Raw genomic sequence first — 72,089 nt, forward strand, 5'->3', positions numbered from 1 at the left:
CAGGGCCTGTTGTAAGTGCAGGGTCATGCTTGTTACAGAAGAGTTGCTTTCTTAATGCATGGTACCCAGCTGCATAAGGGAAGGTGGGGCTTGGTGGCTTAATTGTGTGTGTGTGTGTGTGTGAGTGTGTCTATATGACTACATATGACTATACATGTGTACTAGATATGTATTACATACGAAAGAATAAGTGTATATGTGTATATGTGTGTGAAGGTGTATGCATGAATGTATTTGTATGTGGTTATGTGAGTGTGTATATCAGCATGGATATTGTGCATGTGTTTCTTTAGGGCATCTAGGTCATCTGTTGCTTAACCCTGGAAAGCCCTTTAGCAGTGGAAATCAGAAAACTCTGCACATCCTTCCCCTAAAACAGATCCAGGCATGAGGGTCAAGACATTCTTCAGCCATTTTTCTCCCTTTCATAAGTCTCTTCCATTTCATATAGTAGCGCAGTGTTGCTGTGACAGACCTCTGGCTGCTAAGTCTTCTGGTTCCCATGGAAACCATAAGGCCCCCTAGAAGCAGGAGAGAGAAGAGGTCAGGAGAGAGAGCTAGAGGCAGCCGCCTTCCTGGGAGGAGGTGGTGGGAGTCTTCAATTCCTACAAAGAGGCAGAACAAAGCCTTGGGGGAGGGGCGGGAGAGGTGTCACCAAGGAAGAAATTTATTAGCCTTTTCCCTGGCTCACTGAATTGATTACTGAATAATAGAATCTCAGGGAATGGAGGGGAAGGCTGAAGGACCAGGGCAAAAGTGAAAGAAAGACTATTCTTTCCTAGAGTCATTGCCTGTACAGTCACCTGAGTCACCCATGACTGCCACTCAACATACCCAAACAGACTCTGTTCCTGGATTTTCTCCTTGACAGCCCTGCAGGAGACTGCCAGTCTTGTTTCTCTAAGTTGCTCCAGGGCAGCTACCTTATTTAGTTAGCATCTCCAATGGTTGAGTTGGACAAGTGTGTATCCTGACTCCAGTACATACAGCTCAACCCCTACTGCACACTCAGTCCCACAGCTGCTTACTTGACTTTCCATACAGGTTGTATCCTTTTCCAGTTATCGACTGAAGATACTATGATGTTTACCCAGGTCACACTCATTACTAAGCTCTTCAAAGGATGAATATAGTTCCCTGGATTGCAAGTGCTTAATATCTGGTTTCTCTGAACATCTGTGTCTGTAGTTAATCATGGCCTCTTTGTAAAATGTAGGCTTTTTCCATCCTCCTGGAAAGGGCACACGGCTTTGGTAAACAATAAGACTCATCAGTAATTCAGATCCTATTATGAGTGTTTGCATGCAAGGTATCATTAGAAGAAAAATATAATCTGGTTCTGTGGCTTGGCTCTGTCTATTGCTTGTGAACTTGATCAAGACATTTCACCTCTCTGAATTCTAGTATCATCACATGAAAATAAGAATCATAAACATTATAATAGTCTCCTTATCTGCTTGATTCATAGATCATAAGCACTATTAGTATGAACAATGCTTTGAAATCTGGGTCAGAGTAATGTGAGTTATTGTCACTGTTTTTTGACTGCAGACACTTATTTATGTCACATAGATCTACTCAATTCATGAAGCCCGAAACCTCACATTACCTGAGTCCAGAAAGAGGTGTAAAGCCCACTATGATCTTTAGTGTATTTGGAAGGATTTTCTTAGGCAACAAATCCAGAGGTCAGTTGTCACAGACTAAGATGTTTCAGTTATTAAGAGAAATTTAGGAAAAGTATGTAGGAAAGTTTCAGAAATTTTAGAGAGAGGAGGCTAGGGAGATGGTAAAAGTGCTTGACACACAAGCACGAGGGCTTGAATTTGGATCTCCAACACCAATGTAAAATCCAAGTGCCCGTGCTGTGAAGGATCCAGTCTCAAAGAGATGACAGCAAGGAAGATACCAGATGTCAATCTCTGGCCTTCTTCGTGCAAACATTTGTATGCATATATTCATGTTTACACACACACACACACACACACACACACACACACACACACTCACATGTACACATAAATAACTTTAGAGAGTGAACACAGGGAAGCTTGAGCTTGAGCATCTGTTGCCTGTTCGAGGCCTTTGCTTAGCAATCTCTCTCTGGCTTCGTTTTCACACCCACCATATCAGATGGGTGCCACATTTTAAGGGTGAAGCCACCCTTAAAGATTTGCCTTGCCAAGACTCAGGACCATCTCTCATCTCAGTGACTCTGTTTTTTCTTTCTGTTCTTAGAACAGCTTCTGAGGTCCCATTGCCCTGAAGGAGCTTGAGTTAGATGACCTTTGACAGTCCTGCTGAGTGGTCCTGGGGGAGAGAAAAACAATAGCAGTGGTGACTATAGGGAAACATTTGGTTGGACATCACAGCTTGTCATCCAAAAGTGAACTCACATCAGGGAGATGAAACCCAGTAGATAGAGCTTCCTGTGTTATTGTCAGGGTGGGCTGTTCCAGGCAAGACTGCTTGTCTGTTTAACTAACAAACATCCTACCCCAGGATGGGCAATGTGGAGAGGGAGGGGAAACCCCCTAGCTACTGGGACAGCTGGCCTCCCTGGCCCCTCTCCTCCCCTCCCAGGGCTTCCAGGTTTTCAGGGGTCAGGGGTGAGTTTGATTAAGAACCTTCTGTCAGGACATGTCTACCAGGTGCCTAGTGACCTCTGAGGCAGTTTAATGTCCAGTAACACAATGTCTGTCATAACCTCTGCCCTGTCTGTGCAGTTGGAGGATAGAGCTTATTTTGAAGAGGAAGTCATCTTTTAAATAGAAACTGGCCACCTTGGCCTACCCCTCTGGCTTTTCCTGCCACTTCAAGGTTCTTGTTGGAAGTCTGGAGACAGGCGTTTTCCTTCTTCAGCTGAGCCAAGAAAGAGGCCAGGTGGGAACTTTACCAAATGGAGCATACCACTGGGAACAGTTGTCTTAGATCCCGCGAAAACATTTTGATGTCCTAGGATATGGTTCAGAGATTATTCCCTTTTATGAAGGAATATCTCTCATTTTCTTAATTTTTTTTTCTGTGATTGGTGTGTGTGTGTGTGTGTGTGTGTGTGTGTGTGTGTGTAGTGCCACTGAAAAAGTTTGGAGGACATCCTTGATGTTGGCTATCACCTTTGATATCATTTGAGACAAGGTTTTTGTTGTTCATGATAGATTAGCTGGCCCACGAACTCCTGCAGATTCTCATGTATTTGCCTCCCATCTTATGTTGGGATTACATATGTGTGCTTCCATGTCTGGGCTTTATGTAGGGTCTGGAGATCTGAAGTCAGATCCTCAGGCTTTTGCAGAAAGCACTTTACTCAATCAGCCATCTCCCTAGCACCTGACCCTTTTGTTTTTGTTCTTCTGTTTGTTATCCACACAAACTTGGAGGTAGTCTGTGCTGGTTATTTATCACATGTGGCCATACAAAGCAAGATGCATATTGTTTCAATGTAAATAATCATTTCAGTTCTTCAGCTCCATTGGCTGTATGTGGCTAGGGCCCACCACACTGGACAGTGTTGATATAGGGTATTCCTAAACCTAGTTTTCCTGAACCTGCTTGACCATTAGGATTCTAGAATATTCTTTTGGTACAGATTTGGCTTGAGGGAAGAGGTTGTACAAGTGTGTGATAAGTTTGCAAAGAAAACAGGCAAAAATAGAACTATTGTGTGGAAATCTACATTCTACCACGACTTTATCCTGAGATACTTCTGTCTGTCTCTCTGTCTTTTCTTTCTTCTGAGATCCAGATCTATAGCTTCTGCTCCTCAGGGAGTGTGGATCTAGATGCCAGCTGTGTGAGGGTCTGTGGACCAGAGGAACTCAGCAGCCACCTTGCCTCAGGTCTAGTGTGTAAGAGCACTGCACACACAGCTTCATTCAAAGTAATAAAGGACAGCAGTAGAAATCAGCTGCCAATCTGAGAGTAAACTACAGGCACCATGCTAAGTGCTTCACATACCAATTTGCTTAATCATCCCAGCAAACCAATGAGTCAGATAATAGTCCTTTTCTTTCCTCCTCTTTCTCTACCAAGAAATTCAAACTAAGTTCAGAGTTGCTGAGTAGTGGTGCCATATACCTTTAATCTCCCTACAAGTGGGAAGATCTTTATGAGTTCAAGGCCAGCCTAGTATACGGAGTTCCAGAGAGAAATCTCGTTTCAACCACTCCAAAAGAAATCTCAGACTTGTTATAATGTATACCCACCTGTGGTCTTATAAGTAATAGTTATTACCAAAACTTGAGTTTGAACCCTGGATTCAGGTCCTAAGACCTATGCCACCCTAGGTTGTTACATAAACAAAGCAGGCAGGCAAACTCACCATGGGACAGAAACAAGTTTCCTTGTAGGCTTCACTGAATAAGGCAATTCCCCTTAGATGGAAACAATTAGATTTCAGGGCCTTGGAGGATATCAGGATGACCAAGCTGTAAGAGTTGAGTGAGATGTTGGAGAAGCTATGGTATGTTAAACATTTCTTTGATTTTATATGTATTTGTGGTTTCCCAGGATAGGTGTTTGTGCAATGGAACCCACTAAGGCCAGAAGAAAGCATTAGAACCCTTGGAACTGGAGTATGGATGGTTGTGAGCTACCATACAGGTTCTGGAAACTGAACTTAGGTCCTCTGCGAGAGCCCCCAGCATTCTTAAGTGCTAAGCCATCTCTCGAGCCCCAAGCCATGGTTGTTTGAGCCTCACCTTTCTTCTCTGCCTGGGACAACATCTCTAAGAACAACTTGTTATTTCTAGTTTTGATTATCCCTTCTCTTTACCTGCCTTGTCCCATGAGTGACAAGGTCTGGACTGCCTCTTTCTACATGAGTGGAAGTCCTGGGATTTGGTGAAAGCTTGAACTAACACGGGATGGGAGTTATTTCACCTCTCATCCAGTGCTAATTATTTCCCAGGGCTGAGGGAAGAGCCCGTGGCCTCTAGATTGCCTTTGGGGAGATTCTATCTCCTGGGAAGTCTTTTCCTTCTTAGTTCACTGCATTTCTCTACCAGCATGGAGGAGAACAAACTCATGGGTGAGGGAGGCAGCAAGGAGGATGCTGCTTGGAAGGAATGCTGGAGCCAGGCAGGCATGCATGTGAATCCCTTTTCTGTTTTTTTTGGGGGGGGGGAGATGTGTGACGTGAGGCACATTTAAGAAAATTTATTTTTATTATTTTGTTTTGAGACGGATCTTGCTGTGTCCTAGGCTGGCCTTAAACCCACAATCCTCTTTCCTCGGCTTCCTGAGTGCTGCGAGTGCATGTGTATGCTATGCAGCTCAGAGACTGGGGCCTGCATTTTCACCTCCCTAAACCCCAGCTTGCACTACTGTACATGATGGCTCTGATGGTTGAGTTTAGCCAATGGCTTCCAGTGCTCAAATACACAGAGGCATTCAAACTGGAGCCATCTATGACCACAATTGTCAGCCAGCCTGTAAAAGCCTAGGGTTGAAGGAAAAACTGTCTTTATCCACCTGGAGGTGTTCCAGGTCCCCTTTCTCTCAGCGTTATTAGGGACAGAGGAAAAGGGGGGGTTGATCCTGGAGAAAGGACAGAGTTCCTTTAATGAGCTCAGGAAAGCCCATCTCCTGACAATAAGCCCTAGAGTCTGCAATAGCATCCTGTCAGAGGCAGCAACAGGATATATGTTGAGGGTGGGAGCATGTGGCAGCTCTACTGCACAGCTTCCTGCCCATCTACCCCCTAGCCTATGAGCTTCGTGAAGTAGTTGCCAGGAATCAGAGGGAGATGAAGACTTCACCTCCACAGGGATTCCAAACTGATAGTGAGGCTGGAGTCTGGGCAGTCTTGCACCTTACAGCCTTTTGCATGAGCTGCTCCTACAACCACTGGCCCTGCTTTGGGTACAGATGTCTGCTGGGCCAATGTTCATCAGCCTCTGATATGGGGTCAGGAAGCAGAGGGGTGGTCCATACCTGCAAATCAGTGCCCAACGCACAACGTGGCTGTGGCTAAAGGGTCCCTGATACTGATGGCAGAGATTGCCTGTAGAAGCACAGAGACAGAGAAGAGAGGAAATTCTAGGGGTGTTCACAGTTGCATGGGCTGGCTGGAGGAATGGTGAGCTTAGTGGATATCTCGCCCACGATGTATTGAAGGTTGTATGGGAAAGGAAGATCAGCAGGGAGGATCATAGAGGAGGAAGATGGGTAATCACAGTGGAAGGGTGAGCAAGAGTTGATGAGCCAGGGAGGTAGGGAACATCTTTGCGGTGAGAGGTGGTAAGAGTGTGGTTAGAGTTGGAATGTGTTAAGAGTTGGGAGCTGTGGTTCAGTGCTCTGTCGTCTGTGTCTGCAGAGGAAGCCAGAGCCTGGGGCTTTGGAGAACACACCCAGAAGGTTGCACTTATCTCAAGGGTAGAGTGCAGACACTGAAGCCCATTAGTCAGAAAAACAACACAGCCCAATCTGTGGTTTAAATCTTGGCCTGCTTCCTTCTATAAACCTCCACAAGGACCTTCTCTGTCCCCAAGGCCAGAGAATTCCAAGGGCCACATGGTGATCTGGGAAGTCACTTCTGCCCTCTGGAAATCAGGTTTTCAGAAAAGATGGAAGCAGATAAATCCTAAAAACCCTTTCACTGCCTATAAAAGCTTATGTGGGGTTGACAGACTGAATGGCGGCATAGTTGACAGGATGCTTGACTCAGAAAGCACTTAGGTGGAATGAGGGATTGGGAGAAGGACCATAATGAATTTCTTATCAATTTTGCTGCTATATAAGATCAACTGATAGACAGAGGATATAGCATGCTATATCTTCTCTTCTCTGGTAGCATCCAGGAATCTTGATTTTTGGAGTTTCCTTAAAGAGGTGACTAACATTCCCATAGACCTTTGGAGGTCCTGGTCCTGAGAGTCATTATGAGGCCCATCCCTTGAAGGCAGAGGGAATGATGTTGACTGGGTTAAATTTCTGACTTCGCCAGTGAATGATGTGTCTGTGACCTTGGGGGATATGCAATTTCTCCTCTGTGGGATTTAGTCTTCTCACTTCTGAAATGAGTTTTCCCGAATGACTGTTGTTTTTGAGACATTGGGTACCCATGATAGAGGGCGAGGGTCTGGGGAAATGGCTCAATCAGTAAACCACTTCCTGTGCAAGCATGAGAACAAGAATCCTATCTGCAGCACACATATAAGAATTGATTCATCAATCAATTGATCAAACAAACAAACAGGGCCTGGTGGCTCACACCTATAGTTTACAGTGCTGAGAAAGATTGCTGGCCTGCAGGGATTAGCTGAGTGGGTGAGCTGCAGGTTCAGCGATAGAGACCTGTCTCAAAAAGAAAGGGAGAGAACAATGAGGAGGACACCCAAATATTGACCCCTGCCTCATTAGTGTACATGTATGACTGTGCGCATACACACACACACACACACACACACACACACACACACACACACACACACACACACTCTACCTGAGATGTAAGACTAGGTCCCTGGTTGAGCAGCCTACAGCCTGGTCGGGGAGACAGATTCAGAAACATAAGCACTTAGTGTTTTGTACTGAGCACAGTGCTACAGGGTACTTGGGGTGGAGATGTAGTGGCATAAAGACAGAGCCTTAAGTATGGCTAAGGAGGTGCGGGCACGCTTCCTGGAGGCTGCTAACCACTCTTCAGGCATCAGTGGACTCAGTGGTTGGGGTGGGCGAGCGGGCACTTATATCTTGCTCCTCATCTTGTCTTTCCATGAAAACCACAGTCTCATCTCAGTCTCCAGTCCGATGCTGTGGAGCCATTGCTCTGAGCAGCCCACTAGCTGGGAGGGCAGCCAGCTCCCAAAGGTGTCAGGTTGAATTTCTGTGTAGTCTCTGCTGGAATGAACCTCCAGGACAGCCCACTGTTGACTTTGCATCTCAAGCTTGCTCTGGGCAGAGTTCTCCAGCATGCGGCAGGATTTCTCTTGGGACTCCTCAGAGTCATAGATTAGAGTGTTCTGAGCCTTTGTGTCTGCCAGAATCCATTTTTAGGAGATGCTGTACTCACCTTAGGGCCTTCCTAAGGACAGAGCATCCATCTCCACCTGTTCGTCTTGGAAACATTGACAAAGGGTGGATGGCAAGGGGAGCAGGAGTGGCAGAAGAACATAGTACTCTCCCCACATCAGACAGGAGAGGAGCAGCAGCGCTCTGCAGGAGAGACAAACGTCTCACTGGAGAGTGTAGCCAGGGATCTCAGCTAGCTGGGCACATTCCAGAGAGAGTTGTGAGCAGGGACTCGGGAGGCAAGATCCAGGGAAGGGAAGAAATGTGCTCTGTTAGGAATGGGATGGTGTACACACACACACACACACACACACACACACACACACACACACACACGGGGTGGGGGGAGACAGAGAGAGAGAGAGAGAGAGAGAGAGAGAGAGAGAGAGAGAGAGAGGGAGAGAGAGAGAAGATCAGTGTACAAGACATATGAAACAGCATGAAAAGTGTGCAGACATGGAGGGTGGTGAGACACAGGGTTCTTTACCCTAAACAAAATGAGAACCTATACCAGCAGCAGGCTAATAATCAGAACTTGTGAATACATATAAGTCTTTCTGTCTCTCTCTCTGTATTTATTTTGTGTAGCAGGTACACATATATGTATGGAGGCTACTCATGCATGCACTTGTGTAAGCACTGTATGGAGGCCAGGGGACATCCCGAGGTGTCATTCTTCAGCTGCTGTCAATCTTGTTTATTGAGACAGCCTCTCTGTTTTTCAGGATCTGTCTTTTTTTTTTTTTTTTTTGAGACAGACAGGGATGCTCACTGGCTGGGAACTCATTTATTGGGTTAGATTGGTTGTCCAGTGAGCTCCAGTGATCTTTCTGTGTCTCCACATGCCTAGTGGTGAGGTTGAAAGTACACACACACACACACACACACACACACACACACACACACACACCTAGCTTTTAGTTTTAAATTATGTATTCTCTCTCTCTGCATGTGTGTATGCATACATGTATGTGTAAAACATATCACAGTGTGAGTGTAGAAGCCAGAGAACAACTTCAGGGAGTCAGTTCTCTTTCCACCATGAGTCCCAGGGATGGCACTCTGGTCATCAGGTTGGGCAGTACGTACCTTTGCTCCAGAACTGTTACAGAACTATGTTGCTGGCTCCTGACTGTTTTTTTTTAAATGTGGGTTCTGGGGAGTTGAACCTAGGTTCTCATGCTTATAGAGTAAACCCTTTACTGACTGAACTATCTCCCAGCACCAGAATATGTTTTGAAACAAAACAGCCAATACCCTGGGTGCCTCTGGGATAATGGATGGGGCAGGAGATAATGCATATTGATGGACATATTAGGAGGCAACTGTTATCACTCAGGAAGGAAATCAACATGGATTTAACTAACAGGTGGTGCTGTAGATGCTTAGATGGGGCCATGTTTTCAAGGAGAGGATTTGGTCATAGAGTCCATACAGGAGATAAGAGAAAGAGAGTGCCAAGGATATTTCCTGATTTCTGTGGAGGTCTCAGAGATCATCTATTCCCCCCTCCCACACATCTAACTCTACAAGGAGTCTGAGACCCAGAAATAAAGAGGGACTTTCCCATGCTGGCAGAGCAAGGGCAGTATTAAAGCCAAGTCCTCTTGTGTCCATCCTGTTTCTACAGTAGGATCCTAAGAGGAGGAGAAGGAAGTAACCTTAGAAACCACCCATCTTAATTCCTACATTATTTTATAGATAAGGAAACTGAAGGGAAAAGCTTTAGCAGTCTTGCCAAAGGCCACCCAGAGAGTTAATTAATTAATGAGAGAAATAGTTTAAGTCTATATAAACACGGCTGTGTTGACCCTTAGATAGTGAGACATGTTGTTTGCTCAGGAGGGAGATAACTTGGCAGAGGTCCCTCCAAATGGTTTCCCAAGCATCAATACACTGGCTGGATAACTTCTTTCTGGGCCTGTTGCCTGGGGTTAGGGAATCCAGATGTCTGGGGCCTCAAAAGCCAGATGGATTTTCCCATGCCATGAATTCCAGGGCTTGGGCTCTGTAGACCAACAGTGATGTTGTAAGGGGTATGGGTGGCTAGAAGGGAATGTCAGTTTGCTCTTTCAGTGAATTCATTGGTTACTTGAGTTTACTATTGAGAAGGTTTCTTTCTTTTAGAATTCTTCTTGCTTGGACAGAGCCCTGCAGCTAAAGCTGGTACTTACCAGTTGTTATCTTGTGTTAAACACAGGGATAGCATTCTTTAGAGTTAAATGTTGTGACAGGGTATGGCAGATGTTATCAAATATTGTATTGTTTGCAGATGTGAACGATCCCTTGGGAAGGTGAGCGTTTACAGACCAACATGCTAGAATTGTTGGTCTCTTTTCCTTCCTTTGGAGAGAAAGAAAAACCAAGTAGAATTCTTGGAATTAAGATTGTGTTAGAAAAAATTTAAATATATATTTTTGGTGGCCTGGCTTTGTCCTCTTGAAGATTTAAATCTCTGAAGAGCTGGCTTTTGGACCTCTCAGGAATATTCAGGAAGGGGGAAGAAGGTACTAGCTTTTGAGGTGGCTCAGCGGGTTTGAAAGAAGGGTCTGGAGTCTTTGAAATCATGTGGTCTCAGAGATGGTGCCGGGCACAGCTGTGTCCTGACTTTACCACTTCGTGGTCTGTGTGACATTGGTGAGCTCTCTGAAAAATCAGTCTTTTGTTTTATTTTGTTTTGTTTTGTTTTTGTTGTTGCTGAGAGGAAATGAGGATTTCAGTTCATGGTGCCATTGTGAATATGAAGTGAGACAATTGAGATAAAGCACCTAACATCTTGTCTAGCCTAGGAACAAAAAGTGTTCTGCAAATTTAAATTGGTATTATCTCTTACTCCAGGACTCTCAAATCAACCAAGACTGAATCAGATTGATTGAGATCAATGGAACTTTCCTCTTTAGCTCTGGCTACTTCTAGGTGCCTCTTGGGGTTCACTGTCATGGCAACGGGTTGGTGGAGCTGTTGGAAGTTGATAGGGGAAACTAAATAGCAAGAACACTGCCTGGCCCTGCTGGCGCCACTAGCAGAGCGGTGTCTGATTAATGCCTGCCTGATCCCATTGGCTTCATTTCAGGTCACCCTGGAGAAGATTCTTGCTCAGGGACAGCTGGAGCCTCACTCATTGGGATGAGCCAGGACCCTGGTCAGTGGGCACAGTTACAGGTGCCGAGGAGTCTTAGAACTGTCCAAGCAGAACAGAGCTAAACGGGACCCTGGAGTTGGGTTATTCTGGTACCTTCTCTTTATGGCTGAATAAAGATCAAAATGGGTAATGAATGTCTACAGTGTGCCCAACAAACTATGAAAATCTTTTCTCAAAGGCTAATTCCTACAACAGCCATGGAATATGTGTAATTATCCTCACCAAGGAGGTAAAGCCGGGGGCGGGGAGGGGGGTAGCAGAGGACATGAATTTGATTACAGAATGCAACTAGTGTTTGCATCCCAGACTTCCCCTTTCTTATTTCTACTCTCTTACTGTTCATTCACATGCTGTGGTTTAGGTTTAAATGTCTCTCAAGGACTCCACAGGAAGAACAACAGAGACAACTAATTGGGACCCTTGGGGGCTTCCAGCGACTGAACTACCAACCAAAAATGAGTGTGGCATGGACCTACCTCCCACCCCTGCTCATATGTAGCAGATGTGCAGCTTGGTCTTTGACAACTGGAGTGGGGGCTGCCCTGACTCTGTTGCCTGACTGTGGATCCCATTCCCCTAACTGGGCTGCTCTGTGGGAGAGGATGCACTAGGTCCTAGACCTAGGGCCTGGGGTGGGGTAGGGTGGTGTTGGTGGTGAGTGTTCTCCCTTCTCAGAGGAGAAGATAGGGGTGTCTTGTGTAAGATGAGGACTGGGAGGAAAGGGGGGCTGATATTGAGGTGTAAAGTGAATAAATACACCGATAAAAAAATAATAGGGCACAAGTTAAAAAAAAAAAGCGTCCCTCAAAGCTTATGGGTTAGTAATAATTGCCAGTGCAGAAATGTCAAGGATTAAGACCTCTAAGAATTCTAGAGTGGGGTTCTATTGGAAGGAGGGGCTATCCTAAGATGAATGTATGTAGTGATATGAACACAGAGGGAGAGCATCACAGGTGGAAAAGTTCAAGCAGGGATGGGTACTAGAGGATAGGTGGACAGAGCGGGAAGAGAGAGAAAGTTAACCAAAAGGAAGGCCGTATGAAAAAGCCATATGGAAATCCACTACTTTGTAATAAAATTAAATATGCATATAAACGTAAGTCTAGCTAGATAGGAGATATCCTGCATGGCCAGACAACGCTACTCTGTAAAGCCATTGGTTAACAAACAAGCAATCCCAGTGCAGGTATGGGGTACCCTGGTGACTCAGGGTCTCCAAATTAACATAGACTATTGCCATTCCTCTTGTTGTCCACCAGTAATAGATGATAAAGTCTTATTGCTGAAGACACCACATATCCTGGTTGCAAGACAGAGAGAAACGAAGTTGGTGCTGAGCGAAAGGTTTCCTTCCTGCTGGGTAATTCTCTCACTGCTGGAAAATGCTCTGTAGACTGCTTAAAGGGAGAGGGCATCAGTGCCCTTACCCAGACGTGAGCACTATTAACTACAAAGCTAACCCGCCAGGCAAGATGTGCCCACTGATGAAATAGTGGCATAACTATTTTTAAGAGTTATTTATTTATTTATATCCTAAATGCTGCCACACTTCTCGGGCATCTGTCACAGACACACTCTACCACCCCTCTTCCCCTTCTCTTCTGAGAAGATGGGAGATGGGGTCCCCCCAGTTATCCCTCCACCCTGGCGCATCCTCTCCCACTGAAACCAGACAAGGCAGTCTTCTGATACACATGGTTCTTTTACTTCCTTGCTTTTAAATGTATGGAAACCACTTTTCTGCTCATTTTAAATTACCTAGTCTCAGCTCTTCTATATCAGCAGCACAGAACGAACCAAGACATTGGTTCTTTGGAGCTTTTCGGTGTCACCCCTGCTCTATTCCTCCTGCCCCGTGTTGCAATCTAACAGTGCCTCATTGCAAACATGCTGAAGAGATGAATTGCTGTATATAATCATGGTACTATTTGTGAAGGTATGATTTGTTTTTTTGTTTTGTTTTGTTTTTCAAGATGGGGTTTCTTTATGTATCCCTGGCTGTCCTGGAACTAGCTCTGTAGACCAGAGCTTGAATATACAGAAAGAAGTCTGTCTACCTTTGCTTCCCAAGGGCTTGGATTGAAGTTGTGCACCACCACACCCAGTTGAAACTTAAAGATGATTTAAAGATGGGGCAGAGAAGTGTGTGTGTGTGTGTGTATGTATGTATGTATGTAGGACATATCTATCAGAGCCTAAAGAATGGGAAAGAACTAAGCCTCTGTAGAGACATCCCTCACCTTATATTTTAGATCCTCTACAGCAAGTTCTTCTCTCCGAATGTTACGTTCTAGTTATCTGGATTCCATTCCGAACAGACACTATTCCATCCCATGTATGCCGTCTCTTGGATTTTCCACCTATTTGGAATTGGCCCATTTTCATTCTCCTTAAAAAGCCCACACCTGTCTTCAGATATTTCCATCTCCACCAAGTTTTCCTTGATGCTTTTAAAAAATTAAATACCTGTGGATGGCAGGTAAACATTCCGGATGTAAAGTGAATAAGTAGATGGATTAATGGTAAAACCATAATGGTTTGTAAAATTTTAAGACACATGGATCTGCTTCTTATGCCCTTTATTGCTTTTCATTACAATCTGTCTTCTGTGACCATGTTTCTTTCCTTTGGTAGTAGACCATGAACAATTAGATGGTCCTGACCCTACCTTATCTTGCCATCATCTGGAGCATGTAGCAAATCAGCACCTCACAATAATAATGCACATTATTGGAATGGAATGGTATGAACTTGGTGTGGGGAATAAAAATCTGGTATTGAGTGGAAGTGTTTAAGAAGTCAGTATAGAAGAAGTCGGGGTGAAGGACTGGCTCTTCATTTGCCTTCTTTATTTCAGTGTAGGCTGACAGCATCCTTCTCCAGTGATGTTTTACGACCTCAACTGACCTTCACTAGGTCTGTTTTCTCATTCTCTTGGATCAGGCTGAGAAAAACAGGAAGAATCATTAAGAGACAGAGACTTCAGAGCCAGCAAAGTTATTACTGATTCCTTTTTCAGACACCAAAAGCTTTGTTTATACAGTATGACAAAGGAGTAGGCTTTTCCTGCTGGCTCCAGGGAGAAGCCTCTATCAACCTCCTGGATTCATACCAGGGGCCACACCCATTCCCTTCTGAGATTTTCTCCGTTTTGCTGTCTCTACCATCACATATAATGTAAAACGCAAGAGTTGGAGGATCCATTGTTTGCATCCAGCCTTTCTTCTTGAGAGATAGCTAATTTCTTCTTAGATTATGTTCCATGTATCAGTGATGCTGGACGTTTGTCAAGAGTGCAACCTCCAGGTGTTTCCTGGTCTTCTGCTTTACCACACACACTGTAGCAAGATCCGCAAGGAGATACTGTACTTGTAGAAGTTTCAGAGATTCTGCTGTGATCCACTCGAATTATTTTCTTAAATAAGTGGGTACATATAAAGCCTCTAGAGAGGTAAACTAACTTGTGAATTAGTGGCAAGGAACATGTTGTTTATTAGACACTTGTAGAACGCTACATGCTCGGCAGTTCTAAGTCAGAACCTCAGGTCTCTTAGGTCTTCAGTAATTAAAGTGACTAAACATAGGCTTGCTTCTCACCAGTCTCACAGCAAACATTTGTTGAATGAATAAATCTTTTGAATTATGACCCAGGGCTTCTTCTATAACACTGTAGTTGGCTCCTGTAACTGCCAGCATCCTTTAGTATCACAAAGTACTTTCACAAAGAGTAGGCTGTGTCCTCATTTTGTGCCAATCCTTGGCAGCAGAATCCCAAGACTCAATGAAGTAGGGCTGATAGAATTGTAATTTGTCTGTCATACATGGTACAAGAGGAACTTTTCTGGCTGCCATACATGGTACAAGAGGAACTTTTCTGGCCTCAGATTCTTTATGTATCGTGTCTTTGAACTTCTGATTCTCCAGTCTCTACTTTCTGAGTGCTAAGGATTATAGTCATGTGCTGCCCTGTCTAGTTTCATGCAGTGCTGGAAATGAACCTAGGGCTTCAGGATTTGTCAACTGAGCTACATCTTCAGTGCATGCATGGACTGCACATCTTTGATGCAACAGTACAGGCCATACAACAGGTAAGGAAATGCACACACACACACACACACACACACACACACACACACAAAGCAGTGCCCACTTCTATCTCACCAAAGGTCTAGTGAGAATTGTAATGTTGTTGGCTAGTGATTCCATTCTGCCCAGACTGCTTTCCTTGTTGCTCTTCGTGCTCTAAGATCTGGTTTTGCCCATGTCTTTTCCTCCTTTGAAGGTCTTTATTATTGATTGATCATCTGCTTAAAGGAAACTTTAGCTAGTCCTTTTGTTCTAAGGAAGGCTTTCCTTCTTTTCTGTCCACCAAGGCTGTGGCTGGGTAGTTCCTCCGAAGTCTTCTGTATGGAACGTACTGGCTCAGTACTGTCCTTATGCCTCCATGGCCTTGCTGCCTTATGTCCAGGAGTTTATAATCTCTCCCACTGTTGTGAGGGTGAGAGAGGGCTTTAAACTTCATATCGTGGAAGAAGTCACATATTACTCTGGGCCCAAATTGAAAATGGCTTTTCTCCTGGAAAACTGCCCGCGTGATAACATTTCTGTTATAATGCTATTTTGCACAGTTGCTGGAGATGCCGGGACTCTTCAAGACCAGTGTGAGAAGTGCTGTCATTCTCTCATCTTTGTTAATTTTGTTGTCCTTGCTGAGCAAGGTCTTTTAACAATTGTTGTAAGGTTGTGCACAGGAATGTCTTAAGGCAAAGGAGAATTAGATAGATTCCCAGCAGCAGCCCTTGAAGGCAGAAGCAGGACATAGGATCACACCATTTCCCCCGCACAGGCCAACTTAACTAATTTATAATTCTGAATCACAATAAAGATGGAAGCTAGTCTTGCGTTGAATTTTTACTAAGTGTCAGGTGCTATTCTAAGCCCATTAACATAGATTGTTTCTTGAATCATTGCCATAAAGCTCTAGGTAGGTCATGCCTTCCTGGCATTGTGATACTATAGTCCAGAGTGAGGGCAGTCACCTTTTACAGAGCTTGTGTCTAGAATGGGGTAGTCATTCTGGATTTTAATCTTATGTGGCTGCATACTTTTTGTTGCCGTGAAGTCTTTTACCTACGAATTAGAATTTAAATTTTATATTTCGACTGAACAAATTGCCAAAACCACAGAGGTTTAATTAAACAATGAAGAAACAGTTGTCACTGTAGCATTGGTGGCCAGTTCTATGGCTGATCATCATTAGATTTTTCTATTAGATGAGGTCAGAGGGTGGATGGATCTAGAATGTTCCAACTGTATCTATGGATATATCTGGTGCCTTCAGGTGGTGGGGAGCAAGTTGATCTTAGCTGGCACATTTGAAGGGCTGAGACGTTCCCTCTCTCCATGGGGGTTACTGATGTGGACTTTCATGTGAATGAAACTTACTGTATCAGAGGTGGGCTGGGGAGATGACTCAGTCTGGAAAGGGCCTGTTGTGTAAGCATGTGGACCTGGGTTTGATCCCCAGAATACACTTAAAAATCAGAGTGTAATGGCACATTTAAAGCTACAGCACTGAGGTGACAGAAAGGCAGATCTCTGGGGCTCACTGGCTAGTTATCCTTGCCTGATTGTTGAGCTCGTAGACAGTAAGAGATCTTACCTCCAAAACAAAGGTGGGCCATTTCCAAAGAATGATACCTAGAGTTGGTCTCTAGCCTTTACATGCATATGCACAGGGGTTCACTTGTATGTGTGTGTGTGTGTGTGTGTGTGTACATGCAGACATATATACATACCCAGATCTCCCTGTAGGAGGGAAGGAGGGAGAGGAGAGACAGACAGGAGAGAGGGGAGGAAGGGAGGGATGGAGGGAAAGGAAGGGAGGGAGAGAGAAGGAGGGGAGAGAGAGAGAGAGAGAGAGAGAGAGAGAGAGAGAGAGAGAGAGAGAGAGAGAGAGAAAGAATTATATGATAGATTGGGGATTGGGGCTCTCAAAAGCACACAGCAGAAGCTGCCAGCCCTGCTTTGGACCAGGTCTAGAAGGGTCTCTGTCCTTTCTCTTCTTTAGTTTAAACTGATCTACAGAGCCAGCCCAATACAATTGACATGAGTACTTGAAGCATAACTGTTAAGTCCCAGGTTGGGGCCAGGTCACCTATCTGGAATAGGAAAGTATTTTAGGACACTGGATGTGAAAGGCAGATGAGGCTCAAGCCCTGACTTTCACACATGTCAGCGCTTTGGAGTGAGGTAAGTTATACATCCTCAGCTTCTAATTGGTTCCCAGGAAAAGAGGGATAAACCTAAGAGCCACTGTTGCTCATTGGATATCACTCTGTGCTAGGCATTGTTCTTTGTTTGTCCTTGTCATTCAGAGCCTCATGGACACTTCCCAGGGGACCTGTGAAGTTTTTACCATATCCTATTAAATATACAAGGGGTCAAACTCAGGCATATAAAGATGACATTTCCTGCTCAAAGTCACAAATCTGGCAAGTGGCAGTCCTGGAACTTGAACCCAGGTAGTATGGCCCAGTGCTCACCCTTTAATTAAACTCTGCATTTGTCAGCACTGCTTGTCCCCTACTATGGCTGTAAAATATCAATGAGAGATTGTAAGTAAAGTACTTAGTGTTCTGTGTGCTACAAAAACTACCATGGTTTTGTGTATTTGCAATGTTATCATCCCGAGAGGACCAGCTCACCAAAATCCCTGTCACTCCTTAATATTCATGAGGACAGGAAATTTGTTTCAATTTTTCTTTATGTGGTTCAATATGACATTTCTACTCCAAACAAAACTGGACCTATTTCAGTTATTGTCTTTTTCCTGGGTTTTCTTCCTTGTCCACAGCTGAGGGATGTTATACCTTCTTTCACAAGTCAGCTTTGGGTTGATATTCTGCCTCTGGCACACCACTGTTGCTTTTTGTTATAAATGTTTGTCCCTGGAGCTGCAGTGTCAGGCTAATGTCCGCTGGGACACCAGAATGAAATTGGACTCTATTTAAACCAAGGCTACATGTTCTCTGAGTGTGCAGGTTTGGGCTGTTTCCTGACATTATGCATTTGTTTGTATATCTGCTTCCTTTCCCCGACTTCCAACTTATTCACTGGGATTGTTGACTGTCTACTGGTCCCATTTTTAAAAATAGAATTAAGCTATCTTTTCAATGTTTGGTTCTTACTGAGTATGAGGGAGGTGTTTTTGATTACTCACCTGTGCTCACTCAATATCTGATGCCTCAAAATCCTGTTGTTTCCCCTTCAAAATGTATCCCCAATGTTCCCCATTCATATCAACCCCTGTACCTCTTCAGAAAACATCCCCCCCACCCTGGACTCACACTGAAGGTTCCCCCGGCATCCCAGCTTACATTTCTCTTCTCCTTTTGAATATTTTCTGTTAAGCATCCAGAATAGTCAATGAAAGAAAAAATAAAAACGTGATCATGCTGAAAAACTTCCAGTGCTTTCCGTTTATACTTACATAAAATATAATGCCAGCTTAGAGCTTACATTGTCCTACTCAAAGGAAACCTTCCCCTTCAAACTCACCCCAACTCTTTCACCTTTTCTGTAGTAACTGTCATATGAGATTGGAATTATTTTTGTGTATCTTCTGATCCATCCTCATTACCCAATCTCTTATCCTGATGTGGTACACAGAGCTGGCGAGGAAGGACAGTGATATTAATGAGGTGGGAGAGACTCCTGCTCATCTTATTTTTCTTGCAACCCCGTCACACCAGTATTCATAAAATAAAAATCGCTTTACTTCCTGATGTAGTAACACGCACCCATAATTCCAGCATTTCAGAGGCAGAGGCAGGAAGATCACTGAAAGTTTGATGCTAGTTTGGTCTACATAGCAAAATCTACTTTTGATCTTTGCCATCTAAGTCCAGTGAGTTGAAAGTAAGGGTTGGCAATACTTTCCCTATAAGCCACCTTCTAATCTCCACCCATCGAGTTACTCCAGTGCAGACCCATCCCTGTGGTCTCTGTGGTCTCTCTCTGTCTCTCTGTCTCTCTGTCTCTCTGTCTCTCTGTCTCTCTGTCTCTCTGTCTCTGTCTCTCTCTCTCTCTCCTATCTATCTTCTTTCTCTCTTCCCTGCCCCCTCTCTCACGTTAGTGTATGTATGTGAGTCAGTTCCCTTTCTTCCACCATGTGGGTTGTTCCCAAACTCAGGTTATCAGGCTTGGTGACAAACATCCTTACCCTTGAGCCTTCTGGTATACCTTCTGCAATCTCAATGGCACAGGCTCCTCCTGTCGCTTGATAGTCCTTCCTCATGACTGTGTTCAATAAGGTGTTTGTCATCTTCATAATGTTCCATATTGTGCAACTTCATGTGGATTCAGATCAAATGGATTCAAATTGGGTTTTAAAAAATGGTTTAATTACTTTTCAACCAGCTTAAAATATACAAATAAAATGTTCTAAATAAAATGGAGAGATAAGTGTGAGAAAGTAAAACAAAACAAAACAAAAAAGCTCCCAAAATAAACAAACAAGCAAGCAAACAAACAAAAACCCACAAAAAACCAAAGCATTGAAAATGCAGAAAAGTTAGCTGTTTCTAGAACTCTATGAGATCAAAACTAACAGATACTCAGTTAGAAAACGTTAGCCAGTTGGAAAGGACTGGGAATAGGGGAATAGGGGCGCTTTATTCTCAACTACTGCTTCAGATAATTGTAGTGTTGACAGTCAGAGGAGGGAGAAAATAGAGGACAACACGAACATCCAGGTGGGCCTGCAAACACCTTGTGGAAAGACCTTTATGCATGTGTTGAAACATAGAACATAAAAGGGAAAATAAGCAGAACAAAATTTACTAACATTTTAAGAGAAGTAAGTTGTTAAGGAAGCATAAACCTGGTTTCAAAAATATTTTAACTATGGAGGCCTAAAAATGAATCTCTGGCTGTAATGCTTTGCAGCAGCAGGAGGCTGGCTGTAAATGGAGTGACCTGAGGCCTTTAAGCTGCTTCCCCAGGAGGATCCCCCAATTGCGACAGACCTAAAGATGTTGTGTGACTCCTGTGTTCCAACTCTGGTTTTAATTTGCAGTTACTGTGTCCCTATGTTGCCACTGTTATGTTGGATATATGTAGAGTGGGAGGGCTTGGGCGGGGGAAATAACCTTCCTTTGTTGTCATAGGTCATTGGGTCACCAGGACCCTTGATGGAGAGAACAAGATCATTGTTACTGTATTAGGCTTTATAGATAATCTAGAGATGACTTAAGATATAAAGGAAGGATGTATATAAGGGATTCAGTAACCATGGGATTTGGTATGCAAGAGGGAGCATCTTGGAATTGATCCTTTAGGGGACTTTTGTGACTGAAAGCTTACTTCTGATTAAGACTGCAGCTCCTTAAAATTCTTCTGTTTTTCTTATCCTAGGAAGTCCGTAGTCACATGCAATATGTCATTCTCTAAACCGGATCTACTCATGATAGTTACATATGCTATGTGAATATTAATATGCTACATTTCAGTTTCCTTCTATATAATGTTGTTGAGATAATAGAACTTAGCTTTTTCTTTATTTTGTTTTGAGACAGAATCTTATTATGTAGCTTAGGCTTTCCTTGACCTCATGACCGTGAGTGTTAAGATTACAGGTGTGTACCACTGCACTTAGCTTTTATCTTGGGTTTTTGAGAATGAACAAATCCACATATAGTGCTTTGCACAGCAGCTGTCACATAGTAAATTTACCTGTATCTCCAAGTTACTATCTTTTTTATCCATGTTGTTGGCATGGGACAACTCCCTAGCACATGCTTTTCAGTGATGCTAATTAGGCAAGTACTCCCACTTGCCTTGGCATGTTTTATGGATGACCCAAACTGCAAACACCAACATGTCTAAAACATATGCTGCTTGCTTTGTTTAATTTCAGATACCAAAATATGCCTACACACAGGGGTAAGTGCATAAAGAAATACATGTACTTTTTTTTTTTGGCTTAGTAGAAATAGGCTTCTGCGATGTGTCTTTTCTGCCCACACATGCCCCTTCACAGCTGGCATATCTCCTAGTTATTCCCATCGACTACCTCCCCATAAACCTTTTGTGTGTATATTTTGGCACACATTATTTTGGTTCTGCCTAGCTCCCTTCTATCTCTCTTTTCTGCTCCCCCCATCCTCTTCACAACTCTATAGAAAAATTCATTAAACTATACACTTTTTTATTATTAATGTGCATTTATGAAAAATTCTTCACAGTTACAAAAGTGCATGGTTATAAAATAATTTCCATACAAAGGTTGGCATCTTCCCAATTCCTCCCTAACCCTCCCACCACCAGACATCAGGGCTTAGGAAATCAAGAGGTCTATGGACCCAACACTCAACCAGTGCCATGATTTACAAAAGGCCCTTGGGTCTTGCCTCTTTTACTTCCTTTTGCCTCCTTGTGGAGTATACAAAACAAGACAAGGTCCCCTAGCTTTGAGGAATGAACAAAGATATCTTTTTGTGCTCTTCTACAACTGGAAAGAATGGCATCAATTATTGTATGGAGAAAATGGAGCCGTTGACTTTTTTCAAAGGTTGGAATGAAATGCATGTCCTGATTTCTTCAAATACATTACAGCAAGCCCTTAACCGAGACTATGAAACTCCGTAGCATCTCTGGGCAACCTATTTCTTTAAGTTTTCATGGTGAAATGGAAAAGGAGGTGATATCTAGAGGACAACCAGAGGGGCATGGTCCAGAATGGTATGGTACATATGTGGGATCTTTTCTAGAGAAGAATTTTATTGGCTAGCCCTTGACCAGCATAATCTTGTTGATTAGTTATGACCTGATATCTTCAGACACAGCATAAAGAAAGCTTCTGTGAGGGGTACAAGACTCTAGGGGATAGAGGAGGTCAGAGGTAAGTAGGGAGGAGGCAGGCTCTCATTAGATTGTTTCCACTATAGCATTGGCTCTTTTTATATTTCCTGAACAGCTAGATGAATGGGTAGGGTGCATATTTGTCAACTTGATAGTTGAGTGGACTGTGTCAGAGGTTTGAATCCAAGTTCCAAAGGAATATTCTCCAAGTCAGCAGATAACCAACATAAGTGAACCATAGATACACACATGGACAAACAAATGATCCCACATTAGCCAGTGTGGAAAAAAAAACTGAACAAAACTTCATGGGAACATCATAAAGAGCTTGTCATCACCAGGATATGTAAACATTTGCCACAAGGATTATTAGACTATTTCAAGACACTTAGTTCTGACAGCCTGAACAGAATGGTGGTGGTATTATAATTCCATATGAGTGTAGAGGCTGAATGTTCCTCTTCTCATGCCTTAGTTAACTGGGGACCTTTTAGAAGCTGGAGCAACATTTTCTTGATATATCTTGCTTAGAAGTCTTTGCCATTAATGGAGATCAAACTGTGCCACTCAGAAGAACATTTGATCTCAAGAGGCATTTGGTGTCTTGTCTGATTCTAACTCTATGTAAAACAGAGTAGTATATCTTAAAATATAGTAACTATAATTCAGTAAACAGCGGTGTCCAGGAGATTACTATAAGTGAGCATGGTGTTCTTCTATGGAAAGTTAAATGATTTTTTATCAGGAATACTATTTCTAAAAGTTCCTTTCCAAAACACTTTAGGCAATAAGCTTAGCTTGTGGAGAATAGCTGGGGTCTACCACTGTTGGCCACAGTTGAGTGGTCAGGGAGAGCAGGGCATAGTTCTATGTCATATTTCATAGGAGCAGAGTTCTGGCCTAGGCATTAAAAGCAAGAGTGAGGGGAAAAGCTCCCAGGGTCTCTTTTGGCTGATTAGGTCAATGCAGATGAATTGGAATATGACATGTTCCCCTTCTCCATGCATTTTAGGGCAGCTGGGCAGCAGGGTGGATGATGGATGCTTGCTAGGGTTGGAGCCAAGATAGAAAGCTCTTGTTTTCATTTCCTTACCCAAGCCAGCCTTGCTAACAGGACTGGGCCTGCCCAGAAAGGTTCTCCCCATCTCCTGTATAGGGGTTCTCACCTATCATTTTCTCAGATCCTTCAGTTTCTCATGCAACACAACACAGTAGAAGATACATTTCCTGTTTTCCAAAGATCTGATTAAAAAAAAAAAAAAAAAAAAAAAAAACGACAGTCATCACAGCCACCAGTTCTAATGATGTGCTTATACTCTGTTAAGGAGGCGTCTTCTGTTTAGATGTCACTTGTGGTGCCTCTGTTTTAGAGGCTGGAGTTGCCTCACCGTGAACATAGTCTGTATGCAGCTGGGCTTTACTGCCTTTTATTGGGTTTTGTGATTATTATTGTTATAATGAGTGCTGAATTCTACAGTGCTGCTATGCAGGCTTCTGGGACATTCTCTTCCCTCAGGTGCCTGAGGAAGCACTGGAAAGAGAACCATGACAGAACTGAGTCCAGCCTTAGGCTGAAGGCACACCCAACCTTTAGCCTCTGCTTTCCATTCTGTAAGACATCATTTTGACTTGTTTCCCACACAGGAGAAGAATACAAAAGAAGCATCCTAGACTGTCCAGTGCCCAAGGAGACAGGGAAGATCACGATGAAGCAGGTGACAGGGATGAGGAAGATGAAGATGATGACAAAGACGGTTGAGCATCGTGTTTCCCATAGAGTCCTTGGTTTCTGACTGATTAGATACATATTTCCTCAGTGGCGTCACCTGTCATACTCTTTGTTTATACAGATAATTTGGATAAGCATCCTAACTCTCCACAGTGAATTCAACTGGAAAGTGGGAATGACAAAAACTACCGGGCAGTGAGAATGGCAAGAGATGAATCAGCAAATAGAACCACACCGGAGGAGTGCCTGGTCCTTATCAGCCACTTCATGAGCATGACTTGAACTTGAATTTATATAGCTTTAGAAAGAATTGTGATGAAGAATACTGATTTTATTTTGATAGACACATAGCATGCTACCTTATCTTTTCTGAGCCCGGTGACCTCATCTGCCAAATGGGAACAATAAATCCCCCTGAAAGGGCTGTTGTATGTGTAAAAGGAAACTGTTGTGGAGGGAGCTTATCATACCGCCTGACATTAGCAAGAACCAGCAATTAATAGTTATTCTTTATGCTCAAATGAGTGAGTTATAAGGAGAGAAGATATACTATCCTGTAGTGGCTTTGTCCTCCTGCTGGGGAGGGGGGGCACTGCCATGCTAGGATCTGCACCCTACAGTGCACTTTCCTGGTGAGTTCCTTTGGTGTGAGCACCATGGAAAGAACAGTCACATAAATTGGGGTCCCAGGGTGCCAAGATTTTTGGTGCCTCATTGTGAGGCTTCCTGTCTTTTCTTTGAAGACAAGGCTTAAGTCAAAAGCAGAGACAGGGATAGGAGGAAGGTTGCTGGGGGTGATTACCACACAATTAGACTGGAATTGGGGCAGTATAAGAAAGTCACTGGAAGGTCCTTTCACCCCAAAGCTGCTAGTGGGAAAAGGTCAAGGTGTCTGGCATGGAGGCTATCTCACTCCTGGAGGGCAGTGGCAGGCAGCAGTGGGAACTGCAAAATTGGGTGTCAACATGTGCTTTGCTTTTGCACATAGCTCCTCTATGCATTTAGGCCACAGGGAATACTTTGCTGCTCTCAACACAATCTACACACTATGTCTATCATTTGCTATGTCCACCCTTCCCTCTCTACTTAACAGATGATTTCTACAATTCTTCTTGGACTTCGTGAGGCACAGATGATGGACCCTCTGCTTGGCTTCCCTTACTCTATGCTCAGAGTACTAGCATTTTGTCATAAAAGGATGTTTTGGAATTGCTTTCCTTTATTAGAAGTAAGTACCTCAAGGGCAGGGACTGGATTGAATTTGTCTTTCATTCCCAGTTGCTAGCACAGTGTCTGGCCCAAAGTAGATAGATGCTCATACAAAGTTAGCTTTCCAACCTTGTTTGAGCTATGATGGAGGTGGCCAGGGCACCGTGATACAAGGTGTCCAGTGGTCAGCAGCAGTGGCAGCAGCATGGAGGGATGAGAGGCACCTGTGTCAAATCTCCTCTTCTTCATTGGCCTTGCTCCAGCGGTGACAGCAGTTGGCCGTGATGCCCAGGAGGAAGTTGGTGGCTACAGAAGCGATGGAGACCACAAAGCCCACAAATGCGATGAAGAGGTAATCATCCAGGGTCAGAGTCAGGTGGCAGGCCTTGAAGCTCTCTTCCGTGAGTGAAAAGAGCGGGGCACCCTCAACTTCAGGGGGCCCCCGACACTCAGCCAGCTGAGAATCTGCAACACAGAACCGGGATAGGGTGAGACTTCTGTGGGAGAGAAGGGATGGAAAAGCCTCCCACTACCCCCCTTCCAGATGGTCGTTGAGTCTCTTCTATGCCTCAAATATATGTATCATCAACCATCCTCAAAACTTTTTTTGCCTAGTTTTATAGATGTAAAAATTTACTACTCATGGAGTTTAGCATTTGTGAAAAGTTTTACAGTTACTCCCAGTGGTGGATCTAGGACTTTTGTGAGACATGAAAGCTGGAATCTGGACATGTCACTCTCTGCCCCACACATTCCTTTGCACAGAGAGCAAGTCAACAACCCCTTTAGGGTGACAAGGACACTTTCCCAGTTTTTATTCTGCTACAGAGACACATGTCTCTATCATTCCCCCATGGCCCCACCCATGTCTCTTTTTAGGGAGCACCTCTGTCTTTGCCTCTGTGATAGAGTTTCTAATCTATCTCTCTTGCACTTCCTTTGTGATTTTATCCAGTGCAGCCTGCGTACTGACGCCTTCCCTTGGGGAACACCCATGCCTGCTTCTCTCACAGGCCCTATCACAACAACTCTGCTTTATTTTTCCCTATGGTGTCCTTGCTGACAGTTTTATTACTGTCTTTCTTCCCTTGAAGAGAGGCTTCTTCCACAGTCTCAGAACAGCACCAGAACAGCATTCCTTCATAGTAAGCACTCAATGGATCTTTTTTAAATGAATGAGAGCCTTCCCCTTACTCCTGTGGTTTTTCCAGATACACAGATTACAGTGTCAACAGTGTAGCCTCTGGAGCTACCATGTCACCAGAGTGTGAGTGGTAGACTCCTCTCCTACCTCTCATCAGTTGTGGGATTGTGGATATTTAGTCCATCTGTAACTTGCTTTTTTGTTTCTTGCTTTAATCTGTCAAGTGGCAATAATCATACTATCTGCCTTCTGGGGCTGTGACCAGGACTCAGAGAGTTAAAGCACACAGTCGTTTCTGATGCATAATAAGCAGTAGGTGACATGCTATAATGCTCATAGTTGGGTCTCTCAAGTGTCAACTGGAGGGTCATGTTCTGTACACAGACATCTGAGGGAAGAGGCTGCTCCTTTAGTGGCACGGCTTTCTCTCCCAGCACTGTGGAACTGTCCTTTAGGATTACGTCAGTAAATGCACGATGGTTATCAGTGGTCTAATCTTAGTCTGTCTTGGAAGTAAAGTATGGCATTTGGGGGCAGTTCCACCCAGAGATCTGGGCAGTAAGCTTTAGAGTAACGCCATATGCCCTTGGTAAGGATGTAAATATGAATCGAGCTCTAACCTTCAGCAAATCCTGTTTATTTTTTTCCTTTCTGTCTCTCATGTGTCACCTTTATAAGAAGGGAATAATCCAAACTAAATTTTCCAAGCGAGTCAGTGTGAGGCTTTAAAATTACAGTGTACAGAATATAGGCTGTGTCAATGCTATCTGTTCATTATGCAATTTTTAAGGGCAAAGAACAAAGTGATGGGCTTAAATTGATCCCTTTGATGGATGGATATGCATACATATTATCATCCTAACGTGTGTTTGTGTGAGTATGTGTGTGCATGTATGTACGTTTGTATAGGTGTGTGTGTGTGTGTGTGTGTGTGTGTGTGTGTGCCTGTGTGTGTATGTGTGTGTTCATTCATGTTGGGGATAAGGATGCAGTGTTTTCCAAGTCATGGGCTGAGTAAATCCCAGTAAGCTGTTTGCATGGGACCCCAGACTCTGACTAGGTTCTGGTCATGTTCAGAGTTGACTCACAAGAAGAAGAGTTTACAGCTCTCTTCTGTAAACTAGAAGATAATTAACTTCCAGAGTTGATTGTTTATGTTATAAAGTTTCAGTGGGAACAATGCAGACTAGCTAAAGGAGGCTGAGGGCACACAGCTGTCCCAAAAGATGGGAAGCTATGGGCTGAAAAAGTTCTCTGGTGAGTCAAGAGACCAATCTTGAAATCATATTGTATCCCAGTAGCTTTCTCGAGTCTATGTTTGAATCCTGCCTCCAAGCATAGATAATAGGAGACTCTTACACGGAGAAAAGAAAGGAAGTGATACAAAATTGTCTAGAGGGGGTGACATCATCCAGTTCTACCTACTGTAGCATGATTTGGCCTCTAAGATGAACCATAACTTCTCCTCTGTAGAGAGGGATGGGGCCCCGAGGACCACCTTGGTTCTCTGGAGCTCAAGTACCTCACATGCAGTGATATCTGAACCTTAACTGATGAGACCTCCGATTCTTCTGTCTCCTGGAGGTTTGAGTCCCTTGCCTGCACTGATGTATGAGCCTTCATATATGGGAACTAGAGCCTCTCTCTCTTCTGCTAAGAGCTCAGGTCCCTTGTCTGAATTGATGTATAAGTCTACAATGATAGGAAATGCCCCCATGTTCTCTCTGAGGCAGCCAGGCCTTCTTTGCGGGGCAGCAAGGGTGTCAGAGATCACAGCAGAAGAGGTATCTCTACAGTAGTGAGGGCTGAGTGTCCCAGAAGGCTCTTTCTGTCAATAGTGACAAGAAGGAGGGAGGCACAGCTTGCGGAGACATTGGGTTGGTAGGGAGATGGCTCTAGGCAGCCTCCCCATCCTAGCCCCCACCATCACCCCATCTCAGCCTCCAGCTATTTTGGTACTGGAGAACTTCCTCCCACAGCTCTGTGGAAACATTGGAATCGTGACCCACAGCCCCCCTAAGTTATTTTGGTCCTGGACTCCCCACTCAGTCCTCTCCCTCTCCCCTCATTCAGCATTGGATCCCCCTCCCCCCCCCTGCCCCTTAAGCATGGTGAACTTTAGGTTCTAGGGAATTCCTGGGATGGGACTCCAGCAACTCCTACTATTCTGACACCAGGGCCTTAGGCCAAAGCTTGGTGCTAAACCATAAGTGAATTAGTGGCTGGGGTCATGGCTGAACTTTATTGCCAAGGGGCCAGGCTTCATGGACTGGGTGAGAGCAGAGTCCATCAAACCTCCATGACACTGGCTCTTTCAGGACTCAGTCTACTGTTTGAGACTCTCCAATTTAACTATCTCATTCCAGCCCCTCTCCCCAGAAGCCAACCCCATGCATAAACCTTGAAGGTTCTGCTAAAGCTGCTTGGCCAGCTTAGAGTTTGGCTTTTGTAGTTCAGGATCTGATTCTTGACAGTGTGGCTCAAGAACAGCCAGACTGCTAGGATCTGAATCCTCACTCCAACACCCGGTAGCTGTATAATTTTGACCAAGCTACTAAATTTTCCTATACTTCTGTTTCCTCCTCATCAGGGTTCTTGTGAGGATAAGAGGAGCCAACACATGAAATATGCTTAGAATAAGGACTGGCACATAGTAAGTACTAAAATAAATAGGATTAGTCATGATTGTTTCTTTGAGTTGTCTCAGTACTGACAAGAGTTAGAGTAGAGTAGAAGTCAAATGGATGTGTTTTTATCTCTGGCTCTGCCAGTTTCTAAGGGAACAACTCTGGGGAAGCCTTCTTAGTGGTTCAATTTCTCAGACTTTTCACCTGTAAAATGGGGATAATAAAACTGGGGGCCCATTGAGATAATGTATGCCAAGGTACTCAGCTCACCGCAGAAGTTCAACAAATACCACCAATTGCTTCCACCACACTGCTTGCTGTGTGCCTTCTTCTCTATGACCATAGGCATCATACAGGCACGGGACCTCTGATTGTTTAGCAAATGAACTTCTTTAGCAGTTAACATGTGTCTCATATATTCAACAAATACTTGTTGAACAAGAGATGGCGCACAGTATTATCACCACCACCACCACCACCACCACCACCACCACCACCACCATCACCACCACCATCACCACCACCACCACCACCACCACCACCACCACCACCACCACCACCACCACCATCATCATTATTACTCCCGAAAACCCTCTGCCTGGTGACCTGTCAAGTCATCTCTCTTACCCGCTGTACAGCGCTGTATCCGATTCCTAAGCCACTTCAGCAAGGGCTCCATGGTGCAGCCGCATACCCATGGGTTACCCCCGATCTGTAGGGTCACCAGCCCCGGGAGACCCTCAAGGGCTTCAAGGCTCAGAAAAGCCAGGCCACCATAGCTGAGGTCCAGGTCTCTGAGATGCACAAGGCCCTGGAAGGCCTGGGGGTGCACCCTCCGCAGCCAGGGGTTGTGGCTCAGGTCGATATGCACCAGTCCGTGAGCCTCCCGGAACATGTCGGCTGGCACGTGACTAAGGTTATTGTAGCTCAGATCCAGGTGTGCTAAGCGCTTGGCGTGGAGAAAGAGGCCAGGGGGCAGCTCCATCAAGGAGTTGTTTCGCAAATCCAGCACGCGGAGTTCCATGTAGCATGTGAGATAGCCTGGCGGTACAGCTGCAATGCGATTGTGGGCTAGGCTGAGGTTGCGGGTATCCATTGGCAGGTCCGGGGGTACGGAGAACAGCCGCTGGTTGCTGCAGTCCACTACTTGGTTACGACATGTACAAAGGACTGGGCAACTGGTACCCGCATCAGCGTGCCTCACCCCAGCTGCCAAGAGGAAGAAGACCAGCAACAAGGCTGAGTGGGGAGGCCCGGGCCAGGGAAGCCGGGCCCAGGTGTCACCCATCTTTGGCAGCTGGCAGCAGCAGTGCTGTAGGGAGCCCATGAGAGCGGTGTCCCTAGGTCCAACAGTCAAGTTACAGGGAGGCTGCTACATCAGAGGCCTGAGTCTGGAAGGTGGGGCTTCTGCGAGAATGCTATCATGGTTCACACTTCCTTGGGAGCCTCTAAACACCCAAGGACTTCCTACGATCCATAGGATGTCCCTTTGTAGAGCCTGGGGAGCGAGGACCCGGGTGAAGTACCCCAGGGTCTGAAAGGATGATCAAAGCTTAAGATAGGAAGGGAACAAGGATGGAGCTGGAGTGGCTGTCAGCAGGTCCTGGAAGGGTCCCTGCAGATCTTTTGTGCCTCTGTCACCCATGCCTGCTGGATGCTTCCTCTTGTGCTGTGTCTGACAGGTGGGGCAGAGGAGGATGTGAGGGAGATGAAAGGTGCCCTTTAAAGGTCCTGGCACTTCATCTAAGGAAACTTAAGCCTTGTCCTAGGTCTGGGACTGATTAGGAAGTCAGAACAGCACCTTGATCTCTAGCATTCAAGGTCCCAGAGGCCATTTCTCTTGGTGGCCCAGTGGGCATGAGTTCACAAAAGACCTGGGGCCAGAGATTTAGGATGGGGGAGAAGTATGTACCCATGGGGCTCCCGAAAGCCTGACTGTTCACTCTCCGTGGCCTCTGGAATCTCAAGAGGTGCACTTTGCGTCCCAGGGAGGGGTGAGTCCCAAGTGACACCCACCGTCTGGACCCCTGAATCTGGAAAACACCATGAGTCTGGAGGCACAGGTAGGGGTCAGTTAGAAAAGCGTGGGCTATGTCTTCAAGTCGTCACCATGCTCAGCTGTGCACTCAGCAGGCAGAGGCAGAAGCCACTCTGTCAACAAGAAACGCATTCAGGCAGAGAAATCCAGGGTCCCCACATCCCTGCCCCCTCGCCTAGTCCCCTTGTCTTACTTCAATCCCCCTTACTTTAATCTTCTTTCTTCTTTGAACCTATCTGTCCCCAGCCACAGAGTTCTTTGCTTACTGTCTTGCAGATGAGGACCGCAGTGAGCTCAGAACCCGGTCTACACCCACCTACTAACCATATCCCTCTGACCTGAAATCCTTCTGCTAGGTTTCTGCCCGGAGTTGGGTGCATTTTCTTCTTTGGCTCCACCATAGCTCCACCCTTGTAAGCACCAAATATCCCACCCTGAACAACTCCCCAAGAAAAACATGCATCCAAGCTTTGGCAGTTTGTACACCCCTCTTATCCACTTTCAGCTCCCCCCACTCTTTCACACACACACACACACACACACACACACACACACACACACACACACACACACACACACTTACTGTCCTCCTTCCCAGCTTCTCTCTACACACATTCCCTACCCCAGTGTACCCCAGCATCTTTTACCCCACAGCATCGCCCTAACCCCAGCATCCTTTCATGCTCTACTCTCCAGCTCCCAGCCTCCCGCTTAAGCCCACACACATACTTGGTCTACAAAGAGATGGAGAAGCTCATCCCACCCAGGGCCTCACCCCTCACTCTCTGTGGCTTCAGCCTTTCTTTTACTCACCTGCTGTCCTCACTTGCCCCCACAACCCCCCACTCCTTTATCCCTTTGCTCGCTCGGTCGGTCATTTCCCCCTGCCAGTTTCCCACTGCTTCGTAGCCTCAGTCTCACCCACTGGGAAATCACCCCGGCACTCTCTTATACAGACTCATTTTTCTCAGCCACGGGGTCTTCTGCTATACTCCCACGGGCCCTCAGGAGACTACTCACTCTGTTCCAAGGACACAGACATCAATCTGCCGCAGACGAATTCACCACGGCTCTGCCTCCCTCATCCTGGAATCCCCCGCTCCTTTGCTTGCTAGCTTCCGAACAGATTGCCTATCCGGCTCTTCCCCTCCCCCGACTCTCCTCTTCCATGTCTCCTGGATCCCAGGCCAGCATCTTCTGCGTTTTCCTGTCCTGTGGTCCCTGTGCCCCTTCTTTTATGCTGAAAGGAAATTTGAGAGAGGATGCTTAGAAAGTTCACAGAATCTGAATGCCTCTTGGGAAACTCAGCTGGTGCCGAGGCTGCATTGGTGTGTGGCTTCCGCCAGAGCCAGGTCTTCCCCTCCCTCCTCCCTCTTACTGTTTCTCCCCCTCCCTTCATCCTTCTCCCCTCCCCTCTCTCTCTCACTCCCCTTTTTTTCCTCGAGGGCCAGGTAATGACGTTTCACTGTCTCTTAGCAACTGCCTCCACATCTCTGAGCAACAGGGGAACTGGCTATAGAGCCCACCAAGATGAGAAGAGAGAATGAAGGACTCCTGGTGAATTTACAGCCACCCTCGGGTCCTAGTGGGTAGGGCAAGGAGAAAAAAAGGAGAGGAGGATAGACACCCCCAGAACAGGGATTAGGGGAGAGGAGCAGGCAAGGGAGTGAAGGCAAGAGGACTCTCCAGGAAAGGATGGAGTGGGCATAACATTGGTCTGAAATCTTAGATGCAACACGGAGAGTTTAAGTGAATCTCACCCCTCAGGAATAGAAGAGAGGGCATAAAACGGAGAAAGGAATTTAATGGGGTGGTGAATAGCAAAACAGACCAGAATAATGAAGGCAAGCACAAGGATGGGCAGAGAAAGGAAACGTGGTTGATCCTCAGTGTTTGTTCATCCGATGGGCAAACATTTTCTGTTTAGCTGCTTTGTGACATCTGCTTCCAGGTCGGAGTACCAGGTGACTGGATGAAGCTTGCTTAACAGGAAGAACTATAGGTGAATTATTTCCTCTGCTCCTTGTTTCTAAGCCCTTACCCCATGAGTTATCTGGGGCTAGGGGACTTGGCTGGAGTATCAGCTGAGCTGAGAACCCTTGGATGCAAGGAAACTATTGTCTAGTTCAGGTGAGGGTACCTGGACCACTACAGATCCTTGGTTATATCCTTAGGGAATGGAAGTGGCCAGGAAAGTATCATGGTCCTGGGTTGGGGCGATGGCTCATTGGGTAAAAGTCCTGCAGTACAAACACAAAACTGGGGTCTCCATCTTCAGCACCTTGTAGCTACCTGCAACTTGTGGCAGCCTCTCTGTAATCCTAGTGCATAGAACACAGAGATGCGATACCTACGGCCAACTAGCTAGGGAGACTAGATGAACTCAGGAGCTCTGGATCTAAACAAGAGATCTTGACTTGATATACAAGGTGGAGAATTATTGAGATACGCCTGGCTTCCACATGCATGTGAACACATGTACATGCATACATACATGAACATGGACACACACATATTTAACACATACACACACATTTATAGTCAAAGAATACTGTGCTTCTTTCTTTTTTGCTAAGGCCTCTAGGAATCCCTTCTGTTGTTCTGTTCCCTTTAAGATTCTCATTCTGTTGAATTCATATGAAAGTGAAAATTTTCTTTTTCTTTTCTTTCTTTCTTTTCTTTCTTTCTTTTCTGCTCTTTCTTTCTTTCTTTCTTTCTTTCTTTCTTTCTTTCTTTCTTTCTTTCTTTCTTTCTTTCTTTCTTTCTTTCTTTCTTTCTTTCTTTCTTTCTTTCTTTCTTTTTAAAGTTTTTCGAGACAGGGTTTCTCTGTGTAGCCCTGGCTGTCCTGGAACTCACTCTGTAGACCAGGCTGGCCTTGAACTCAGAAATCTGCCTGCCTCTGCTTCCCAGAGTGCTGGGATTACAGGCATGTGTCACTACCACCCCGGGCCGAAATTGAAATTTCATGCCATCTCTTTTCTTGATAAGTGTCTTGTTTAGTGGGTCATAATTTGCAAATTGGCTTGGCTAGTTGGTTTGATTAAATAGCTGGTTTCTCCCCTCTCTTTCCCTTCTCCCCTTCCCCTCTCCTTTTCCCTTCTCCTCTTTTCCTTTCTCCCCCCGCCCCCCCTCTTTGTCTCTCTTCTCTCCTATTTCTTCTCATCAGGTGTCTTGCTGCGCAGTCCAGGTTGGCCCTGAATTCTCAAGCTTCTTGCTTCCTTAGTGCTGTTGCATTACAACCTCCATACTTGCTTTCTTTTCCTCTAAAAATAAGCCTTTGTACATTTACCATTTGCTAAATAATCGACCAGATGGTAGCTTTATAGCTTAGGAGATTTATATAGGACTGGGGAGATGGCTCAGTTGGTAAAGCACTTTCCGTACAAGTATGGAGACCTGAGTTCTACCCTCTGCATCCAAATAAAAAGCTGGGTGTAACGCTGCAAGCTGGTGATCCCAGTGCTATCAAAAAACTTCTGAAGAATAAATGACACCCAAGGTTGATCTCTGACTTCTACACAAAATGCACTCACTCAAGCACACACACACACACACACACACACACACACACACACACACACACACGTGCACACACAGATGGATATAGACAATCTCTTAGAGGTCTGACATGGACTCCATGCTTTCAGTCTGCTGATCTGGGCCATATTGTATCTAAATAGTATCTTATGTTTGGGTCGGGGAATGAAATGATGCTATAGAGAAGAAATGTAAATTTACATAGGTTCTGGGCATTTATCAAGTTCTGCAGGTCACTGACTTCATCCTCTCTATGAGGATTCACCTTCAAATATGCTTATAGAAGAAGATCAGCTTCTCAGTTCTCTCTCTTACAATGCAGCCTTTCACTTTTTATAGTGTCTAGCGCAGAACAACATGGCAACCCAGTCACACACACTTCTCTACCTGAATGAGGTTATCAGGTCCTCCACACTTAAAGGGGTGGTGGTGGTGATTAAATCTCATCTGTAATTTTACAAATAAAATAAAATACTGATCTTACTTTATTTTACTTTTGATTTCTCAAAGCAGGTTTTCTCTGTGTAGGCCTGGCTGTCCTGGAACTTGGTCTGTAGAATAGGCTGGCCTTGGACTCACAGAGATCTGCCTGCCTCTGCCTCCTGAGTGCTGGGATTAAAGACATGCACTACCATCACCCAGCTAAAACACTGATCATAACCCAATAGTAATTGGGGATAGTTTGCCTCTGGATAGCAAAGCTAGCATTTCATTTCATTAATTGGAAAATGCTTGGAAACATATTCTCACTGGGGAGAATCATGAAAGGTATTTATGAAAGATAGAAAAAAGGTACTCACAGTTGGACGTTTAGTGTTGGCTGAAAATAAGACAAGAAACTTAGAATTTTCTTCCTTTGCATGATATGGCATTTACAGTTACAGTAAGAACTAATGTAGTTAAGGGAAAAACATACTGGGTTTCCTTAAAGGTAAAGGTCGGGGCAATGGCTCAATGAACAAAGAGCTTTCTCTGCAAGTGTGAAGGCCTGAGTTTGGATTCTTAGCCCCCATGGAAAAGATGAGGTTCACGTTTGTAATCCCAGTGCTGGCACAGCAATGTTGATAGGAACAAGCCAATCCTGGGGTCCTCTAAGCAGCCAGTTTGTTCAAGTCAAAAAATAAGGTGGAGAATGAAAGAGAAAGACACCTGATCATGATCTCTGTCTTCTATATGTGCATACATGGGAGAGCACACTCCCACAGGCACATATGCATACACCACACACACACACACACACACACACACACACACACACACACACACACGACCTAAGTAATCGGGAACTTTAGTTTTCTACTTGTGAAGTAGGATAATAATGACACCTGAGCCCCAGGGCATCTCACAGGCATGCTGTACTAATAAAGCCTTTAAATAGCACACAGTACTACAGATAGGTTTGTCAAGTGAACAAATAAAAAAAAGAAAAGAAAAGAAACAGTGAACCATTGCTGAACAGTTATGCAGAAAGGAAAATATTAATTTGCATGGAAGCAGGAGACAAAGAAAGGAAAACAATTATGCCTGCTGATATTCAAATGTATGCTTATGCAAGGTAAGCCTCAAGATTTGCAAGGAACCTCGATTATCAAACATGATGGCCTCATGTAATATATCTTCTATAAATGTGAAGTTCAATGAAGTAGAAATGTTTTAAGTGTCCTTTTACTTTTAATCATTTTTGACTCATTAAGAGATTCTGAGAATCCTAAATTGGTGTTTTGTGGCACACAACGTACTGTGGGAAAAAAATGCTTGTTCTCAAATAAGTTTAAGAAATAATGCCTTCAACAGTCCTCTGCTATATATGTGTAGCATACAGCTTGTGTATGCTACTTGGTTGGTGGCTCAGTGTCTGAGAGGTCTCAGAGGTCAGGGTCAGTTGAGATTGCTGGTCTTCCTATGGGGTCTCCCTCCTCCCCAGCTTCTTCCAGCCCCTCCTCAATTCAACCAACTTCAGGGAAGGGATCTCCAACTTCTGTCCATTGCTTGGGCGTAAGTATTTGCATCTCTCAGTCAGCTGCTTGTTGGGTCTCTCAGAGGGAAGGGAGCCATGCTAGGCTCCTGTCTGTAAGCACACCATAACATCAGTGTCAGGCCTTGGAGCCTCCCCTTGAGATGGATCCCAAGTTGGGCCTGTCACTGGACTGCCTTTGCCTCAGTCTCTTCTCCATTTTTGTCCCTGTAGTTCTTTCAGACAGAACAATTCTGGGGCCGAATTTTTGACTGTCTGGTCTGGTCTCAGTGGGAGAAGTCTTGCCTAACCCTCAGACTTGAGACTTAAGGCCCCAGGGAGCAGGGAGGTCTGGGATGGGGGGCAACATACTCTTGGAGATGGGGAGGGTGGGAAGTGGGGGAGGAGGAATGGGATGAGGAACTGTGGGAGGGGGATCAGGAGGAGGGCAACATCTGGGGAGAGGACTTCACTGGAATGTAATGGCCAGCATTTCCTACATTTATTAGAGGTCCATCTTTCTTTTCTTCTTCCTCCCTCTTCTCCTCTCCTTTCCTCCCCCTCCCCTCCCCTCTCCCCTCTCCTTCCCTCCCCTCCCTTCTTCCCTCTCCTCCCCTCTCTTCCCCTCCCCTCCCCTCTCTTCTCCTCTCCTCTCCTCTTCTTTCCCTTTCTGATCTTTCCTTCCTTCCTCCTTCCTTTCTGTCCTTTCTTCCATCCTTCCTTCCTTCCATCCTTCCTTCCTCTCTCTCTCTCTCTCTCTCTCTCTGTCCCTCTCTCTCTCTCTCATACTGTCAACTATAAGAACAATTTTAAATGGGAAATAGATTTAGATACTGAAATACATTTTAAATTTTTATTAGATATATTCTTTTTTATTTTCTATATTATTTATTCACTGACATCCTATATATCACTATTCCTTTTCCTATATGGTTATATAGGACCAATTTTATTTATATATAATATAATAAATTATATTATGTATACTGTGATATATATGTATATATGTTGGTTACTCTTATCCCCTCCATTCTATCTATTTTCCATCCCATCAATACTTCTTTCTATCCTACAAGTCCTCTTTCCACATATGAATGGTACTGTTTTGTGTGGGACCCAGAGAAGTTTAACTCAGGGCTATCTTCATGATCATGAGTATGAATCTACTCATTGGAACCTGCTGTGTTCACCAGCAGGTACACAACTGACAATGACTACACAAGTACTTATCAATGGGCAAAAGGTACCATGAGGCCTTTCCCCTCCGTGTAGACTGAAATGAGAGTTTTCCATGCAGAAGCAACAAATCTATACACGGACACTGTGCTGGGTAGTTGCCTGATTCTCCTGGCAAAGCAACAGTCTTTACACAGCAAGCAGTGGGGGCTCAATTAGCAAAACAATGAATCATGACATAACATATCTTTTCAGGCTTTCTTCCAAGGTGTGGAGATTCTGGACTGTGAAGAATTTACTCTATTGATGGAATATAGGCCAACTGATAGTGTTTGCTGAGCATGTATGAGCCCCTGGATTTGGTTCCTAGCATCCCATAAACTGGGCATGGAAGTACATGTCTGTAGTCCTGGTACTCAGGACATAAAGGCAAGGGTCGTCATCACTTAAAGTCCATACCACATGAGACCTTTTCTGGAAAAGAAAAAAAAGTCTATTCTACTGTGAAAATATGTAGCAATCAGGCAGGGAACTGTAGAAAATGAAAAGATTTGAAAATAATTTTCATTACTATGATTTCTTGAATGCATGGCAAATTAGTTGTAACAATGACAGAAAACTTTTAAACAGATGAGAATTAATTTAATATATCACATTCAAAATTTGTTCAGTGACAATTACAACACGTTTGGAGAATCATGATGGGGAGAAAATGGAATGCTGATTTCTTGTATTGCTGGAAAGGTTTAAAAATAGGAAGACTGGCTGTGGCTAGATTATCATAACCTAATGAAGCATTTAGCAGGAACTGGGGACTAGAAATGAAAGGCATCTGGGGAAAACCCGGCCAAGAACGCACAGCTGAGGTTATTAAGACAATGGTGGTGATGACAATATTGGGACACGCTTAGAGTAATGATGGGAGATTTGCTTAACTAAAAGGTTGAAGTACAGATTGCATGCTGAGAGCCACTCTGCGGCATTACTCAATATGAATGCTTGGAGAAAAACGGCCACAGACGTACCACGCGTTAGCAAGTGGTACTACCGGCAGGCAGAATATGAAAAATGAAAAACAAGCCAACAGTGCCAAACACAATCTCAGAATAAGAAACGCTATTGAGACACCAGTTTCATGCTTCATTCCCCCCCTCCCCCCCCACCTCCCCATACAGGGAAGACAACAAAAGCAGAAGCCAGGAGGAGACGGAGCCATACATTAATCCCAGTGAGAGGAGACATCTTGTGCATTGAGGAAATAGTGAGTGTCATTAGGAACAAGATTGCATTTGTCAAACGGACTGCATTGAAAGACAAAGCTTTACAGAAGGAACTGTGATAAAACAAGAGAGAATGGAGAGAAATGTGGTGGGAAGTGGATTTCATGCGAAAATACTTGAAAAGGCACAAAAATATATTGAGAAATGCTGCGAATATACATATACACACATACACACATATATTTAAACAAGTGGATGCAACGTGCACATGCTCTGTTGCAGATGCAGAAGGTAGTACACACGGTGCTATTTTCTATCCTTGTGGTAGGGAGATTCATACCCATGCATCTGTGTTTTAGTGGACTTTGTACATGTGCTTGCATGTTTATATGGGAGGATTGTTCTACATGATCCATGTGGCACTGATGTAAGCATAAGGATCCTTACAATGGAAAGAAAGAGGTAGAAGGGTCAAAGGAAGAAAGAGAAAGGTAGAGGTGGAGATTGGAAATATCACACTTTTTGATTTGAAGATGGAGGAAAGGACCAGGAACCAAGAGATACAAATAGTCACCAGAGGCTGAAGAGAACCACAAAATAGACTCTTTAGATATTCCAGAAGAATATAGTCCTGGTGACCCACCAATCAGAGGCTCTGATTTCTAGAACTGTAAGAAAATAAATTTACTTTTTAAAGCCACTAATTTCTCTTTTAGTACTTTGTCACAATAGCTATAGAAAATTGACACAGTCTTTAGAATGTCCACTGTCTGAGTGAATATGGTGGGGTGTAGTTCCTGTGATTAAGTTATTAATCAGCAGACTTCATGCTAGGCAATGGGGGATGGTAGGAACCAGGGGTAAGCACTTAACTGGCTGCTTAGTCCAGTTCTTGATTTTTTGACATTTATTTCTGCTCCTGCTTTGGCAGTTTTCTAAGCTAATCCTTTGGCATTAGATGCTGGCATTCTCTACAGTTCTTGTCCATTGAGTGCAGGTGTGCATTTGTGTGCATGCATTCATATGCACTGTGAATGTACATGCATGATTGTAAATAAGTGTGCATAGGTATGTGTGCATTTTACACTCTGCATGTTTACACAAAAGAGTACAGGGAAGGTGAGTGTGAACTGTCTTGGGAGCATGGACAATTTATTTCATGATTACCTATCTCAAGGAAAGGGACCTTCATACACGGTGGTATGAAGTGGTGGTATCTCCTCCCACCAATCTCTGCCTGTATCCCCAGGAAGAAAGGCTAGATGGGAAATGAGAAGAAGCTAGAGGGTAGGTCTTTTGACCAAATCGTCTCTGGAGTCACTTTCACTATCCACTAACCCCAGGTAGCTCTTAGAAATGTTCCCAGGGAGACTTAGAAATGTTCCCAGGGACACAACACTGAGTTGGTGTTTCTCTAAGAAATTTATTTTACTAACACAGAAATAAGACATTACTCTCAATGTGATTGCCTGTTTATCTGTCACTGTTTTAGACTATGAGTAATCTGTGGGCAGGTATAGGGGTTTTCTTTCTATTTTTCTCTCTTCCTGGCTTAGCACACAGTAACCATACAACTGTCTCCAGACATTCGATGCAGTAATGGGTGAATTCCATTTTGAGCATCAGGCCAGTTGTATCTGCTTGTGCCTACACTTAGAAAGCTCCAGTTTTCTGAAGTCTATGTGTGATACTACTGTTATCCACTGGTGGACAAGACAGATTTCATCACTTCTAGAAGAATGAGAAATTGATTGAAGTGATAAACAAAGAGATTCATAGTAGGATAGTAGGATATAGAAATAAGAGATGCCACCTCTCTGCCACCCTGTGGAAGGAAGTCATCCTTGTTCTAGAAGAGACAGTCTGAGCCAGAGGAAAGAGACTGACTATTCCTTAGTAGACCACGTAAGACCACTGTGGGTATGGAAAGGAATCAGTGTATAGATAGCCGCTGTTCAGAAAGGGTGGCTTAGCTTCATCTACTTATTGAGTGCCTATGAGGTACTAGATGTGGAACCATCTCAACAGCTGTAGTACAGCCAACTTTGATTAGCTTTGAGTACTGTGTGCATCTGTGTTCAGATTGGTCAGTTTCCAGGAAGCCTAGTTAATTATTTTGACTTCACATCCTCTTGAGTGGTTAAGCCAAACAAACTGTAGTTTGCTACAATCTTGGTTGGAAGACACAGATAATAAATACACAGAGAAATATACAATGATTTGATGGATAAGTGCTGTGGATAAAAATAGAAAACAAACAACCATATCAAATCAAGGAATAGGAATGGAGGTTAAGTTATACAGTCTAATAATCTGTAGCTCCTAAGAGGCAGAACGAGCACTTGTTAAATTGGAGAGCTGACTGATGGACATGCTTGATCTGTGACCAAGAGACTGTGGAGATTCTGGCCATGAACCTCATTTGCATTCCAAATAAGGGGATGCTAGAAAAAGAGACCTTTTCATAAGTTAGTCATCACGTGTCTACGAGCCCTTGCTAGTCACCAGGCACCATGCTGAGCGCTGGAGATGCGGCAGACAGAAAGCAGACAGGCTTCTGTTCTGGGAGACTGGAAGCAGAAAAGACAGAGCCCAAACACTTGAAAAGGTACAATGTGCTTCAAAGGGAGAGTGCAGGATGGGAGAGGAGGCCAAAAGCAGGGCTATCCTAAAAGAAATGAGGTCAGTTTAGCAAAGACTTTCATATAGTCCTACGCTCATTGCAGCGCCAGTCACAAAGCCAAGAGATGAAATACACATAAGTGTCCACCGACTGGGTAAGTGTGACACACATGCACGCACTGGAATATTATCATTGGCAGCAACATGGATGAACCTGAAGGATAGTATGATAGATGAAGAAGACACAGAGAAAGGCAGATGGCACATGATCTCAGCTCTGGGCGGAATATATAAATGCCAGGCTAATAGGAACAGAGAATAAAATGTTACATGCCAGGGACTAGACAGGATAGTGGACAGGAAGATGTTGGCCAAAGCATACAAAGTTTCAGTTAGTACTAATAAATTCTGGAGGACAATTGTACTATACAGCAACTAACTAAAATTGCCAAGAAATTAAATCTTAGATAATCTTCATAAAAATTTGAATTTTATGTCTTGTAATAGATACATTAACCAGCTTTGTTTGATAATTTGATGACAAAGCATCATGTTGACCGTATAAACATTGTTTTTTTTTTTTTAAAAGATAAGAGACGTTCATCACACCCATATACTCACAGCAGCTGTGACTACTTGCACAAGACCTGCACAAGATCAAACCAGTCAAGTTGAGTCATAGATGGGGAAAGCACCCTTCAGGCTTTGGCCATTATTATTATCAGCTCTTGGCAAAAGGGAAGGGGAAATCATTCAATTTTTGAGGGTTTGGCCACTAGTAGTTTTTTCCATGATCCAACGGATGGCCCCACAACTGTGTACATAGGATAGCACTAATTAGACTTAGTAGACTATCAAAAAAGAAAAAAAAAAGATGGAGGCATGAATTTGGGAGGGAGGTGTCCTGGAGGGATATAGAAGGAGTTGATAAGGAAAATGAGTGGAAGAGATTCTACTTCATGGTATGCATGAATGAAATTCCAAAAGAGTAAAGCAAAAAGGAATTACAAGAGTGGTAGGACTATTCTCAGCTGCGTGCTGGGGGAATACATCATCGAGGAAAGGTGTTGTTCCAAACTTCTTTTCTTGCCCCGGGACCTGGTATTGATAATATGTTTATTGATTTTGCTGAGCAGCCCTTCCTTCCTGGTTCCCTCCATTCTCCTTCCTCTGTGAATGACTGCGGAGGCTGAGCCCTTCCCAGCTAACTTGCATCTATGATTTTGATGCTGTCCAGGGTGTCTTTAGTATATTCATTCCACAGTCCAGACCCAGGAGACACTGAATCTGAATTGCACATGAGCTGCACATGACCCATTCATTCAAGGTGCTCATACTCTCCCAGGCAACCTGAGAAGTGTGGGACGGGGATGGTGTGAGCAGGCCAGCTACTGCCTAGGAGTTTTCTGCAAAAAGAAAGCTTTGGTGACTAAGGAAGGGTAGAAGAGAAGCAGGAATCCAGAGGTACAGTGGGCTTCCTTCTGGGCCTGCTTGTAGGACAACTGTCAATCAGATGTTACCAACTGGAGTTTGTTCTAGAAATACTCTGGAACAGAATGGCATGCTTGCGGCCAGGACCAACACCTTTTATTTTCTCTCACTTCTCCATGTGGAGAAAGGCGTGTTGACCCTGTTTTGGATAGGGTACAGAAAGCTGTGATGACTGCTTAAGTACTCTTAAGCACTCTTTTTAAGTACTCTTTTGTTTTGATGTCTCTCTGGAAAGAATTTTGGGGCAAAGATATTTTTGCCTAAATAAGAGACAACTGCCCTGAAGGAAGGACTAAGACACGGAACTAGCTGAAATGCCCCACAAAGGGAGAACCTGTCCAGACCACACCCAGAGGTTGGGCGTGGTCACCCGGTTGAGGGATGGGGCCACTCACCTATCTCTCAAGCCCCTGCCATTAATCTTTCTTTCATTACAATTATTGCTCTCACCCAGGCCTTGCTGCATCGGAACTACAAGAACAGACTTGGAGCTATAACTGGTAGAGATGGAGCATTAGAGCCAGGCTTTTGAGAGTATAGCCAGGCCCTAGTTCTGGTCCTGTTCCTTGAATCCTGATTCACCATAGTGTGATGAGGAACAGCATCCCAAGCTCCTATTATCATGGTCTACCCTGATGGACTGTATCTTCCAGGACCCATAAGATAAAACAAACTCTTCCTCCAATAAGTTGCTTCTGTCTGGTATTTTGGCACAAAAAGATAAAATGTAACTAAGTTTTTCTAATAGGAACTCCATTGGGATATTTAAGACAACCCAATTTCACTGCCAAGACCATTTCTGTACCAAATCTCATAGGCTCTAGTGTAGTCCAACTCCTCTCCACATGTAAATGCACAGCCTCTCTCCACATCTTCCTTGAAGATCAGGCCTATGCCTCTTTGCTCTTGAGGACATTAAAGTACAGCTAACATTTTTAAACATTTCTCATGCCGAGCATGAGATTAAATGCTATGCAGAGACTATGAACTATTATATTTAATTCTTAGAGCACTCCTATAAAGAATAGTGTTTCTAGTTCATTTTTTTCAGAATATAAGTTAAAATGTTAATTTATTTTAAAATTATTTTTTAGCATGTGGTTATGTGTGTGTATGTGTGGGGGTTTGTGGACAGGGTATGTAAGCACACATGTGTGTGGAGGCCAGAGCAGGGCATTGAGCCTTTGGAGCTGGAGTTACAAGAGGCTGTGAGTGACCTGATAAGGGTGTTAGGAATAGTATCTGTCTTCTATAAGAGCAGCATGCACTCTTATCTACTGTGCCCCAGCCCTTAAATCTTTCTCTCTCCTCTTGGCTAAGGGAAAAGATTGTTGTGACTCCTGTGGCTGAGAACAGAGACATTAGTATGGTCTCTTTGCAGTAGCTAATACAGAAGGAGATGTTGAGAGTATCACAGAAAACCCTAGCTCTTTTTCTCTCTGGGGTGACCATGGGTCAATCTCCTAACCTCTCTGAGCCTTGGTATCCTCCTGTGGAAATGGAAAAAAAACAAACCATTTTCTTCCTCAGTGAATTTCTAAGAACATCTTATGTTTTTGAGTACATATCTTGTTAAAATTTCTCTTTTGGATCACAAACAAGACGTATTGACTTCCCTCTTTGAAGGCTTCTAAGTCTGGTCATGATACTAGAGGCTCCAAAAATTGGAGGAGCAAATGAAGGTGGATGTAGAAGACTCTGGGATGGCTCTGCTCTAACTCACTGTTCACTCAGTGGCCATTTTTTTCCAGAACCTTTTTTATACCTGACCCTGGGTTCTGCAGTCCTGGGAGGAAAAAAGTCTTTGGTTTTTTCCTGATAGGAGTTCGTGGTTTTAGGTGAGGAGACATGACTAATGCCATCTCTGAATGATCAGACATGCAATTCAGCTTAGCACTATCTGGATGGGCAATGGAGTTTGGCAAAACAAAAGTGTTGAAGAGATGAATGTGATCAGGGCAGGTCTCCTGGCAGCAGTAGGCTAAAGGGGCTGAGAGTAGCAGGAGATCTGAGGAGGCAGTGCTGACACTTCCCATCCGTCTGTGCTATGCAGGCATTATCATCTGTGTGTTACTCAAAGACACTGAGAGCTTACTGTATCTTAGACATGGAACCAAATTCACCCTCAGTCCCAACTCTTTGAGAATGACATCATCATACCTCATTTCTCCAGATGGAAAATGGGCAAATGGAAGTCCATGTGTTTAGGTTATCATCAATGACAGACAGAGCATTTGACTTTGGTCTGTTTGTTATATGTAGAGCCTATGCCTTAATTACCAAGCCAGTATGTGAGCTTCTGTTGTCCACCCAGGCAGCAAAGGTACGGACAGTAGGAAGAAGGCTGAGACCAGTTAAGAGCAGAGGAGGAGGGATTTTTTTCTTAAGTACTCTTTTGTTTTGATGTCTCTCTGGAAAGAATTTTGGGGCAAAGATATTTTTTCCTAAATAAGAGGCAACTGCCCTGGAGGAAGGACTAAGACATGGGACTAGCTGAAATACCCCACAAAGGGAGAACCTGTCCAGACCACACCCAGAGGTTGGGCGTGGTCACCGGGTTGAGGGATGGGGCCACATATCTATCTCCAAAAATTTAATCCAGAATTGCTCCTGTCTAAAGGAAATATGGGACAGCAGAGTGGAGCAGAGACTGAAGGAAAGGCCATCCAGAGACTGCCCCACCTGGGGCTCTATCCCACATGCAGACATCAAACCCAGACACTATTGTGGATGCCAAGAAGTACTTGCTGTCAGGAGCCTGATATAGCTGTCTCCTGAGAGGCTGTGCCAGATCCTGACCAATACAGATGCAGATGCTTGCAGCCAACCCTCAGACTGAGCACAGGGACCCCAATGGAGGAGTTACAGGAGGGACTGAAACTGAAGGAGCCTTATCTGGCATCAGTGGGAGGGGAGGCCCTTGGTCTTGTGAAGGCTTGTTGCCCCAGTGTAGAGGAATGCTAGGGTGGTGAGGAGGGAGTAGGTGGGTGTGGGAGCAGCCTTATAGAAGCAGGGTAAGGAGGGATGGGTTAGGGGTCTTGCAGAGGGGGTAACATTTGAAATGTAAATAAATAAAATAAAATGATAAAAACTGTCAAAATTAATTAATAAACTTATAACTTATAAAGATAATGAAGAGAGAAAGGGTGGGTTCTTTGGGCTAACTCAAGTTCTGTCCAGAAAGAAAGAGGGCATATTAAGGCTTCCTTGTATAGTTCTCAATATATGAGGGTACAAAAGGGGGGGCTAAAATGGGAAATCATGCCTGAGGCTCTAGCATAGTCTTTATTTGGAAATGTGAGCATAAAGATCTTGACTTGATCCATCCAGGGAAGCATGCTTCAAAAAGTGGACAGCAATGAGACCAAAATGAGAATCCGACCACATTCTAGTACTAAGCATCTCAGGTGAAAAAGTTCTGAACCCAGATATCAGGTGACACAGAACTCTCCTTCAAGTTTTCTGTAGAACACTGGGGACAACCCATATCTTCTCTCTGCCTTCAGTTTCTCTATCTAATGACATGGGCGTTTGGACCAGATGAGTGCTAAGTAGGTGTCAAGTTCCAGTAAGGATGATGACTAAGCATTTGCCAAGATTGGAGATGCTATTTAGAAATTTTCATTTCTGTAATGGGGTAGTTATCTTTGGCCTGACTGCCTAGCTTAAAGTCTTCAGCAGCAGACTCAACATTAATTAGTTAGGACCTAGAAGGAGGTTGGAGACATCCTTCCTGCCCTAGAGAAGAAGGGGCTGTCAGGGCTGGTGTGATGGAGCAGTCGCTGCCTGCATCCCAGAATAGCTGCAGCCTCCTGGCATCTGCCATGCTGGCTGCAAACTCCTATCCCATTGGCTGCTGCCTCTCTCTGCCATCTGCCAGGTGATGCTTTCCAGGTTTTTGTGGCACCGGCTAAGCAGTCCTGTGTGTGCTATAGCATGCGTTCTGTTTTTTTCTTTCTTTTTCTCCAAGTGACTAGGACCATAATAGCAGCTCCTGTCTGCTTCCCTCACCTCACCTCCATGGTGATTGAGGACAGAACAGTTGCTTGAGACAGTGATAAGGAGCTCAAAGTTAGTGTCAAGGGTTACAAATTATTTTTTTACTGGATAGGCACAAATCTGTGTACCTCTCTTGACTCTGATATCATCATCCCTAAAATTTAAATTGCAGTTGAGTTGTTGTTCTGCTCTCTTTTCTGCGTGGAGACAAATTAGGTCTTAAGGTTTTACTCATTTCTACTCATATAGCTGAGATGGAGCATGCCCTATCCCAGCTCCAGCTGGGCATCCTAAGGTGCATGATCTTCACTTTGGTCATAGTGACAGGCTAGAGGCTGGATGAAATCCTGAAGAATTTATGGGCAACCCTGAGGCAGAACGACTGAAAACACACTTCCTCTCATGGTGGTGATGATTTAGATGGACCAATTGGATTATTTCTTTTACCATATTCTCATGGGGGAGACTGGGAAATGTCCTTCAGTGAGTCATGAAAATGGCAAATGCATCATTTGTTTTGGAAGGTTGAAATTGAATGAAGCAGAGACAAATACCAGAGAGATGAGAGTGTTGACGATACTGTGTGCCGTCTCTCACACTGTTCCCCAATCCTCTTCTTTCCACAGCTCCATCTTCAAGCTCAATGGACAGTAATGGGTAACAAGATGTGGGACACACTTCACAGTTTTACTTTGGTGATCAGGGAAAGCTTTTAGTTAGTGTGATCTTAGACTCGAATAAAGCAAGAAGGTGACGTGGGCAAATACACAGTCTGGAGAGAGGGGGAGTAGAAAGTTCAAAGCTCTTCAGGTAAGCAGTATCTGGTATCTTTGAGGAATAGTAAGTGTATCTGGTATGGATGGAAGCCAGATGGTAACTTAGAACTCTTCTTTTGGGGGTTCAAATTGTGGTTACTTTTTTCCTGCCTGTACTATGGTAGAGGTGGTATATAAGGTACAGTTTCATAGTGTTTGGTGGTTGTAATTTGAGGGGCCAACAGTGTCAGAGAGCATCCCTGAGGCTCATTCTGTAGCTGCCTCTGTCTATTCCTAAGAGATATGACTTTTCCTTGAATATGTTTCCTCTGACAACTCCGAAGAATCTGTCAAAACTACTTCTAAAGGGCTCCAGAGGACAAGACAATTCTTTGTAGACAGAAAAACTTCAATGGAATGGATTTCTTTCATTACAATTGCTGAGGTGTGACATTCCATGAACACATGCCAATTTGTTCTCTGTGTGTTTGTTCCTTTCTTCATTCATTTAACAAGAATTTATTGAGTGTCTGATATCTGCCAAGGTATACAGAAAGGCACTGAATCTACAAAGATGAGTCAGCTGCAGTTTCTGTTGTCAAGGTTCTCAGCCTGGGGTGGGTGTGGAGGAGGCAGCAGTGTAAATAGACAATTAGAGAAAAACATGGCAGGTACTGAACTGAACAAAGTAGGAACTTAGTGCTATTGCAGGAGCCCCTGGAGGGTTGGTTTTGTGAAGAACCAGGGTGGTCTATACAAAGGACATGACTTCCAAGTTGGACTCTGAAGAGTCAGGGAAGTTTGACAGTGCGGACTAATGTGGAAAAAAGAATATGTTAAGAATATGCCATCACCAGAAAAGATGCATTAGAAAGTTGTGAATAGTTCCAGATTGCTTGTTCAGCTTGCGGCTAGTAGACTGCATGGGCCCCAGGGCAACAATGAGCATCCAACACAAAACTGTAAGCATAAAACATTGTGAACTGTATGTGTGTCTGTCTGTGTAAGTGCATGTGTGTGAGCAAACATGAGTGTGTGTGTGTGTATAAATTTTGTGTGTGTGTGTGTGTGTGTAGGTTAGAGAACATTCATCAGATACTGTCCACCTTTTATTTTAAGACAGGCTTTCTCAAAGGTCAGCTACTCGCCAAGTAGGCTAGGCTAGCTGGTCATTAGATCCCAGAGATCTGCTTGTCTCCACTTCTCCAGTGCTGAGATTACAAAGATATACTGCCATCCAACCTATTTTGTATTTTGAAGGCCAAACTCGACTCCCTTTTCTTGCAAGGCAAGTATTGTACCTGACTGCACCTTCACTTCAACTTCATTATATTTTTTGTCTTAACTTAGTTGCAGTTCTGGAGTGTAAACTTTGTAGATGAAAAATGTGTATCATAAAGTTGACAGGCTCAACATGTCTATGAAGGCTTCCTGAATTCTCAGTTAAAATAGAGGAAGATGGTTGAGGGCTACCTAGAAAGCATTTGTATTTTGACTTTGTTGTATTGATTTCAATAATCACATGCAGTTCTGGAGTGTAAACTTTGTAGATAAAAAATGTGTATCATAAGGTTGACAGGCTCAACATGTCTATGAGGGCTTCCTGAATTCTCAGTTAAAACAGAGGAAGATGGTTGAGGGCTACCTAGAAAGCATTTGTATTTTGACTTTGTTGTGCTGATTTCAATAATCACTGTGGAATCTCTAAGTCATCGAATTATGGAACAGATTATATTGTTATAGTAAGTAGTATAGTACAATCAAATACAAGTAACATAATAATGGGGGTTTATCTGAAGAGTGAATGCTTAGTTGTTTAGTTTGATGCAGTATTACATAGCCAGTTACAGGTGCTAGGCAGGCAGCACAGGAGGACAGGAGATAAGGTCATAGGTCTTGTTATATCTTTACTCTAAGGAGAGCAAAGGCTATTCCATCCAGGCAACTGCTGTCCCAGTGGAAGCTTGGGTGTAGGACTGCCACCACAGCTCCTGAGTTTTCAAGAGCAGCTGGAGATCCAGGTCCTTATGTAAAAAAAAAAATTCACCATTTTTAAATACTGGCAAGTAATTTAAATTCTACAAAATGCTATGTGGGCCAAGTGTAACACATCTACCAGGCTGATCTATCTGCCTGTGGGCCACTGCTTTGTAACTTCTGAGTTGAGGAAAGAGTTTTTCTTTCTTCAAAAGAGAGAACAAAGTGGATTTAGGTCTCAGGACTCATGCCTGGAATGCCTGTCACCCTCCTCTGAGCAAAATCCTAATCATTACTTATGGGTCTATGTAATTCTCTCGGATGCTTTCCCCGGGATTCTGCTCCTTACTGTTCCCTATCTTCCCTAAGCTTTCATCATTTTTCTTTGTGTTTGTGTCTTCTGTATCATTTACATATCTTGATATCTAGGAAAGAACAGAAAGCAAATAGGACGAAATTAGAACAGGAGAAAAGCCAGAGCCGGAAAAGACACAGAACTTGGAGTATGGACTTTACAGGAGAAATGGGCTATCTTCACAATTCTGGTTCTCATGGACTGGAGTTGTGTGGCAGCAATGACCTGGGGCTGGAGAGAAGCAGACTGGATCTGGCTGGAAGGTGATGCCCAAGAACAGAGGAGATCATCGAGTTTCCATAGGCCTTGACTATCACTCCAGATGTGGACTATTTTGAGTCTGTAAGTACATCTATCTTGAGCTTTTGTTGATGTACTGAATACTGACCAGCGAGGGTCTCTGTGAAGAAATTTAGGATAAAGAAGTCAATACCCACTACTTTTGATATCTCATTTCCTTAAATCCATTTCTTGTTTTCCCTGGAAATCCATCCTTTCTCAACTTTTGATATATGTCTCTTTTGATGCGAAAGCCTTGTGCATGCTATTGAAATGCTTCATCACTGGGCTATATCTCTAGCTCCAAGGTCTGTAAGTGCTTCTTAGTGAAGAGTCGAGAATGTGATGAACATGGCTCACCTAGAGACGGAGAAATATATATGTATATGCACATACACACATATGTACACAGCAATATATATACACACATACACACATACACACCACACACACACACACACACACACACATGCACCAGGGATACTTTACAGTAACTTAACTTATTATCATTGAAGCTTAGTTTAGTACATTATTGGTGCAGAGAAACGCTGGAACCAAACTCAAAAGAAAATGAATTTTATCATGACATTTGACTCCATCTTCTTATGGACACCAATCTCATTAAGCCCTCAATATAATACTATCTCTCTCTCCATCCATCCACCCATTCACCCATCCATCCATCTCTCTCTCTCTCTCTCTCTCTCTCTCTCTCTCCCTCTCCCTCTCCCTCTCCCTCTCCCTCTCTCTCTCTTTCTCTCCCTACCTACCTATCTAGATTGAAACTTTATTCAAGGGTTTGATCCTTGGAGAATCTAAATCTAGAGCAACTGGCAGTTACCACCATGTCCTCTCAAGGGAGTCAGGAGAAGTGTTGGAGTTAGCGAGAAGTCAGGCTCAGGTAGAAGCAATTGATTTGCTGATCAAATGGTGTCTACAGTTGGTTGGCCTTAGTTATATATTTTTTGTTGGGTAGTTTTGTGGTTTTCTTCCTTTAAGCTAGTTTATATTTTCTTTCATCAGTTGTGTCCAAAAGGAGTCTTTCAATATCAAGGAAGGCATGAGGAAGGATTCCTCCCATGAATAGTCTTGATAGGCAAAGCATCTTGATATTTATTCCCTCCATTGTCAAAGTCTTCTTTGAAGGTGGTAAAGCAGTTGTTCTTACTCCATCACACAGAGAAGGCACTGAGGGGTTAATGAGATTGGTGTCCATAAGAAGACAGACCCAAATGTCAGGATAAAAATCCTTTTCTTTGAGTCTGATTCCAGAGTTTCTCTGCACCAATAATGTACTAAATTAAACTTCAATAATGTTGAACTAAATTACTCTAAAGTACCCCTGGAAATAGACTCTTGGAGTCATAATTCATGCAGGGTAATTACAAAATAACTTTCTTCTCATTATTTCCCCACTTACATACCTCCAAGGGAAGACACAGTGACAAATGTCAGAGTTGGGACAATTTAGATAATTATTTGGATGTCTGGCTAATGGATTCCCTTTCTCATAGTTACTACAACCTGCCTGCTTTTAATATTTGTATGATAATTAACAAAAATGGAGACTGCCCATTTCATGTCCATCCCCACATAACTAAAATCTGTTAGCAAAGAATTATAAGGCCAGGAAGATGGTTCAATGGCTAAAAGTACTTGCTGACAAGCTTGCAGCCTGGGTTTGATCATAGAAATCTAAAAAAGAAAAAAAAGGAAAAAAAAAGATGCAAGACAGGAATAGCACAGGAGTGCTCAGACAAGCTAAACTTAAGTATGTTGTGTAGAAATGATCCCTCATCAAAGTGGGGAAGTGTGAACAATTCCAAAAAGTTGTTCTCTGATTCACACATGTGCAAAAGTCTACACAGACACACACAAGCACACACACATACACACACATACACACATACACACACTAACACACATATACACACATGTGCATGCACACACACACACACACACACACACACACACACACATATACCAAGTAAATACAAGAAAAGCAAATTGTTGAGGACCTTCCTCATGCTAGTCCATATTCTAGAGTGATTTTTTTCATTACACCTATCTCATCCCTGCTCTTTGGGTCTTGGGTTCAATAATATTGATGCAATATAGTCTTACTCCATAAGAAATAGTTTTTAGCCTTCTAATACCTTCAGTTTTATTCATCTAAGGATGTATTCTATTTTTCCACATTTCTCAAAACTAAAAATTTTCTTAAACATTCTTTATTAAATTATTTATAATTTAATTAATTACAAAATAGTTAATGATTTACAAATAAATAAGTATAGCTGTACAAGCCTCATTTCTATATCTCTGACACCTAGTTCAATACCTGGTCTTTTCTCAGTAAATATTTGGTTCTCAACAAATATTTAGTGATTAAGTAGATGGCTTAAAGATTGGCTTATCCAAGGGTATCTTAGAAAAGGTGGCCCATGAACCAGGATAAACTTAGAGAGGAATCAAAGCTTGAGAGTTTAGCTTGATGGCTGTCTAAAGAAAGGATGGATTAAGCAGAAGTAGGTTAATTTTGAGAACAATGATCATTTTCAGGAACACAACACTGGGCAGGAGAATCGGAATGATAGACACCGAACCCCTTGGGCTTAGAGGACAAAGTGGACGAGAAGGCAAGAGGCAGCGATGACTGCAAACAAGATAGGAGCTGGAGAGGAGCAACGTTCTAAAGCCAGTACAAGGCGGGGCTCGTGGAGAAGAGGGAGGGTCAGCTCCAGTTTTCTGAACCTCTGTGAGGTGCACCTGATTCACACTTAGCTTACTTTCCAAAGTATTTTTACTCTGATTGCAGCAGTTGGCAGGTTTCCAAGTGGCAGTGTGATTGCTGTTTTCTGACTGCAATCCTCACCTCTCCAGGTTAGCGGGCACGAGTCCTCTGACCTGGCTGTGGAAGTGGCACCTCTCCTTTTAGCAGTGTTTGTGAATGCCAGCTGAGATGCTTCGTGCTCTCTCCACTGAGTCTTTAGGAGCAGTCACAGGGTTGCTAGCTGGGGAGAAGGTTCAGAGGGTGACAAGTGCTCACTCTGCAAACATGAGGAACTGAGTTTAGACCCCTCCGCCCTCTGCCCACCCCCAGTACTCAATGTGAAAGTTGAACATGACATCTTGCACCTGTCACAGTTAGTTATTGATCTGGGGTGCTTATACTGGGCTCGGGGAGCCCTAGCTTTTTATACATGGTCATTTTATTTAATCTTCCTTTGAATTCCATCAGGTCTTTAATATTGGCTCCATCTTACAGGTGAGACAATTGAGGCCCAGAGAGGTATGATAGCTTCCTGAAGTCATCACGGAATATATATCATGGAGATGGGTATGCGGATGAGATAGAGCTTTCCTAGTGATCCCATTGAGTAGGTGGGGGGCACTGAGCCATCCAGGGTACCTGATGGGGACTTTGTCTGTCACTGTAATAGGCTAATGAATCTGGTCCTATACCTAAATGCTGAAGAGAGACTGAAAAACAATGCCAGTTTATAGTTAATGCAGCTCAGGGTTGCTGGTGGGGACAAAGAACTTCCACTCAATGGTTTAGCTTTTCAACGGAAAAAAGAGAGTGTTTTTCTTCTGAATATTAAAACGAAATTTAAGCCAGGAGGAGAAAATACTATTTTAAACAGGATTTAGCAAGACTCTTTGTAATTTTCCATCGAGAATGAGGTTTTTGTGTTTTGTTGAAAATTAAGCGGGGGGCAGGGGGATATCCTCTGTGACTAGGCTGAGGGATTTCTGCTATTCACCGCAGGGCTGCCTGCCCTCCCTGTAACATCCCAGTCCCCGCCAGGGCAGATGAAGGGCAATCAATGAAGCAGCCGGGAGAACAGCGTGAATCAGGAGCAGATGAAAGCTACCCTCCCAGGCTCCTTTCTGAAAGGAAATGCAACTAGACCACATAAAACAGCATCTGAAGAAGCTGTGGACTTGATGAAGATGAGGCTGCTGCCCATCACCTCCCACTCCTTGAGCCCCATTCGGCTAGTCTGACGTCACAGTGAGGCTGGGCCGGGATGGGGAGGCGAGATAGTCTGGTTGAGTGATTTCTTCTGTCTCCAACCATCTTCCCTGTTACAGGAAGCAGTGGAACCCAGTTTGCACACGGGAGGGAGTCTGGTTTCCATCATTCCCATTGTCCTGAATCCCTTGGCCGTGTGCTTGCTTCTGTGTGGGGAGGGTAGACAGCCTCATGACGGTCTCATCTGCTTTACCCATGCTGTTTGTTTTCTTTAAGCTGCTAGAACTCTGCACCACAGAAAATCAGGTTCAGAGCGCCACACGGCCCACTCCTGGATCCCCTTCGCCCTTCATTTCCCGTTCTGGTGCTGTCGATTGTGCTCTGCTGCTTACCCAAGAAGAGCTCTCTACTGCGGATGTGTAGTGGCTTTTAAGAGGGAAGCCGGTGATCTCTCAGATGTGGTTTCCTCGGCTTGGTTTTTTCAGGTCTTTTGAATGGCTCCTGTTAATCCACAGCATCTCTCCTGTTGGAGTGGAGGCCTCTTGGTAGGGAACTATTAAACCCACAAACCTGTTCCGCTCTGTAGCGCCCTGCACCTTTTCTCTAGCTGTACTTACTAATCCTGTAAATACCGGCTTGGTATTTATTAGTCCTCATATTCTATGTTTTTGTTTTTGGCAGTACTGGGAGTGGACGTATGGCCTCAAGTGTGCTAGGTAAGCATTCTTCCACTAAAATACAGTCTCAGTTCTTAGCCCCAATCTACTGAAACCACCATAGGAATAAAAATGAAAACTGCTATCTACTGCTTTCACAGTGTGTACTATAGACCCAACTGAATCTAAAACCAATACAAGAAATAGGTGTTATCATTACGTGGAATTTACTGGTGAGGCACTGGAAAGTTGGGGTAGAGGCTGTAAGCAGTGAGGACAAGGAGAAGGGCAGGGCTGGATATCTGAACAGTTTGGATGGGTAGATAGATGGCCCTTACATCCTTCCTTTCTTTTTTGAGGTAGAGTATCACTATTTGGCACAGAATTTCTTGAACCATGCGATCCTCTTATCACACTCACTTCCCAGTCTTCCCAGGTCTGACCATCCTATTTTTGTGAACCCCCCAGAAACAGAAAAAAAGAGACCAATTTCTGTTACTCATATATTCACTAGAGCATGATCAAATTCCCAGTGGCCAGCCCCTTAAAGAAAACTGAGTCCTCTCCAAACCCCCATCTAGCACACCCCTGCCCAGCCGGAGCCAAGGAAGAATCTTACATTCTGTAAGAACTCTTGGGTCAGCCCCTTGGGCATTCGTCTGTGACTTGGTCTGAATGTTGGAGAGGGGACTTAAGCCTCACATGGAACATAGGCAAGGTGGACTTTAAGCTCTTTTCCAACTGAAAAGGTCTGGGTTGCGTTATACATCTTAAAGAAACTAATAAAGCCTTTTGTAAACATGCAGCAGCCCAGCCCTAGTGTGCTGTCCTTATTAAAAGCAGTCGAGTGGATGTTCATGTTGGAGCAATAAATGCCAACCTCAGTAAGACCTTAAGCCCTCTGGGGATTAGTATCAGTGTTCAATCATCTAGGATTTGTATTAACAACCACTGGTATTTATGGAGTACTTACTATTTACCGACCAGGCCTGTAAATTCTATGCATGCATAAATTCAATTCTCACAACACACCCACACAATCATAATATAGCACTCAGGTAAAGCTACAACGACAAATTAGTCTGCATCCTCGGTAGCTTAGCACAGTCAAAGGCTCAAAGATTTCCCCCTCTCTCTTTCTTAATGTTTTAAAGCTTTTACTAAAATGTTTAACCTCGTGAGTTTCACGTCATGTATCCCAGTCTCCCTCATCTTCCTGTTTCCTTCACATCTGCTCCTTGCCTTTGCAACCTCCTTCCCAAAATAATGTACACACACACACACACACACAGACACACGAACAAAACAACAAAACCAAAGCATAGAAAACATCTACTGTGTCCCACAGTAGATCCCTCTCTCCACACATCTTCACTTGCCCATGTTCATGGCACTGAGTCATTGATCTGGTGCAAGAGCTCTGGCTTCTGTGACATCATCAATATTGGATTCTCATCAGGACTCCTCTCGGTTATCCTGTTGTTGCCCTGTGTCATGGAGATCCTGCACAGGACTGGCCCTTTCACATGTCCCAACTCTTCTCAGATTTTGGGTGGGTCAATTCAGAGCCCGGGGTCTGGGCCTGGGTGGTGGCTGAGCTGGTCAGCTCACTGGTTCTCCCTCACTAGGGCAACCTCTTTAGCACTTCACCAGCTAGGCCCACCCAATGGCACCATCAGCAAAAGGCAGGGTCAGATCTCCTGCTCTCATGCCATCGGAGCTGGCTCATCTGCACGCATGCCTACAGAGCCAGCTACACTATGCTGACCAGTTGTGATGTGGAGTTCACTCCCCTAAGAGCTGCAGCCTGTGAGGGGCTGGGCTTGTTCATCTGAGTGCTATAACTAGTAAGGGGTCAGGGCTAGGTCTCCTGTTTCATGCCTTCAGTACCGGCAAGGTGGGGAGGGCATTACTTCTATGCCCTTGCCACCTTATGTCAGGTGAGTGGCAGAGGAGTGGGGGGCTATCATACTCTCACTATTGGGGCCAGCTCACCTAAGTCCTCTCACTAGAGCCAGCTCTACTGTGCTGTCCAGGTGAGATTCAGGGCCTGCTCTGCCAAGTGCAGCTGCCGGTGAGGGGAAGGGCTAGTGGCCCTATGGGCAACTGTTCTGACTGTTAGAGGTGGTGAGGTATAGGGGAGGGCCATCACCTGTGTTCCCGTGTTATCTCGTGACAGATGAATGGGAGGGTCAGCTCGCTCTCACTCATACCCTCTGGGTGGCTCACACCTTTCCACCGTCATGGCCATCCACCGTGCTGCCTGAGTGAGAGATGGGGTCATCTCTTTCTAGAGCGGTATCTAGTGAGGGGTGGGGCCAGTTATGCACAGACCCTGGACTTTCAGATGGTTCCTAGGAGCTTCTACCATCAAGGACATGCCCATGTTCTCTAATGGTAATATCAACCAAGAACGTAAACACTGACCTGTGCCACTGTGTGTCACAAACTCAGACATGGCCCTCAGGGGCTTCACCTTGGGTAGGGACATCACCATTGTCTCAGGTGACAGGACTGGCTATTCACAATAGGCTGCTCCTCTCTACCGTGGAGTCTCCAGTTCCATATCTCTTCATAATGCTCAAGTTGTGCCACTTCTCTTTCTTTCCCATCTGACCACCAGATACTTGCACGTGGTGGTGGCTCAGCTGCAGGCTGCTTATGTGGCTTGTGGGCCACCAGGTGACAGCCTCCATCCATACTGGGTGGTGTGTTATCAACAGATGTCTACAGCCCACCTGTACTGGGCCATATCTGTGGGAGGCATGGAAGTCCGCAGGTCTCTGTCTTCCTCCTTTCAAGCTGTGCTGCTTGGATTTGATTTGATTTGATTTGATTTGATTTTTATGCATCCAAGGCATTAAACAGCTTTGGCCATCAAGCCAGGAACCAGGCTAGAGTGAACAAAGGATGAACTTCTGCTCTGCCACTGACTGATATAAGAACAACACCAACTAGGAAGGTCATTGCCCATGGCTGGGGAACAAAGCTTTTTCTTTTTCTTTTCTTTTCTTTCTTTCTTTCTTTCTTTCTTTTTTTTTAGCGTGCAAAATGGTTGGGGTATTTATTTATTCATTTCTAACCAATCTTGCCTGAAACATGAGAAAGATAATGGCAGAAGGTCCTGGTTGGAGCACAGTCTCATATGACTACTGTGTTAGGTAGTCCAATGGGAAAAGAGAGCCTGTCATAAAGTAGGTGCCAAATAAAAGAGAATTGTAACAGTAATGATGCTTTGGACCCTGTGGGCAACTTTCCTGACTGTTAGAGGTGGCAAAGAGTTGGGAGACATCACCTCTGCCTTGGTGATAGGCAGGAGCCCAGATGAGGGATGGGTCAAGAAGGAAGATTTTATACCACTACACCAGCTAAATTCTTTGTGCCCAGAATTCTTCACTCCCCTATCAAGAAGTTCAGTTTAGAATAAATTGTGAGATCTTTGTCGACTGCATGTATTCCAATCTCTTCATAGAGTTCAGTGTGGTGTGGCTTTTTGGTTATTCCCTAGATCATTTATCCATATTTTTACTTGTCTGTCTGTCTAGTTGTGCTGGGGCTTAGAGGCTGACCACCTTGTCTGGCCTTTCTCAGAGCTTGGAACTGTGTGATTTAGTTGGGTGTGTGCTGTCCCATAGGCTTTCTCTGAATGTAAGCATCTGCCAGACAGCCTCCTAGTTCATGTGCCTTGTGCCATCTGTCAAGTTTACTTACGAGTTTTCATGCACTCACGTTACATCTTCTTTCCCATCTCCACCTTACCTGGGTCTGTACGGACCAAGAATGTGAGAGATGGGGAAGGCATGCATATTTTTTCAGAAGCAATTTTTCAGAAGGATTGCAGACTTCTTCTGTGGTCAGATTGTCTCTGCTGTTTCTTGATAAGTGATACTGGCCAAATTACTCATATTTCAGTCTCCTTATCTGTAAAGTGAGCATAATAAAATTACTGAATTCAGAGGATCCAGAGGATTAAATGAAACAATCCTCATAGATTGAAAAGAGCAGCAGCTCTTTTAGATATAACAACAAAACCACTTATTATCATTATTCCATTCCAAATCTGTCACTGAAACATCTGATTTCACCCCCACGTGCCTCACCAAGGATCCCTTTGATGCAAAGCTTGGAAAGAGTAACTGATTTTTCTCTGCATTGTCATATATCTGCAGAAGGGGACTTTTAAAGAGGCATTACTGAAAGACATAGCAGGAGGCCAGATGGTAATGACTGAAAACAAGGTCCCTTCTGTCTAGAAGAACAACTGAGTGGCATTCGGGTTATATATAAGATAAAATGCACTTCTGGAGACATCATATGTGATCCAAGGGAAGGAGGGCAACCTGGACTCTTGCCAGACGGACTGAAGGAAGTTTTCTTTCCCAGCTGTCACATCTGGGAGTTGAGCATCATCTTTTCCTTCCAAGACTGTCCTTCAGAGGACAGAGAGGAGAGCACCTCCTGATGGTATATATTCTTGCGGTTCACACTCCTAAGGGTATCACCCATTGTTCACTGAATCACAGCCATTACAGAATGACTCTGGTCCCTGTGGGAAAGAATATTGTCTTGGGGCTGGCCTGGCACTTCTTACTGGAGTACCATTCATTTCTACTTCTACTTCCTGAGAAGGTAAGGTAGAGCTAGTGTTGTGGTTTTCATTTCTCAATTGCTTAGAAATCATTGTTTTCCCAGAACTGTCCTCCAAATCTTCATGGTAAGTTAATCTTCCGATGTCTGTGTCTGGCATGATGGATGAGTGATTTCTAGTGTTTCTCTTATATTTCTGAGGAACACATGGAGAACTACTGCCTCGTTTTCCAAGAGTGGGCACATGTGTAAGCACAACAGATACTTCTTCTCTAGGGCTTTAAACACTAAACCTGTGCATGGAGGTGTGGGCACAATTAGAGAAATAGTTAAGACTGAACTGGAGTTATGGACAAGCATAGGATTGGTTTTCTCCGCTGAGGCTGCTTCTATTTTGACTCTTGGTCTAGATAAATACTTAAGTATGAGAGGTGCTGAGGGGAAGGATGGAGGAGAAGCTATCAGAGTGCAGATCTCTCCAGAACCTAGTGTTTAGATTCTTGCTTGAACTGGTCCATACATTCCAATATTTCAGCAATCTGACCCCTTATAACACTTCTTGCTCCCCAAAGTGGCTTCCAAATCTTTTGTTGGAATATGGACTTTGATTTGGAAGTCAGAAAGTCAAGTTTCCACAGTAGAGCCTGGGAGGGGGGGGTGGGCTGAGAGAACTGGGGGTTTACCTGGCTCTAGGCTATCTGGCTCAGGTCATCTGAGTTCAAGTCCTCTTTCCTACTTTGTGAAGGCTACCAAGCTGTAATTACAAAATTACAAGTACCAGCACAAGACACAATTTCAGTTGATAGTAGGAAACACTGGTCATCAGGCTTAACACAGAGTACTGAAAGAAGGCTCACCAGAAGAAACTTAGTCATGTGACAGTAAAAACATGAGCTTAGAAGCTCTGGACCTAGGAGCCCAGCTTGTTTCTCTGCCCTGCTCCAGGGTGCTCACCCCATTAGCTAACATGTCTGGTTCTGTTCCTACTGCCACACAGAACCTCCCAGTAAGCAGGGGGAACATTTTTCTTTCCCTTTAAGTACCTGATCTATGGATGGCTTCTGGTCATAAAAGGCTGGCTTCAATAAAAGGATTTGAGTACAGTTAGATTTAGCATTGGGGATGGTAATATTTAGTATCCATTGTCCAGGCATCTGTTTACAGGAGGAAGAAAGATAACCATGGCTTCTTTATGGTGTTCACAAACATTTTATAATCACTTGAATCATCCCAGACTCTTACCAGTATGAGTCATGCTGCTAATAGAATTGGAGGGGCTAAATGATCCAATCCAGGTTCTGCAGGAATTTCTCAGGGGGATTTTTCAAGCCTGGCAGTGAGCTGACCATGTCTAGCAGGGACTCCAGAGCATTTCGGGGGCATGTCTTCCCATGTGGCATTACGTATTCTTTTACCTGAAGTTTTTCCATTTCCATTATCTGTTTTCTGGACAGCTGAGCTCAGGGGAAGATGCTGTAACCTCTTTTTCAGCAAAGACTTACCTGAGCCGAGGCCACTGTCTTTAAGATTGAAAAGAGACAGTCTTCGCCCCAGCCACCAATTCCTGTTAGTTCTGTTTATATTCGAGTCTCCAGACTACTAATAAGAGAACAGGGTGGATATTTGAGAGGTCATCTGTGAGGAACTTGGCCACAGAGTCGCAGGTAGCATCCTGTCTCTGGAGAATTGATACTTAATGTAGTGGTGAATTATTTAAATGCTTGGCTCCTAGAGGGTCATACACATGCTGCACCCACCCAAGAGCTCTGGATTCCCGAATGGAAGATATATCACACACACACACACACACACACACACACACACACACACACACACACACACATACACCGTACACACGTGCACGCACAGTTAATTTTGATTATGTCCTCAATGACTCGGCACAGGCATAACCTCCCTGTGGCTAGCAAACACTCCCCTCCGGTATTTCTGAGTTAACATCTTTTGAAATCTATATGTCATGTCTGCTACCCCAGACCCAATCAGGGAAGTGGCTCCTAGGGCCACTTTCCCAGATTCTTACATGCCATTGGGCCTTTAAGTTTCATCCTTCATCATCATGGCTATTCTCCACTTTCCCTCTCCCTTGGTCCCTTGTCTGTACAATCTGAAAGTCCCACCCAGTCTCCCTGCCCAGCCATGGCTCTACAGAAATTCTTTATTACCAATCGAAGCCAGCTGGTGGTCTAGAAGTGCAGCTTTTGGGAGGTGAATAAGACAAAGCATTAGAACCAATTTCCAACAACTTAATGCCTAGACTTAGCTGATTTTTAGACTCAGAGGTTATATAGAACTGGGAATGGAACTCCTGACATCTTACCAAAATGTGTAAATGCAACTCCTGGAACTTCTTAGGTTCTGGTTAATGAGGCAGATATACAGGTATAGGCAGTAGGACTGAAGTAGGAGGGAGATATGCACACATACACACAAACACACACACACACACACACACACACACACACACACGGTTGGGGGTTCCTTCATTGCTTTATATGTCTCTTGGTGGCTTAGTGTTGTAAAATGATTAGGAGATATTAGAGGTAACTAAATTATAGACTCAGATTGTTCTGGCTTCATATTAAACCTCTGTCTTTTAGTACCAAAGCTATGAGCAAAGGAACAAGTCAAATCTCAGTTCACCATTTATTAAAGGGAATTTAAAAATTATTATTGTTGTTGTTGTTAAATGGGGATTTGATGTTTTCTGATTTCATAGCTAACATGAGAATAACTTGAGGAATATGTAAGTTAGCTTGCTAAAGTTCTGTTTCCTTCCATCCCCAAATCTTAACATTCATTTTCTTTTCTTTTCTTTTTTTTCTTCTTTGCAATCAGAGATTCAGGATGAAGGGTTAGCCTTCTGCGATGCCTGGCTAACAATGTTTCTTCTCTAGTCTTTTGTGATATGAACTTGCTCTGAGGATCCATTTGCTAACTGGCTTTTCTGGAGCTGATTTGACTCTTTCCAGAGCTCCAGTCTCACTTACCATCCTCTTGGGCATGACAAAACTAAGACCTTATAGTCCTAGTTCCCTTCTAGGGAGATGCAGTGAGGAGGACATGGTGCTGGTGTCTTGCAGGTGTTGACTGAGCCCAGGCAGCTCCCATCCCCACACTTGGCAGCACCACCCCTGAAGGATAGATCGGATCTCCCCTCTCCTCCCCGCCTGCCCCCTCCACCCCTCAATCTGGGAAGAACTGAAACAAAGGAGCTTGAAACAATGCAGCTTTCCAGAAGGCTGCATTAGCGAATTCCTATGCCTTCTCACAGCATTTGGGACCTTCTGATCCCAATATGCAAAGAGCTGGTAACATGTAAATCAGCAGCTCCCAGATCAGTAAAAATAGACCAGTTGTTCCTCCCTCCCTCCCTCAGAACTGCTCCTGCCTCTAGGTCCTTTCTTTTGTCTTCCTGTTCCTTGAGCCCATGTCCCTCCCTATGTCCCTCCTTTCCTGCCCTTTTCTTCTCTTTACTCTCTTTACCCCCTCTACCCCATGGTTTCCCTCTTTCCTGTTTCTTTCCCTCATTTTCTTTGTGTCTTCTTGCTTTTGCTGCCTTCCAGACCAGGATAGGGGTGGGATCATGGGATGTTGCTCACCAAAGTCTGGAAGCTCAGCACACTGATATTTGCAGGAATCCAGATGTGCTTTGGTTCCTTGGTTCCTATGTTGGGGCATCAGGGAGGCAGGAAAGCTCATGGCCTTGCTAGGGGCTGACCTTGGGCAGGCAATTCTCCCCAGAGAAAGATCAACATTAGAAGGTTGCTAGGAACACATGAAGTACTGCAGATGTTTAGTTCAGAGAAATTGAATTGGCCAACAATTACCAGCCATTATTCTCAAAGGTAACTAGAGTGCAGTTCCAAGGCAAGGCCCAGGCACAGATGAGTGAACAGGCTTGGGGCTGTCTGTGAAATGCTATTGTAACTGATTGCAGATGACAATCAGAGATGATAGGTCCAGGGTCTCCATCTGTAAACTGCCTTGGAGAAGTACTGGCTTGGTGGTACCGCTTGAGGTTTCCCTGCAGTGATCACACACAGGGTGGAACACAGAGGCCCACGGCATCAGCTACGCATAGCTTTGTGCCCTGTGATGATCCTGTATAAAGCATCTGTCACTAGAACAGTGCTTCCCACTCTTTCTTATTACCTGGCAGGCACACTTCTCCCCAGTTTCCTCCACTCCATGGATTATGTTTACATTACAGTATTTCTTTTCTGTGCATATGAGACATGTGTGTGTGTGTGTGTATGTGTGTGTGTGGTGTGTATGCCACAGTGTATGTGTGTATGGAGAACAACCTGAAGGAGTTGGTTGTCTCCTTCTACCATGTGGGGTTTGGTGTCAAATTCAGATCATCAGGCTTGACCTGGTGAGCCATCTCTCCAGGTCCAACCCTCCGTGGCTTCTTTACAAATATATCTATATATGTCTAGGTATAATGACATATATATATATATATATATATATATATATATATATATGCATGCATGCATATATGCTCTGTGCTTTAGACATAAAATGAATAAGATATTTTATCCATCAAGAACTGTCTGTCTCCCTTGGGGATGATATCATATCCACTGGACCATATGTCTGGTGAGGACAATAGTCCACACTGATATTTTCTTTTTTTTCCGATGTATTTTTATTTTATTTGATATATTTTTATTTACATTTCAAATGATTTCCCCTTTTCTGGTCCCCCACTCCCCGAAAGTCACATAAGTCCCCTTCCCTCCCCCTGTTCTCCCACCGACCCCTTCCCACTTCCCTGTTCTGGTTTTGCCTTATACTGCTATACTGAGTCTTTCCAGAACCCACACTGATATTTTCTTCCCTCCCTCCCTCCCTCCCTCCCTCCCTCCCTCCCTCCCTCCCTCCCTCCCTCCCTCCCTCCTTCCCTCCTTCCCTCCTTCTCCCCTTTCTCCCCCCCTCCCTCTCTCCCTCCCTCTGTTCCTTTTTTCCTTACTTCCTCACCTTTTTCTTCCTTTTCTTTTCATTTTCTTTCCTTTTCTTTGTTACTGTGGATCAAAGAATCTCCCTAAGCCCTGAGTAGAGCTGGTTTAATAGGGGTGTTATCTGTGACAGGGTGACTCAGAACCACTCTGGCCACGTACTGATTTTATTCTTTAGGTGACGAATACAAATACTGTTTCATTTGGGGGAGGTTTAAAATTTATTTATTTATTTATTTATTTATTTATTTATTTATTTATTTATTTATTTATGAGAAAGACCATGAAGTTGGATGAGTGGTTGGGGTTTCTGAGAGGTGATTGGGGGAGGGAGAGAATGTGATCAAAACTAATAAAATTACCAAAGAATAAATAAACATAAAATGTTCAATGTTCTCAGAAAAAGAGAAATACTGTAATTTTCAGGGTTTCATTTTAGGTAACATTAGCATGGCATGGGGACTACAGAATTCTTTTTAGAAGGAGATCACTTTCTAGTTAGGAGCAAGGCTAATCCTCATAAGGTAATGAGGTAACATTTCTATTGCAACCCTCTGCAGCAGATGTCACGTTCACCTCTGCTCTACAGTCAGTGAGCTTAGGGTATTTAAGTAACTTCTTTAAAGTTGTAGAGGTAGCTGGTACATTGTTTGGAATTGGAACTCAGGGCTCTAGACTCACACTGAAGTAGATTGCCTCCTAATAGCAACATAAGAGAATCTCTTTTAAATGTCAGAACTATAGAACTATCATGTGACCCAGCGATACCACACCTGAGATACTGTTTTCTGACACAGAGATACTGTCATTTCTGCTCTGTTCACAATATTGGGAAAAGGAAAACAGCCTACAGATTGACCAATGGATGAGTGAGTAGTGACAATATCGTACGTATACACAATGGAATTTTATTTTAGCTGTAATTAAAAATGGAATCATGAAATTTGCAGAGGAATGGGTGGATCTGGAAAGTATAATATTAATCAAGGCAACTCAGACTCATAGAGACAAAATCAAATATTGTTTCTCATATGCAGATCCTGGCTTGTGTTGTTTATGTCTGTGTATGGCAGTGGTGTGGGTACAGGTGTAGGCTATGAAACCGGAAGGAGACCATGAGAATAGGATAATGGGGGTTGGGCAACGGAACACAGGTGATATGAAAATGGAAACGAGCGAGCGTTATATGTGGAAGACAGTAAGAAAGGGCCAGGAGGATGAGAGAGAAGAAAGATGAAGGAGAACCAACACAAAATGTTGTTTGAAAATGCAGCGCACAAGGACTAGCAAGCTGGGTCAGCAGGTAAAGGGGCTCACTATGTAAGCCTAACAACTCCTGTTGAGCTGCAAGGAGAAACCTGACTCTACAAAATCGGCTGCTGTTCTTCACAAGCATGCCGGGGCGCACGTGGCGCCCCCACTCCTCCACACATCATGCGTCTACATAATTGAAATCAAAACCATGTCAAATTAAAAAGAGAAAGTCCCCATTGGTTAAGCCTAAACAAACGCCCGTGGTGGCATGGCTGATGTGTTGTGGGAACTCAGAGCCTGGAAGGGAAAGTAGGGAGGCGGTGCCATTAGGAAGGTCCGATAGGATGCCAGGAGGTGGCAGAGGGAGATCGGGTGAGGGGAGAGGAGACAGCCTGAGAAAGGGCACAATATTGGGGAAAGTCAGAAATTCTCCTTAGAGTCAGAACGTCACAGAGAGCCTCCTTCCGGGTAGTGCTACCAATAAACTAAGCAGTGTCCTGGTTTTTGGCACAACCATAGCAATAAGCAGCGAGGGCATTTGAATGGCCGGGCCACTTGTTCCTGAGGTGGCACTTTGATTCCGGGGTCTGTCAGTGTTGGGATAGTGGACATTCTAGACGGGATGAGTCTGTTTCGAAGGCTGACTTGTGCATCATTAGAGGGTATTTAGTACCATCCCTGCCTTCTTCCTACCCTCCGGAAAGATGACTCAAGATGTCTCCTGACATGGCTAGATGATTCCTGAGTGGGGCCAAGCCAGCCTTGGTTATGAAGAGGCTGCAGAGGTAGGAAAGTCAGCTTCTCATGCTCTTGAGTTAATGTCACATGACTTTTGGCAAAGTATTTCCTGCCTCCAACCCTGGGTTTTCTTGCTCAAAATGTGAGGCAGCTAGAGGCTGGTTGTGGTGGTTTATTCAGGAAGCTGAGGCAGGGGGATTAGGTGTTTAAGACCTGATCTATGCTATATACTGAGATATATCTTTTTTCTTTCTTTTTTCTTTTTTCTGTTTTTTCTCTCTCTCTCTTCCTTCCTTCCTTCCTTCCTTCCTTCCTTCCTTCCTTCCTTCCTTCCTTCCTTCCTTCCTTCCTTCCTTTCTTCCTTTCTTTCTTTTTCTTTTTTAAAAAGGCCAGGCTTCAGTTGGTCCCTAAGGACCTTTTAAATTTAGCCACTCAGCACTGGCCCCAGAAGTGTGGCCAGCAGCTCCTGCTGCCTGTTGCTCCTGCATTATGCAGTGGGATGACACCCATACTTCCTGCTGGGAAAGCTGGCAGCAGCTGGCTCTGTGCTGAGCCCAGGGCTAATCTACTGCCTTCCAGAGCAGGTGTGTGAAGGGCCCTTGGTGTCACTTTCCACAGCAACACCCAGGTGACATCTTTAATTATAGTCATGGAGAGTAGAGCTCAGGAGGTGGCAACAAGCAGCTCTTGGGTGTGAGAAAGTGATTAACACCAGGACTTTGGCCAAGTGGAGCCGCTGAAGTCATTTCCTGAGGTCCTAGTGGAAAGTTTGGCCTTCCTATTTCCTTAGAGGACTCAGGTCTTGGTTCTCTTTGTCCTGGGGACAAAGCAGATGTTCTGGGGAAGGGGATGGCTGTTGGTAACAGCACCAAGTAATGTTGCTGTCTGGGAAAAGAGGGCCTGCTGGGGTAGACTTTGTTATTTTGCAAAAAAGAATTAGAAACTTTGAGGGTGATGCAGAGTGGAGTGGGAGTTCTTAGGGACCTCTGTGATACACTCCCATCTGTCATACACCATTATTAGAGGGAGGTATTCTTAAGCTCTGTTTTACAGAGGAGGACTAGGGTGAGGAAAGCCATTCACTAGATGATGACTGTCTCTTAGTCTGTCTCAACATTCAGAGCGAGGATGGGGTAGATTCCAAAGTCTGTGCTCTGATTTGTAAGTGAAGTCAGGGTTCTAAGAAATCCTTCTTCTGATCCTGAAGTCTGGCACTCTGTCTTCCAGCCTGTCCATCAGAGCCTAGAATGCAAGCTCTGAGGTTTTGCTATCTTGTATATCTTCTATCTAGAAGTTTTGTGTGTGTGGTGTGTGTGTGTGTGTGTGTGTGTGTGTGTGTGACTCTCTCTCTCTCTGTGTATCTGTGTGTCTGTGTCTGTGTCTGTGTGTAGGAGATGACTTGATAAACAGTGATGGAGAGGGGAGCTTATGATAAGAAGCTGGAGATCCAAAAGGAAGCAGATACGGGTTAGCTGGGGTTGAGGGGGGATGGAGGGGGGGAGATAAGGGATAGGGAAGATGAAAAGGGGTTTGGGAGCTGGAAGCTGGGTGATGGAGAAGAGGAACCTAGGGGAGGAGGCTTAGGCTTTAAACAGAGATATAGATAAGAAGACAGTGGGAGAGAGACAGACACAGATAGAAACACACAGAGATAGACATAGAGAGACACATACAGAGTCAGCTACACGGGGGGAGGGGGGGGGAAGGGGGAGAGAGGGAGGAGGAGGGGAAGGGGAATGGGACAGGGGCAGAGAGAGAGACAGAGAGAGACAGAGAGAGAGAGGTGGGGTAGTTTGGTTAGGGTCACTGTTTCCAGATGGTTGTGTCTTTCAAAGAACCTGAGTATTAATACTATCTTGATCTTTACTGTGAAAATGAATCCTAAGGCTGTACTTTGGCAAGAGAGCCTTTCATGGCTGTGGTACCCCACAAATAAGGGGGCTGGTCTCATTCCCTCCTACATCCCCTGTTTACAGGAAGGATTTGATCCACCCTCTTCTTTTTTTTTTTCAACAATTGCACTGAAAAATTCTGTTTTGAGCATAAAGGAAACCAGGGTGATGGAAGAACTTAGCAAGAGGGGGTAGAAAGGGATAAAGGGAAGGATTGGGAGCAGGTGTATATGACCAAAGTGGCTGACATACTTGAAAGAAGTTCATGTATGAAACCCAACATGCTGTACAATGCATGCATACCGGCTTAAAAGACTGCTTTCTAGTTTGCAGATACAGTAAGTGTTGCTATTTGTTTAGTAGGTGGAGACTAAAGATTCACAACCAAATATGTAAATGAAGTGCTTTGACAGGGATACCACTCTTACAAAGAAAATAGGGTTGGGTACCATGTCAGATAGTGTTGTTGGGTGTGTTTTTCCAAGTTGACTGGTTAAAGAAGGTCCCTCTAGCATGGGACCTACTGATGATCAGGAAGTGGTCCTGTGACTCCCTGAGCGAAAGCACCACAGGCAGAAAGACTGGGACCCTCAAGAACTGAGGTAGGAGAGAGAGCATGGCTTGTAGAACTGCATTGCTAGTTTTTAGTGAGATTGGAGAGGTCCAGGTCCAGAGCTTACAGGCCCCTGAAGCTCAGATTTTGTATATAGTACACATTTAGAGAAAGTTGGTGGAACTTCTGAGGATCAAGGCACACCTCATCAGGTGGAGGCTCTGGAGCCTAATAGAAAAAACCCTGGGCTGGTCAGAAGGCACATTCCACCTCTGGGTGTCGGATGCGTTTTGGCCCGTTCATTGTCAGTGCCTCTCTCTGAGCTTCTGTAACAGTTGTTTGTGAGCTGAAGTCCTAAGATTCAGAGATCTCGAAGGCCCACTTGGCCCCGAAGTTCCACAGACATTTGCGCAAAGTCAATGGCAGTGACCTCTCAAGCTCCCAGAATTCACCCTTCTTTCCTGGTTTCACTGTTTAGGAACCAGCATCTCAGATCTCCACTCTGCCACTCAATTGGTGAGGGTCTTAAGCTCTTTAAATTTCAACATCCTCATTTTGTAAAATGTCAATTATAATATTTACCTCATGCGGGTATTATGAGGGAGGAAATGAGCTAATTATGTAAAGGGTTTAACTCAACTTCTATATACAATTAGCTACTTACACCAGCTGCAAATATTTACTATGAAGTTAGATCTGTCATCAGAGCATGGGTGACAATGTCCACGCACTGACTGATCACTGGTGCTCAGAACTAATGTCCTTCTGCTGGCCCTTCCAAATAAACATAACTGTCAACTCACTCCCTGTTCCCTAACCCCTTTCCTTCTCCTCAGGTTCCTTATCTTGGTTCATGGGATCATGATATTCTCTGACCCTAATGGCCCATCTCAGCATTATCTTGGACTCATTTTCCATGTCCAATCACTCATCAAACCCTGTCACTAAACTATCGTGGTCTCATCCATCTCTCCATTTTCATTCTGTTCTGTCTTTCCTTATCCTTCACCTAGGCTAATCTTTGAACTGGTCCCTGTGCTGTTTCTTCCTTCTCCTCCATCTCTGCCATGCATTATCACCACCTTTCAAACACTCTTGCCATAATACCTATCTCCAGCAAAGTCACTTTTCCGCTTAAATGGCTTTTCTGTCTCCCCATCCACTCTAGGTCACCAGATAAAGCTCATCACCCCAGATTCCTTTCAACGATTTTCAAAGATTGGTTCAACCTACTTTTTTTTCCTAGGGTCTTCTTTTCCTGCACTAAAATTGAATAATACATGTCTTCTTGACTTTCCTGAGTGTGAGTCATTTCTAGAGAAATTTGTTTTAAGTTTTTTCATATACTTAGAGTCTATACTTCACTGTGCCTAATTCAAGTTCATCTAAACTATGAATGTGGACAGCACACTGCACTACTTTGCTCTGTGGAGCCTCACCAGATGTCTTTGCTCTGCCTATGTGTTGAATCTCACGTGTACATCACCCTGCCCTTATTATCTTTTATACAAGGCACCTGCAAGCTTTTCTGAATTCCTGGGCATTGTTCTTCTTTCCTAATCTATTTATTGATTCCTGGAGGATGGAGACAAAGTTTTGGCCCTCTCTCTCTCTCTCTCTCTCTCTCTCTCTCTCTCTCTCTCTCTCTCTCTCTCTCTTTCAAGACAGACTTTCTCTGTGTAGCCCTGGCTGCCCTGGAACTTGCTCTGTAGACCAGGCTGGCCTTGAACTCAGAAATCTGCCTGCCTCTGCCTCCCAAGTGCTGGGATTAAAGGCGTGCACCACCACCTCCCAGCTGGCCATCTTTTTTTATTGTTGACCAGAGTTAATAAATAACTTAAGAAGCCTAAAAAGCCTCATAAACTTCGTAGAGCCAAATCACTCCCTGGTTCCACATTCACTGATATTTTATTCCCTGATACATTGTACTCATTTCCCCTTCCCCTTCCTTTTTTTTGGGGGGGGGGGTAAAGTATCACTATCAACCCAGATGCTCAAGTTCCAGACAACAGACATTAGTGGAAAGATCATTGTTCATATGCTTTCTCTTATTGTTCGGTTAGAACATATTATTTTGAGTAGTTCTCCCCTCTTTGCTTTAGCCATTGTTATTTATTAGTTGGATTAATGAGACCCAGTGATCTTGAAGGTACAAAAGGCCAGGATCATCCTTGATTCTTCTTCATGTCCCAACCCACTTTTGTCCAGTCCAATGCCAAGTTAGCTCTACCTCTAGAATCCATCATAAATTTGTCTTCTTTTCTTCACATATCCTGACTCTCTAGAAGCCTCCTTACCTCTGCTCTTATGGCCCTTTGTCTCCTACCTAAGGGTAGAAGCCTCTTTTAAAATATTCATCACACTTTATTCCAAACTAAATTAAGACCCTTAAAAGGCTTCCTGTCATAGGAATGGCATGTTTGGTTTATAGATCCTCCCCAGTGTCTGTCTTTTGTTTTAATGTGATATTTGTCACTATTGATATTGTTTGTTCCTATGTTTGTGATGAGTAAAATCACTTGCTTCTTCCAAGATTTTTCTGTTTTTGGATTCAGTTCTTTGACTATGACTAGGTGTGGATTTTCTTCTGTTTATCATATTTGGCACTTGTTGGGAAAATTTTAACCTATCATTTCTTGCTTTCTATTTGTTTATCTTCTTATAAAACTCACTCTACCTTTGTATAGAGAACAGCCCTGCTGTGCCCTGATATCGTAGTACATGCTCGAATGGCCCATGTAATGGTTGATATTGCCAACTTGGCAGGATTCATAATCTTTACCGAGATGACCCATTGGGCACGTCTGTGAGGGATTTTTGCTGATTGCTTAATTGAAACAGGAAACTCCAACCTACCATCCTATGAGTTGGTGTTCTGGAGTGAATAAAAAGGAGAAAAGGAGTTGAAAACCAGCACTCATTTCTTTTTGCTTTCTGACTGTGGAAACAGTATAGAGTACCACCATGACTTCTATGCCATGATTGATTTTTATTCCCAAATTGTGAGCCACAGTAAACTCTTCCTTAACTTTTTTCTGGTCAGCTATTTGCTCATAAGACTAAGAGAAGTGACTAGTATAGGCCCTATAAGCAAGGTTTAACTAGTTTGACCCGAATCTTGGTTAACCATTTCCCTGTCACCCAGCTGTAATGAAGGGAGATTAGCCAAGCTTCACCTGTAGTGCCAGGGCATAGGTTCCTAAGCTTCTTGTTGACTTTCAGAAGGTCATGGGCTTGGTCTCATTTTCCTTTGACCTTGATCCCTTTCCTAAGAGTGGCTGACTTAGGTGAATGTCTCCTAAATTGTTGGCTGTATCT

At 44.1% G+C, this 72,089-nt stretch overlaps 1 protein-coding gene and 1 non-coding gene across 2 annotated transcripts; both read right to left on the reverse strand.

The window, feature by feature from the left end:
* Positions 1-23,280: 23,280 nt before the first annotated feature.
* Lrrc55 (leucine rich repeat containing 55) lies at positions 23,281-32,067 on the reverse strand. Its single transcript, XM_052182856.1, has 3 exons — positions 31,786-32,067; positions 29,355-30,878; positions 23,281-25,421 (listed from the first exon to the last, which is right to left on the reverse strand). The coding sequence occupies exons 2-3, from the start codon at positions 30,052-30,054 to the stop codon at positions 25,186-25,188; spliced, it is 936 nt and encodes a 311-aa protein (XP_052038816.1). The 5' UTR covers positions 30,055-30,878; positions 31,786-32,067; the 3' UTR covers positions 23,281-25,185.
* A 25,542-nt stretch (positions 32,068-57,609) lies between these two features.
* Positions 57,610-57,749, reverse strand: LOC127686535 (small nucleolar RNA SNORA48). Its single transcript, XR_007978155.1, has one exon. It is a non-coding gene; the product is annotated as a small nucleolar RNA SNORA48 (small nucleolar RNA).
* Positions 57,750-72,089: the final 14,340 nt, after the last annotated feature.

Source organism: Apodemus sylvaticus, chromosome 5, assembly GCF_947179515.1.
Source record: "Apodemus sylvaticus chromosome 5, mApoSyl1.1, whole genome shotgun sequence".
Classification (NCBI taxonomy): domain Eukaryota; kingdom Metazoa; phylum Chordata; class Mammalia; order Rodentia; family Muridae; genus Apodemus; species Apodemus sylvaticus.

Excerpts from the sequence above, each read along its gene's own strand:
- Lrrc55 (XM_052182856.1), bottom strand. The coding sequence starts at position 30,054 with ATGGGCTCCCTACAGCACTGCTGCTGCCAGCTGCCAAAGATGGGTGAC. Across the intron at positions 25,422-29,354 it reads GATACAGCGCTGTACAGCGG|ATTCTCAGCTGGCTGAGTGT; the intron begins GTAAGAGAGATG and ends TCTGTGTTGCAG.